We start from the raw sequence: 72,089 nt of genomic DNA, 5'->3' as shown, positions 1-72,089 counted from the left end.
TAACTATTTTGCCTTCAATATTTTTTTGGGATTTCATATGTGAAACAGTTGATCAGATTTTTGAGGGAGTCTCTTCTATCTATATTTCTAATGTTGTTTCAGACACCACACTCCTTTTCTGGTTAGGCTAGTAGTACTTGTTGAGTGCAGCTTAGGTTCTTGTATGAGAACTATTGTTGTATGGCTTGAGCCACACAGATGGAATCCAAGATAGGTGAATCCCACTCTTGCATTCCATACGAAAACCTGAGCCAGTCTCGTACTTGTTTCCCCTCTGTGCAAGTTGGCTTTCATGGCTTTAAGGTTAAATTTTCATTAAACAAAAAAAATAGGAAAATAAGAATCATCTTAACCCCCCCCCCTCAATTCCCCAAGAAAATGGAATTCAAGTGTTTAAGATTCCTCCATAGGCTCACACCATCCAAATGGCTGTACAACAATTTAATATACTGAATGGGTCCACATGTACCACTGGGATAGGATCCAATGTGGATATTTGTTCTTTTCCCATCATATGGAATTTTCTCACAGTACATTGGATGCATTAAATCCTTTCTTGGCCGATCTTTAATGGAAGATCTAACTTGCACCCACCCATTGCCCTCCTTAAAAAATATATATTAGATAAAAAAAAATTGAAAATCCTTCATATATCATGAAAGAAATCTGTTTTTAACCATTGGCCGTGTTATCCACGTGGCAGCTTATTTCAATCTTTATGAATATGTTGTATATGTAATTCTATTCTCATGTGGTGACTTTGATTGACATGAATTAGAATTATGGTTTTCAAAAGTTTATGAAGTCAATTTTGTTTGAAGTAATTGATATTTAAAAGTAAAGGAAAATATTCTATGTGAGAAGGAGGGAGGGGGGTAGGCAAATCCTACACATAGTGGGGGTAAAATGACTGCCCCGTCCCCCCTGAAAGATGGGAATCCCATTCCCTGAATTGCAATTGCACGTTTTCATTGATTACCGTGCACGCATGACCCTTGTACTCCCCACAGAGAACACTCCCCCTAGGAGTAAATATGAAAAATAATATGCATAAGCCTAATGTAATTGAAGTACTATTTATCTAATAGTTTTTTTTTTATAAAACTATTTATCTAATAGTTAGAATGATTAAATCGTCCTCTCTCTCTCTCTCTCTCTCTCTCAAATAATACAACATTGGATACCAATCTAATTGAAGTACTATTTTTTTATAGTATGCACAAGTACTAAACTCATATCAACTTCCTCCATCATGAAAAAGAAAAAAAAAAAGGAAATCTTATATCCATCCTCCGAAGAAACTCCACAATCATAGTTTTAGGTATTGGATTGGCATTGATTATACCGATATGTATTGTTAGTCTCAGTCAAAAAGATGATCTATGAATTTTTGGTTGATTAAGATTGATACTATTCGATACGTATTGGCATCAACCGTAATCAATACCGGATATCCGATGCAGTAAACATTACCACCAAGGTACCAAGCGGACTATATGAAGCTCGTGAGTGAGATCAACTATAATGGTGATCAATGAAATAAATGGGCTATATCAATAAAGAAAAGTATATTAACAAAGGGAATCAGTTTTCTATCTGGGAGTGTGGTCTACGCTAGCACTCTCATGTGTATATCTCTCTCATCCTCAAAACAAAGAGACAGAAGTATCTTTTTATATGGAGAAGGGAGAAATAGACTCATGGGAGTCTCGGACAGAGTTCTTTTTCCCATTAACAAATGAAGTGCGACTGCAAGTGGAGTTTGTCCAACAAGTTTTGGTAGGAACATTACTCACTTTCTCTCGCCCATTAAACAATTTTGATTCCTCTTCCATGTTTTGTTGCTAGGTACCCTCACCTATTTTTGTTTTTTAATTGGACGAAGCTAGGTACCATCAGTACTGGATGACTGGAAATTTTGGAAAGGATTAGATTCCTCTTCCATGTTTTGTTGCTAGGTACCCTCACTGGATAAATGAAAATTTTGGAAAGGATGGGATAGCAGAAGGTGGATACTCTTTTGCTTGCAACAAATTCCAATGTCAGTGGTCCCTCCATGTCCTAGTCAGGACTTGGCATGACAATACGAATCGACTTTCCCAATCTCAGAAAGTTGACGAGCTTGAATCTGTATTTTACCACTTACTGTGTTCTAACAGTTCTTCACCTGGGGTGCAAGTTTTTTTTTTTGGCTAAAAAGTTCTTATAAGAGAATATGTATTTTCCCAGTTAGTGTGTTCTTAAAGCTCTTCACATCGGTGCAAGTTCTTTTGTTGGTTGTTGTTGTTTTCTTTAATTCTTATTGTTGTGTAAGTCTTCACATTCAGTAACTCACATCTAATGTGAGAATTACTTTTGCCTGAAATCCCAACAGCAGAGACCTACGTCGAGATACACGAGTGCTTGAAATTACCATTACACCCGCTGAAATTAAAAAATCCCATCTTTGTTGATGCCTCTATGCACGCTCATGTTGGCCTCTGCACTGACTTTCAAGAAATCATTGCTTGGTCAGGTAGCCCATGCACCAACACGGGGCCAGTGAAAACGTACACGGAGCATATATATGGATGAGAAATTTTATTTTACAAAGGATAGAGGCCACATGACATGGCCCTTGTGCCATGACACGAAGAGGGCCAAATGACTACCACTACCCTCATGAAAGGCAAAAATGTCTGCCTTGTTGATGCTTCCGTGGACCTTTTAACCCCTGCGGTTTCTCTCACAGGGGGGACTGAAATGACCATTCCACCCCCTGACCGAACACACTGCCCGGGTGGGATCCACCCCTCTTTTATTAGAGGCACTAGGGAACCGTACCGGGTAGAGGAACGACAGGTGATAAAAATTCTGCTTCCGTGCACTCCCATTTGTCCGCAAATGCAGGGGACGCTGCTCACAGAGAATTCTTACCCATACAATTTACTGGACAATTATCCCTTGGAACAGTTCTAATTGGGGGTAAATCGGTGTTAAAAATAATTTTTAATGGGGACAAAATGGTCCGATTTCTTTTTCTATAAACCATGGTTAGCTAATTTTAAGACGTTAACCATCAATCATGGACATATTTTGGGGCCATTAATTGTGTAATACACAGTTCTTCACCGTTCACTCAACAACAAGAGGAGAAACAAACAATACAATGAGGGGTCATGGATCCAGCTCCTCTCCAGGGAGTTCAGCATCCAGGGAGTGCCCAGGGGACATCTAAGGGTTGGGTTGTGCCGCACACATCTTAGCGCACGCCTAGGAATGTGTATGATACAACCCATCCGTTGAATGCTCCCTGGGCATGCTGGACTCCCTGGAGAGGAGCTCAATCCATGAATGGCTATGTGGTCCTCCTCTGTGTATCTCTGGCATGCACTCGAAATCTCTCCCCATACTCCCACAGTGCCAACTACCAAGTATCACACTCATAAAATTTAATGATGCATGCATTTGGTTATCACCTTTGAATCCCCAAAGCATCCCTATGCACAAAATCGTGCTTCACAAGGAACTCCTTCCAATCACACTTATTAGTTGGACACTGTAGGGGTAGTCGTTGTAGTTGCAGGCTTGCAGCAATCCAAGAGAGTTGAGAGAAAGAGAGAAAGAGAGAAAGAGAGAAAGAGAGAAAGAGAGAAAGATTGATTTAAGTCAGGGACAAAGACAGTTTAAACTTTAAGTAGACTTCGGGTTAAAAACAAAAGCATGGTTGAGCGAAAAAAAATATGAGATTAACGGCCATTAACCAGAGAACTAACGGCGGTTTCTTTGCAAGGGCTTGGCGGTAGGCTACTCTTTCCCGAAGCAACGAGGCGTTGCACGAAACTCTTGATTCGCTGTCCGTTAGTCTCCGTCAGCAACCGCTTCCCCCCAAACGGTAAGGACTCCACTCCTCTCTCTTTCAACATCCCATCCATCGTAAGCTCCACTTCTTGTGAGACGAAACCGTTTGCCTGTGACGTTATCACCGTTAATAACCGTCAGTAAATCCTTTCATTAATCATTAACAGAAGAAAAAAGAGATCTTCTTGCCCTTGTAAGCCAAAAAAAAAAAAAAAAGAAAGGACAGAAAAAAGAACCTGGATTCTCACGTAGTCCGTACGATTCCAACAGAAAGCGTTGCCGAGCATTTGGTCGACGGTTTCCGAGATGCCGTCAAGGACGATGCCAACGACCGACGTAGTGGAGCATTCTCCGTTACGGTGCAGTTGTCGTCTTAACGGTGACGGAGAAGGACCACTCAAGGGCCCGTTACCTAGTGATAGAACGAGCAAGTCTTCGACGCCGTTCACTGAAGGGAAATCCCGTTTGTTATGCAAGGCGTGAGTAACGGCAGCCGCCGTGGGGTTGTTCATGACGAGTCCTCCGTCAATAGCCAAACACGACGTTTTGCCGTCAATGGAGGTTAGATGAAACGGTTTGAATAAGCTCGGAGTTGCCGACGTGGCACGGCAGGCTTTCCAAAGTTCGAAATCGAAGCTTGGAGACTCTGCTGCGTCGGCACGGGAGAAGACGAACGGTGCAGAGCTGTTGAGATCGTAGCAAGGAACAAGGAGAGGCTTGCACGTATCCTTCAACGTCAAAACCTTACCGTTCTCTCTGCTTAACGCTTCTTTCAAGACTTTATCGAATTTCTTACTAGAAAACCTTCGCCGTCGACGGAGAATCCCTTCATGCTTGATCTTGAACATCTCCGAGTGTTTTTCTTGTACGAATTTGACGGCGTCTCTGGCGGTGAAGAGAGGTCGGCCATTACCGTCATCGGCGGTCAGCATTGCAGAGAAAATGGCACCGATTCCAGTGCCAGCAAGAATGTCGAAGAAATCGATGATTCGAGATTGAGAATCTCCTGTTTTGGCTTGGATCTGATCTTCGAGATGGATTAAGGCCGCTCCTGCTATGATGCCTTTGGTTCCACCACCATCAATGCTGAGAATTCTGGTTTTCTTATCTTCACAATGCGATAGCCATTTCTGCTCCAGTCTCGAGAAGATCTCCAAAGTTATCTTACTAAGCTCCATTCCTCTTTCTCTTACCTTTTTTTTTCTGTGTTTACAGAAGTAAAAGATATTCTGGCTTTGGTTCTTGATACAGAGATGTTGAAGCTGTGGATCCTCTTAGTTTTCTAAGAAGGAATCCGTGAAGAAGGATAAAAGTCACGCTTTCTTTCTGAGAAGCATTTAATGGCGGAATTGCTTCTCTGATCTCCTTCTCTCCAACAATTAGAGCAGCTTTTTCTCTCTCTAAGAAACTCAACTCAGGCCCTCCCTCAGACTGTGCCTCTTAAGTGTGACTGTGTTGTGGTGGTGATGGTGATGGTGGTGCGTGTGTGAGTGTGCCGCGCGCTTTGTAAAAACTATAAGTGTGAGGGGAACGCGTGGCGTGAGGTTCTTTATATACACGATTCCCTATCCTTCGCCCCGGTTAGTTAATTAACCTTTTTGCTTGTTTAATAGTACAGTTGAACAGTTATTCACAGTTTTACTTTTACGTAGAGTCGGCAACAGGTGTATGGTTCCTTCTGTCTTCGCGCACGTATATCTGTACGCCGTTTAATTGGCTGACACAAGCGATAGATTCGGCTTCTTGATTGACTCGGCGCGAACATTTTCTTAGGGTTGACAAATGGGTGGTAGTTTTTCTTTTCTACTTTATTAATTAATTAATGGGAAGAAGAGCGTTGCCGGTCGCGTTCTCTCTGCACCAGCGCTGGGCCAATGCATTGGTGGGGGTTTTTCTAGGGGTGTCAATAAAGCCCGGCTGGCCCGAACCCGCCCTGAGCCCGGCCGGGCCCGACCCTGATTTTTGACCCTGAGGGCGGGTTTGGGTTTAGTTATAGTCGACCCTGGCGGGGTCGGGTCGGTCGGGTTTAGATCCTGGCCCTAGCTCGACCGACGACCGACTGTATGAATTATAGGTATATAATATTACATATATATATATATATATATATATATATATATATATATTATTATATACTTAATATAAGTATTTTCTTGACAAAAAAAAAAAAAGAATTACAGAGATAACTACTAGCTTTGTCATCATCTGAAGTGAACCCATAAAAAGAGTAGATCATCTACTATTTGATCGGACCATAAAAAGAGTCATTGACATGATTGTTATTTAGTTGTAGCCTATAAGCTCGGCCTATTGAGGGGACAGTTACAATTGTAGAGAGAGAGTTTATACACACGCCATTTTTTCAACATATTTATTAGAAAAACATGGTTTAATGAGACACGTGGATCCATAAATCGGACAACCGAGCCGCCACCCTGCGGTGGTCGGGGTTGAAGTTTCTTGACGGTGGTCGGCGGGTCGGTCGGGTTAAGGCCTCTAGGTCGGGTCGGGGTTTAGGCGGCCCCCAACCCGACCATTGACACCCCTAGTTTTTTCATTTTATACGGGTGGGGTGATATTTCCAGTGGATGTGCCTGGGCAAGGGCCATGACCAGGTAACCTTTTCTTTGTCCTTTTAATTTATTTTAGGGAAAAAGATCTAAAAGATCTCTACTTGGTGGGTGTTTTCTATGTCCTCCAACACCCCCAAGTAGAGATCTCTTGCTCTTTATTTTATTATGGGAAGCAATTTTCTATCGGGAGTATGATCTATCGAGCACTCCCATGTGTCTATCTTGAACTATGCGAGCACTCCCATGTGTTTGTCTCTTTATCTCTCTCTTTCTTAAAATAAGGGGATAAAGTTGTCTTTTCATATGAGGAGGAGAGTGATACTCATGGGAGTGCTGGCTTAAGCCACACTCCCAGACAAAGTTCTTTTTCCCTTATATTATTTATCATTTTAAAGAAGGAAAAAAAAAAAAAAAAACAACACCCTTGCATGTAGCATACGCCCTAGACACTCCCCCAAGTGATGGTCGAGCTTAGGTTCTTGTATGAGAACCGTTCTCATATACCCTCAATGCACAAATGGAAACCATGAGAGTGAGTGGATTCCATCTGTGTGCCCTTAGATACTCATACCAAAACTTGATCAGTGGGCCAAGTGATCACCCCACCTAAAAAATCTCCCCATCAATGCCCCTACATGTGTTCCCATTGGTTCTCACCTTGGTGCAGGCTAGGGTAACATTCGTTTTTCCAAATTAAAAATACACTTTGGTTATGTTTGGCTCAATGTATTTTGTGGAGGAAAGCATTGTTTAGTGTATTACTTCTAATTTAAGAGGTGGTGGGGTGGGTTTGCAAAGGATAGAATTATTTGAAACATCTACTCTCTTTTTTATCTTATTTATTTTCAACCAAGGAAAAATGATGTGACCAACTATATGATCTTTACCATATATGCAGCCTTCTCTCTCTCTTTTCTTTTTTGGGTGCAAAGCCACGAACAAATAATTATAATAATCAATCTTGGGTGAAAAACATTCTACTAATAGTAGTTTGTGGACTACTACATCGGGATTATTATCCTCTCCAATTCTTAAAGCTCGGGAGTGCAACAGTGCTAGGTGGAGATGTCGACACATGGCAGCTTGAACATCCAAGCACTGCCATGTGTCCGAGCTGCCACATGTCGGCATCTCCACCTAGTACTGCTGCACTGCCGAGCTTTAAGGAATTGGAGAGGATAATTTTCCGTGACATCGGTATCAATATCAGGGTGAACATATCCAATAATAACAGTGCCCAAATTGTCACGGATGATCACAAAGGTAGAGCTTCTATTAATATTGGAAGTCACCATTACATCAGAGTTCAACTTGAAGATGCTGCAAGAGGACTTCTCCCATGAAACAAGGATATGGTTATGGTTGTTGGAGGGGTGGCCATTACCTACAAAATTTGTCTCTAAGGGATCATAAAAAACTTTGAGGTAGGCTGTTGGTCTTACATTCACTTGATGAGGAAAATCCTTGACGCCTTCAAAAATAATATTGTTGCTAGATTTCCACACCTCCCAACAGGTAAAGGCAACAATGAAATCATAATTAATGAAACCATGCTCATTATTGTTGTTAAGAAATCATTCTTTGAGCCAACTGATGAATGAGATACAATCCATGGAATCGATACGAAGGGAAAAAGGGCTGTAATCTTCCAAAGCCTCATTCAAAATGCCTTGAGCTTTTGTTGATTGCTTGAAGATATACCTCTTGAAGATCTGTCATCAAAGGACTTAAGAAAATGGTAAGCAGATTTTATAGTAAATAATCCATACATGTTAGGGGTCCAAATGAGTTTTTCATTTCTACCCCACAAAGATAAAGGAATTTGAAGGATTTGATTTGCTTCATAAGAGTAAAAAACCTAATCAATAATATCATATTTCCAACACCAAGTACAGCTATCAATGAAGTCATAAACCATTGTAAGAGAGCAATTAAGGGGTTTCAATGACTGAATTTTTCTATTGGGAAGACGTGAGAGCCAATTATCCTCCCAAATCATAACGCTTTCACCGTTGCCAATAAACCAAATGCATTCCTTTGACAAGAGGTCTCGGCCACGAATCAATCCCACGTCATGACTAAGAAAGTCGGCTACCAATGGATTCTTGAAACAAAATTGAATTGGGAAAATGAAGGACTTTCATAACCAGGATCCATAAGGAGCTGCCATTAGTGATAAGGATGTCACTATAGGGGTCACCATCCTCGAGGCATCTATTAACTAAAGTTCCATTTGGTATGCATACTTGGAATGCATTTTAGATCGATAATACATTCTAAAATGAGAAAAACATTGGTATATATACATTCTTGTTCTCAAATCCGAAAATGAATCCAAGAATGAGGCCCATTTTGGAACGGGCTTTTAACACATTCCATGTTCGTGTTCTATAGATCAGCCTTCAGTGAATGAAGCGCTCCAACCTGCAACGGTATCGCGCCATAGAACCCATTATAAAGAAGCAACAAAATCTAAAGTTCAGTTAGATTCCCTACGAAAGTAGGCAGGGTTTTGGAGAGAAATAGTAGAGGTTCTTTTGAGATAGAACTGAAGATTTGATAGAGGCTAACGTGGAACCATACCCCCCATGATATTAAGAGCTATGACTGTGCTAGCTAATCGATAGTGATAAGAATGAGGTAGGTAAAATGGGATTTTATTTTCCTTGATTGTATATGATCTGTAATGGTATGATATATACAGTATTAACTTCCTATTCTGTAAACCTACATATATGGTATATACAGTCCCAAGGATATGTACATATTAAATATACAAAAGGGGATGGGATTGACACTATCATATTGAGATCGTGTGAGCTGGTGTAATGCTAAGAGATAGCAACTGACTCCATACCAGTGGCAATGGTTAACAGCTGGATTCCAATCAGAAAGAAGGTTTGACGGATAGGAAGAAAAGGAACTCTTGAAGCTAAGAAGCAACATTAAATCCCTAGAAACAGAGTTAATGACTTAGTGAAAGCAAAACCCCAGTGAGAGAATGATGAAAACTAAAAACACCATTGTTTAGTTCATTGGAATCCCTCTCTGAGGATTTCAGACATCTAGTAATTGAAACAGTTAATATGGATGTTATCTCTTATCTGCAACAAGGAATCAAAGGTGCACCGCTTCCAATCACGCCTATTTTGAAAGATATTCTCCATATCCAGTCTTACTTTGAGTATTGTAATTTTCAGTGTTCCAAGGGAGCTTAACAGCATAGCTAACTCCCTAGCTAAGAGGGTCCTGTCCGTAATGTGTAGGACAGTTTGGCCTTTATCCGATCCATGGATCCAAGATCAATGTTTGGTTTCCATGAGCTCCACATGTTCTTTTGAATAAATCTACATTTTACCAAAAAAAATCAATGTTTGAGCTTCATATCTATAAATGCCCAAAATTTGACTGGTAAACATTGATTTGAGTACGAGGTGGGGATGTAAGCAAACAGAATTGTTGTAGTTTTCATTCATTTAGGGATGCGGACCGAAATGCATATAACAGAGAAGAGAAGCTTCCAATACACCATTCTTATTGAGCTTTGGACGATGATAGAAACAAGATAAATGTTTCTACCCTATTCTTCTTTCGAAAAAGCAGTGAAACAATAGTAACAAGTGAAGATTAAAGTCTTCCATCAAAGACACAGAGATGAGTTTAAACAGTTTCATGCCAAGGAGGGCAAGGGAAAGTCCAAATCGTTATCGAGGTCATAGAAGACAGACTTGCAAATAACAAGAAGAATCATACTGTTCGAGGCACATTCACCTTGAAAGTGAGGAGTGATGAGAGATTAAGTCAACTTCTAAGATATGTGACAAACGGAATGATTGATGAGGTGTCAATGAATACCACAGTATTGTAAGTCAATGATGTATTTTACCCAAACATGTATCCAAACAATGGTCTCATTCTCAACTAAGAATGCATTTTGGGTTTTGAGAATAAAAATGTGCATTCTCATAATGGAAATACATACTAAACATAGCCTAAGAGTGAAAACTATAAATTGATTTTTCTACATTCAAACCGCAATGATCATAAGTTTTACAGTTTTGAAGTTCCATTAATCTGGCTAAATTGATCATTGTGTTTGAGATCTCCTTCAAATTTGGTTCCAATGTATATTTGTTCAATATACCCCTTGGGACATAATACATAGCAAAAGGGTGAAAAATGCTAATCACAAGAATTTGTCACATTGCCAATAAGTTGTGTGGAAATTCAGTTTTAGGGAAAAGGCTCTCTGAGCCTAAGGTGCACACTACGCTTTCTTATAGGTATTATTATATTAATTTTTTTTTAAATGAGAATAATAATGAATAAACAAATAATTGTGAGTGGGTGTAGAGTACTTGCTTGCTTAGAGAACCCTCTCCCACTATTTTATTTCCCGACCTCATCTATTTAAGGAGTACCAGAAGATTGTGAGATTGGGAAAAATATTTCTTGAATTATGGGCACCCTCTGATGTTGGGGATGATTGATCATTACCTTATTTTAGGTCCCATTTACTATCATGCACCCTTTTTGATACTATAAGCAATGTAATGCACCCTATTGGTAGTATTAGATTTTTGAAGGTTTTATTTTTGTACTTGGGGTAAATGTAATTGAACTAAAATTTGACATGTCAGCAGTAGGACCTTTGGCTCTACTTCTCCATAAAATTTCAACCCCATCAGATTTACTGTGGTAGAAATAGGTGGGCCGCCTATAGATATCATATGGATAGGTCCGTTGATAAACCTTGCTCCCTTGATTTAATTTTACTTTTCTTGCAACTATTTCCCTTGCAACCACACGGAGCCTACATGTATGCATGCATGTTGCGTCCTCACTAATACCGACACTCAACCACTATTATGATTGATTGGATCAACACAACCATCACAAATTCTAATTGGATGGTCCCCTCTATTTTTTTTTTATTTTTTTTGATAAGCATAATAGTTATATATATGATCATATAAAGGCATATATAATAGGTATATGACTAGTAGATGCTGCAAATGAGGACATAATCATCAAGGATTGGTTTTGGAAAACACATTTATTTAAAAAAAATAAAATAAAATACATCATAACAGTTGGTACTGACAAAAATACAAGACACATCAAGAGAGTTATGTGAGTAATCCACGAGGCCCAACAAACCATAAATGTTTAGAAATAGAGCAAAAAAAAAAAAAGAAAAAAAAAGTCATAAGATCTCATTTTCAACAAGGCAAAGAAGGCACGAAGTTGTCAAGAAAAAAAATTTCACAAGCCGGCAAACCCATTATTTAAAATCTTTCCTAAGAATTCGTTAAACTTATGTTTGACTATTTATTGATCCAGAAGTCCTATGAAAAATGAGTGGAAGTTCAGAAATACATTGTAGGAGTTAGATTTTCTTCACACACGGTGATGAGAGAATCTCTTCATCCATCACTTCTGCCCGTTAAATAGAACTCCTGAGCAGTATATTCATGGGCTTGGTCGGGCTGGGCTAGTATTTAGGTGTGGCCCATTAACTCCTCTCCTCTTGCCTTGCTGGTAATCCATCACCGTCATGCGTTTCGTCTTACAAATGGAAAAAGCTCTGAGAGTCCAACACAGCAACGCATCAGGAAATCCCGATCGTCTATAACCACCAAAAGTTGACGAATCGCAGATTATCGCACCATGAGACTCCTATAGACTTTAGATGATGCTTTATCATCATATACACTTGATCGAGTGTGGCAGACAGGGTTAATTCCTGTGATGCGCCTCATAGAAAGTCCGAGGTGGGGCCATCCAATCAGTTCACGACTGCTGGGATCTTCCGTTCTTCCTTCGTCCGCAGATCATCGAATGGTCAAGAACGGTGACACGTTTCTCCGTGAGTCGTTCAGTCCCAACGGAAAAAACGAGAGTAAACCCACCGGTGGGGTCCATTACCCCTATTAGAGGAATCGGAGAACTGGGCCGAGCATCGATCTGGAGGAGATAATTTTCCGAACCAATAGCAGGAGAAACTGAGAAAGTGAGAGAGGTTGAGAGGGTGAGTGGGTGACAGACCGACGGAGGGTGAGGGTGAATCATGCAATTGGACGCAAACCCACCGAACTAAATTCCAGTCTTCTATTCTATTCCCCTAATCTCTTTCTCTGATCAAATTCTCTTTCAAGCATTCCATGTTTCTGCAAATTTACGAATCGATCTCATGTTGCTTTGATCTGATCTAAGCCCAGACTTATAGATATAGTGGATTTCTTTCGATGTTATTCAGAGTGGGAGATCGGCCGGCGTTCTTCTTCGAAACGAGACACAGTAGCTTAGGATATCCTTTGAATTTAGGGTTTTGGCTACGAGTGGAGTTGGCTCTCTGCTGTCTGTAGTCGCAGAGGGCCTTGAATCATGTTGTCCAATCATTTTCAGAACGGTATCGAGACGGCAAGGCTGGTCTGGTCTCGATTGCCGAGTTCGGAGGAAGCTGAAGTTCATGATGGAGCTCAATTCACAAGTACGAGTTGTGGCAATGTCGTCGAGAGCCTCGACTATGAAGTCATTGAGAATTACGCCTACAGGGAAGAACAGGTCGAGTTTCTTAGGCTTCCTAGAAGTTTTATGACAATTATTAATGATTTTTTGGAAATTTATTATCCTGAATTTTTTTTCCCTTCTGGTGTTTGAGATGTGATAGGCTCTGAGAGGTAAGCTGTTTGTTGGATTTTACGTGGCTCTGAAATGGTTCCTTGCGTTGCTGATCGGTATAGGTAAGAATGCGGCAATATCTATAGTTGTTGTGTTTTAATGATTTTACTTTCAATTTGTTCCTGTGTCCTTCGCGTGAAGTGATCTGAAATACGAATTTTTGACACTTGTTAACTCTGTTACATTCAAGTCGGACCGCGTTGCTTCTCTCTGAACTTGAATTGCACTGAACTCCGAATTTTTACACATGGAAAAGTTTTGTTACCATTAATTGGTTTCCTTTCAGTGAGAGGCTCTTGGTTATGGTGTGATGGTTTTATGCTTAGTTAGTTATGGAAGCAGAATTGGATGACAGATCCAGGTTCTGTAAGCTTGGAGAGTCATGGTGTACCATTTGAATTAAGAATCTCTACTCCTATTACAACAGTGATGGTTATGCTTATGGTGATTGATTCATTGATAGAGTCAAACTTGTAATGGTGTCTTTAATCATGTAGCTCAAGAAAATATAGAAATTTTAAGTTAACTATGATTCTTCTTCCCTCCACCTCTAGGTGGTATTTTTAAATGTCAATTGCAAGTGTCCCATCATCTCATTGATTATGCAACATGATAAATTGAATGATTATTGTTACTTATTAAAAATTGAAAGAACAAAAAATATAATCCTAGTTTGCAAGAACTATCAGTGTCTGTAGTCACAGATCTAGAATTATTAAAAAGCATGATCAAGAATTGCAGGAGGTCAGTAAGAATAGTAGAATTTTGTTTGCAGAATATTTAATATGTGCCAACTTAAAATCTTCAAAAAGAGCAATAACAGCTTGTAATAGATTAAGATTCATGAAACATAATATTAGAATCTGATCACTTATCTGTGAATTTTAAATCATTTAATTAGCAACCTAGAAATCAGACTATGAAGAAGAAACAGTAGAAATAGCAATAGCAGTAAAACAGCAGCAATAAAAGATTCCTGGTTGTGGTCTATTCTGTGGGAAAGTAATCAGCTCCATCCCCCCCCCCCCCCAAAAAAAAAAAAAAAAAAAATTAAAGGAAACACAAGGCCCTAAAATTTATCCAACCTTCTTTTATAATATTAGAATTCTAATCCTAAGAGGAAGAATTTAAGAAAACCATCTCAGAAGTGGGACGTGATTCTACTCCTGATAAACTTCTTAAGTTGAATTGGGCTTCTACTTAAACTAATTGCCTATAATGCACCATTTCATAATTAAAGAAGACCACTTTTTTAGAAGTCTCAGGACGCTAAGGAAACCAGCAAATGGGCCCAAGATTGAAAACCCAATACCTAAGCCCAACTTTTTTTTTCTTCGGGGGGGAGGGGGGAGGGTTGTGTGGGTTTCAGAAGCCCAACATTAATAACTAATAACAAAATGAAGGAATGTACTTGAGTAATTAATTAAATCACTGGGAGTTCTTCTCATGTTCGGCCTTCTTCACTGGATTGCATCTCAATATGCTGCAGTTGCTTGGTTTCTCCGGTCAGGTGGGGACATATTCTGGCAATCTCATGTAGCGATTTTAAATTTTCGAGTTGCAGCATTGTGAGAATTGCTTAACCAAACAATAGAAAAGTTGGGGTTTATGAGTCCCCCCCCTCCCCCTCCTTTCTTCTTTTCATTTCCCTCCATGGAATCATCCAGTAGTCTTAAAAACCAAGAACATTAAACATCTATATTTTCTGCATTGCCTTCCTCTCCATTTTATTGTGGATTTCATTGGTTGTTTAATTGTATGTTGTCCTGATTTTTTTTTTCTCAGGAACTGGATTTGCTGCCGTTTTTATTAACATTGCTGTTGAGAACTTTGCTGGGTGGAAGTTTTCAGCAACTTTTTCCATAATACAAACTTCATACTTGGCGGGATTTGTGGTGTACATACTATTCAACTTGGTTTTAGTCTTTTCATCTGTATTCATCATCACACAATTTGCACCAGCAGCAGCGGGATCTGGTATTCCTGAAATTAAGGGGTATTTGAACGGTAAGCTGTACTGGTTGATCAGATCTTTTAAAGGACTAATGCATGTTGGGAGAATTTTGATAGCCACATAAATGTGCAGGAGTTGATGCTCATGGTATCCTTCTTTTCAGAACATTGATTGGGAAGGTCTTATTTCTTTTCCCAGGAACTTCTTGTATTAATCAAGTTTTATAGTTTTGGTTATTTCATGATCTTTGTCCCCTCCTATTTCTTTTTTGTAGATACTTGGTAGCATTGGTTCAGTGGGAGGTGGTCTTGCTCTTGGCAAAGAAGGGCCTCTTGTACACACGGGTGCTTGTATTGCATCTCTGCTAGGACAAGTAAGCAAATCCTGGTGGAACTGTTGGTATATTTATAAGTCCCCCTAAGTATCATGTTTTCACCTTTCAACCACAAAAGGTATTGTTTTGATGAATAGAATCCTGAAACATCAAAGGATAAAGCAGTTGCTCCTAATGATAGGTATAGTACAACTGACTTTTATTACTAAAGTGTTATAATGCAAAAAAGTTTCAATTCCCATATCCTGTCCCCCTACTTCTCATCCATCTAACTGTAACATGATTTTGAAACAATTTTATAAAAAAAGGGGGGGGGGGGGGGAGTGAGTCAGAAAAGCTGTCTTTAGTATGCAAGGTGATAAGTATGCAAGGTTATAAAGATGAAGCATTGGGGCCAGATAGATATTTTATATAATTGAATTCACAAGAAACGTATAGCTGTTTTCATGAGAGACTTTCTAGAATATGATTGATTGGCAGCTTGTGTAAATCTTATTGACCGAAATGATGACCTTGAGGTTGAAAGAAGCCTTGGCTACATTGGAATGAATGTGTCTTTGTCGTAGGGTGGCAAATTCTTGACCAACTCCACTGGCAAATGAGAATAGGAAACCGGGCTTGATATGTGAAATTTGTATTGAAAAGGCCATTTATTGTAAACATTGGGTCCATATATGGAGGTGGATCTGGTCGAGGCTTGCTATTCATTGTTTAGTTTCTCTTCTTTTTTCCTTTTTAATTGACGTTGTTTCTCTGAGTTGCTTGCCAATTTATTATGGTCTGTGAGGTTACTGGGGCTCTCAGCAAGGTGGTTAAATGGGTAGTTAAAGGTGGGATGATTAGTGGGATTTCCATTCTTGAGTTTGATCATCCTGTCTTGCATTTCCAATTTGCAAATGGAAAAGTAGTTGTTTGTGATTACTGATAATTACCATGGGGACATGTGTATTGAGGTGTTTTAAAGCAATGTCCAGGCTATATATTAATATTTGAAAGCTGAACTACTTGCTGTGGGTGATGCACATAAAATATGGGAATTGGGAAAGCTGACCCATTGTTTTCAATGTTTGATTGGATTCCTCCCTTCTAATTAAGGCCTTTCTAATGGGTGTGATAAACAAACTTAAGTGAGGGAGGTTGCTGTTGAACTTTGGAGTTAAGCTTGGCACTTGGAACAGTGGCTACTTTCCAAATGCGTTCAGGTCACAGTCATAAAGCCATCTCTTTCTGGCACTATCTTATATTTGCTAATGCTATTTTGGCTTCTAACACTGAGTTTGAGCAAATAAAATGGTATTTTCTGTGGGCTGATTAGGATGATGATCCAACTGAATATCATCTTGTGGATTGAAGGTGCATTGTGGTTGAAAACACCAAAGGAGGTTTAGGGTTTTTTTCTAGGGTAGGAGACTACTGGTATGAATCAACCCATACCTTGCAAATGGCAATGGAGATTTGGTTTGAAACCATTCTGTTTATGGGCAACGAGAGTGAGGAAGTTTGAACAAGTTGTAGAACCATTCTGTGAAAGGAGATCGTGACTGTCAAGAGACCTCTTCTCTAGAGTAGTTGGAATGGAAATTGGTCTGGGGATCTTATTACATACGGTACTTGGGCCATCCCTCGTATTTCCAGATTCCTACAGTAGTTGACCGGCGAAGAGGCCTATTTTGCAGACTTTGGGTTAACAGGGGAGCTCTATGGTTTGAGTTTTAAAGTTTAGATGCATCTTAATTACTGGGATTGCATTCTGCATGGAAGTTGTTGGGACTTCTACTACAGAGGCAGTTATCACACTTTGGTAAGAGGATATAAGAATTTGAGTGGGAGAGCTTTGGTCAATTTATAGGGAGATCTCAATGTAGAGCCATTGTGTTTACACCCTATTTTCGGTCAAAGATCAGAACATCATTATGGAGATGCTTTATGACTGATGAAAATGACATCTGCAATCCCATATGAATTCCTGTAACCCCATTCAAACGGGATTGTGAGGGGCATTGTTTGCACCTTATTTCGGTCAATAGACCGAACCTATTTTTCAGTCCGAGGTTGACCTATTTTCAGATGACTGATAAACTGTGAGTGATCGTAAATGGTCAGTGACCAGCGAATATCGATGGGCGATGAATTGTCGATGATGACAATATACGCCGTCGATGTTGACGAATCGTGAGTGACTAATAAACGGTCGATGGTCGACGAACGGCCAATGTCGACAAACGATCAAATGACTAACGAATTGTCGACTGTGCCAGATAAGCGATCAGTGATCGACGAACGGTCAGTCGATGGGGAGTTATAACTAATCTTTAAGGAAGTGGATAGTTCCGTAACTACTTGGTAACTACCAGAAACTACCAGAACTACCAAGAGTGCCTATAAAAGAGAAATTCAGCATCAAAGGAGGAGACCCCGAATCAATACAACAAATTTATGTTTTATCCTTTTCTTTTAATCTTAGGAGTAGGGATATCGTAGGTTTTTAGATCTTGCTTAGAGAATAGCTCCAACAATATGTCTTTTTAAAATACATCTTTTAGCATCAAGTTGTAAGCTTCAACAGATACGTTTATGCAAGTAAGCAATTTGATTTCAAAGTTCTTCTTCTTGGCAGTGTAATTTTTACATTTAAAAGTCCTTGGAGTGACCGAGGCACTAGAAAGATCCCACTTTTTCCTGATTAGAAGTCAGATTCAATTCATTTTATGGCACGCTTGTGCATCTTCAATTCATGTCGTCGATGCTGAAAAATAGTGTTTACACTTTTTTTGCATGCCCTGTGAGACACCAGAATTGAATCGTATTATTGCCAAGAATGAATGCCGATTAAGGGAGTCCAATCCTGAATTAGGAACTGAAAAGATGCTCAATCAGGGGCAAATCCCATTGTAAATGAGCACTGAGAGGTATTAACCCACAGGCAAGGGGCACAATTTACTTACCAGCCTTGCGGCCGATGTTTTGGATGGCCGGCAATCCATTTTTTGGCCAAATAACCAGGCCCCCCTGCCCCTGTTGGTTGCCACCAAACAAGCGGCAACTTTTAAGGCTTTTGTGAGTGAGATGAAAGTTTCATTTGGCGAATTTGGCCGTTGAAAAACAGTTCGTTGGCAGAAATCATAGAAGCAGTAAAAGTAAGAACGAAAGGAAGAGGGAACGATAGAGAGCCTTATGTCAAGAAAAACAAGTTGTTCCTCAGAAATATTGGTCTCTGATGATTCTGTCTTCGTCAACTCCGATTCAGCCACTCATTTCAAGAGATTTGGAGCGACAGATTTTTTGGGTCGGAGAACTACTTCGTTAACCTGGCTCCCATGAATGGCTTTGCTCAACAAGCAACAAGCATGGGCAAAGACATGCTGATCAGTTACGAGCAGTTTTAAGCACGAAGTGATATTCAATCGCTTATCAACGGTTGTGAACGGTTAAGTTTCAAATAATCAAAGCCGTTACAGGTGAATGTGCTAGACACAGCATCATAAGCATAGCTGTAAACCGTCGAGCACGCACTCTTAAACATCTAAGAGTGACACGTTGGAGAGCGCGGCGTAACCATGAGAGAGAATGAGAAGAAGAAATCAAGGCGCGTGTGGGGCAAAAACTACCAATCAAACCTACGCACTAATGATGCCTCCCGCTCCTGTGCCACCATTGCACCAGTGCTATTTTCTCACAAGACAATTGTCGCATTCCTGACGTTGCTATATTGCACCAACAAACTTATCGCTTACCACTCCTTCCACTTCTCTATGGTGTAATATTTCCCTCTCTATCGCAACTCCAAAGAGGCATTATTGTTATGGAGGATAAGAAGCAGAATGCAAGTCTGGGGAGTTTGTGCTCATTCTTGATCACACCAACTCCAAAACTGTTGGCGAACAACACTTCATTATCGTTGAAGTTCTACACTCCATGGGGTGGTCATAAACCTTGGAGCTTTGACGGCGGTTACTCAGGTTATGAGATCGTTCCTGTGGAAGGCAAAAAGCTTTCTCTAAAATTTATTTTTGTTTTTGATCGGTTCTGTTGCTTCGTGCTTTGGACGTGCTGTTTTATGAGCCGCTCGACAAAACGTAAGTGGGATGGTGGATTGTTCTAAGAAAGATGACTACGCAGGTTTATGGTAGCATGCAAGAGTGAAGGTCATGATGATTATGGGCTTCTTGGGAAGTGAGAACGAAAGAAAGAGAATCGCCTTCAGAATGGGTTTGACTATGGAGGTGCAGACTTGAAGTACCTCCAAGACCAGGAGGGTGGTTGGAAACCCAAGGAATTTGACAATGAATTTCCTACTCTAGCATGTTTACCCTGACAAGTGTGGGTCCAGTAACAAGGTGCATGCATTTTATTCTTGAGAACAAGAACCCCAAGAGTCAAGATTCAGGACAGGAGTGCATTGAACACCATCTAAAATATCTTCTTTATGTCCCCTTTGATAAACTCTCCTACATGTACGCTCTGAAGCCTAATAGTGAATTGCGAATTCTTATTGACTTAGAGAAAGAAAGAAGGTAAGGGAGTATGATTTTTATTGAGAAACCTTGAAGCTAGTTAAGGTGCAGTACAATATTTCGATTGTCAAGAGATTAAAACAAGACCGATTGAAAGGGTATCCACAATCTCATTCAAACTCGTGTGACCCTGTTCAAATGGGATTCTGAGAGGCATAAAATGAATTGAATGACTTCTAATTTGGAAAGAGTGGGGGTCTTTCTAGTGCCTCGGTCGCTCCAAGGACTTTTAAATGTAAAAATTACAATGCCAAGAAGAACAACTTTGAAATCAAACTGCTTACTTGCAGACACGTCTTTGTTGAAGCTTACAACTTGATTCTAAAAGATGTCTTTTAAAAAAACATATTGCTGGAGTTATTCTCAAAAGTCTATATTATCCCTACCCCTAAGGGATAAAAAGAAAAATATAAAAGATAAATTTGTTGTGTTGATTCGGGGTCTCTTCTTTTGTTGCTGAATTTCTCTTTTATAGGCACTCTTGGCAGTTCTGGTAGTTTCTGGTAGTTATTGAACTATCCACTTCCTTAACGGTTGGTTATAACTCCTATGTTTACCATTCGTCAGTCATTGGCCGTTTATCTGGCCATCGACAATTCGCTGCCATCGATCGTTTCGTCTATCTACTAATCGCTTGTTTCGGTCACTCACGCCGCTGGCGACATCGATCATTATCAAATAATCACAGTCGTTACCACTCACCATTCGTCGGTCCTCACAATTTGTCAGTCATTGAAAATAGGTCGATCTTGACTGAAAAATAGGTTCGGTGTATTGACCGAAATAGGGTGCAAACAATGCCCCTCACAATTCTGTTTGAACAGGGTTACAACTTACATGAGTTCAACTGGGATTGTGGATGTCCTTTTCATCGATCATAAAGCATTTCCATAATGATGTTTTGATCTTTGACAAAAAATAAGGTGTAAACAATGCCCCTCTCAATCCCTTTGAACGGGATCACATGAGTTCAATGGGATTGTGGACACGCTTTTGACAGACTCATTGGTCATATAGCACCTCAAGCCGAATCATAAGATATCAATTAGTGTTTCCTTGGGCATTTTGCATGTTTACATCACTTTCAGCTGCATCATCGGTAGGAGCCTCATCAGTTTCCATCTTTGTACCTTCCTTTGTTGGCTCCAATCCCTTGGAGCCAATAAAGTATCCTAGAGCATCCCATTTTTCTAGAGATGAACAACACAAAATCCACACCGTTGGATTTCCCAAACTTGAGATCACTTGAACTTGCAGCACCAAAGCATTTGAACGTCCAATCGTCTGGGCAGAACCTGGGGAGAAGGAAATCCCGCTCCGCCACTTGTCACGCAAATTCTGCATTGCATTTTGATCCAAACTCATCGAAATTGGATGAAAATGGTTGTGGTTGTTCAGGAAGTCCTTCCTGCCCCTGGTGACAATGCTGGTTTCAATGTTAAGAGCGATCTCAAGCATGGTCTTGCTGCTTCTGACTCTAAAAATGATGCTGCCAAGGAAGCTGTCAACTTCACCACCCAAGCGAGCCAAATCAAGAAAGGATACTTCATCTGTGAAAGTTCACCTTAACCCTTGAACCACTGTTGCAACTAAAAAGTGAAATTTTTTGTGGATTAGATGCTTCAATGATATAACCCTTTTGAAATTATATCTTCATAGAGGGTTTTTGGAACCGACTCTATGATACTTTTGCCTACCAGGGACAAAGGAGAGAGTGTATTACGCACAGTGTGTCTTCAAGAGGCAATCGTGTTAGAATTGGTGATTAGCTTTGCTTGTATGGTGTAACAAGAGATCCTTGAAGGTGAAGAGAAGGCTGATGTAATGGCTGTGAGGAACTCTGTCAATGAAGACGATGAGGCCAATGATGGTGCTGATGTATTTCGCTTACATCGGCATAGTGAACATCAATTGTAAATGTTCCTGACCCCTAATATGTCAAGGCCTTGATAGTCTTGGGTATTGAATTTCCCTAAACCATATGTTTTTGCATGATTCTCGGTAGCGAGCACACCAATTTTGCCACTGAGGCGCACGATAGCACCATCATACAATAGCAAAACTCTAACCGTATTAAAACGGTTTTAGAAACCCTTTCTTTTTCAAAATAAAATAAATGACGTGGGTATCTTTGAGGGAATATACTCCTGTCCCCTACCTTCAGAAACTCACACTCTCTTCCAAAAAAAAAAAAGCGGCTTTGCGGCCGACTTCTGCTACTCTTGATAATGTAGTCCTAGATAGGTAGGAGACCTACTAGGAGCCAGACAACCGGATCAATTGCAAAAGGGGTTGCTGGTTCGAATGGACAACACTAGGATTTAGGTTAATTCTAGGGTTTAAGATGGGAATTTGGGAATGGGTCTTATATGACTTTAATTTGCAGGTCTAGGGGTTATTATGGGATAAAAATAATTGGATTTGGTTAAGTTTGAAAAATCTGCAGAATTAGGGTTAGGGTTTCGGGTTTTAGGAATTAGGAAATAGGCTGAATTTAGGGTTTCTAATGGGAATTTAGGGCAGGGTTTTGGATCGAGTATAGGTAGGGCAGTGAGGGTATTATGGTTGAAATTTGATGATAAACTAATGGGGAAATTGATCTGAATTGAGAAATTAGGGCTTAATGGAGATAGGATTAATGGAGTTCGATTGGAGAATGATTAGGGTAGACTGTAAGGAATTAGGAGAAGAAGATAGTTGTAGAAAATTAAATAACCCACTGGTTTTGAAGATCAACAGTAGTAGGAGCTTGAGAATTGATTGAAGAGGACCTCCCGATCATAAGCAGATGCAAGGAGTCGTAGAAGTCCACCCACCCTTTCCACCTTTTCCACCTTGATAAACCCACAAGGATGCAACACTCTCAAGGAGCAACAGCAGCAACAAAGGTAGCAAGCATAAAGCTGAGTTTTTATTAATCAAAATTTGTATTCAATGCTGGCCTCCCTTACAAAATTATATAGAAGACTTAAAAATAGACTTAGACACTAAAAAGGACAAGCTTAACCCTATCCCTAACCTATTAGGTAACTTAAACTGATTAGGAAACTAGAATACTAAAGGAAATAGACTCAAAACATGACTGGAGTTATAGAGTCCTAATCCAGCCCAACTTACATCGCATGACCACTTAAGTTGTCTTATGACCACTTAACCAAGTCACATGTTCACTTAAATTGAACCAATTGGATGCAACCAATTTGAACCGGTTCAATTGAAAAAACATAAAAATAAACTAAGTATTGGGTTAATCCCGTATGCAACATATGTACTCCTAGTTTAGGCTCATTAAAGTGGCCTAATACATAGAAAACCCTTGGGAACAAAGGCCCAACATGTATATAACCCAACCATAGGCCTATTTCTAAAGAAATAAGCCAATTTCTATGATGAACCTGCATCAACTCTCCCCAACTTGAAAAAATTCGTGCTCGAATTTTGCAGTGAGGGGGGGGGAAATCAACATGTGATCAACAGCTTTGACCATCCCCAAACAAAATTCTGATGAGGCAGGAACATTGGGGATAAAGTCTTCAATGCGTGGAGCTTGCTCTTCGAAGAACCATGGTGGCATAACAAAATCTATGTGTTCTTTTTTTGAATCAACAATAACTGTCAATGTCTCGTCCATAAAGCCTTCAGTGTTAGCAACCTTCTCATCTAATGCATGAGACACAAGCTCTACTTCTTCAAGAACAGCATCTTGAAGGTCATTGTTTTCCTTTGGAATGCTCTCAGTCAACTTTTCATCTTCTACTGTTTCAGCTTTGTCTACTTTGTTCTCTTCAATGTATACCTCTTCAGTAGAATCTTCTACAATTGTATTTTGGACCTCCACATCAATTTGATGGCTGAGCTTCTCAATTATGATCTCAACTATTGGTGCAGCTTGGTCTACTTGAATTTCTTTAGCTATCGGTTCTTGAATCTCTTCAACACAAACTGCCTTAGTAGAATCTTCTGTTGGTACATCCGCTATTGGTGAAACTTCAAACACAGTCGATGCCATTTGCGTTTGAGTTGACATGTTCGGCAGTCCTTGTGGCTGTACAGTCGATGTGGTCACCTTTGGTTGTAACTCTTTTAGAGTAAACAAATGGTATAGACGGTGTTGATCAGGTAGGACACACGAGTTGTAATGTAGTCCTAGATAGGTAGGAGACCTACTAGGAGCCAAACAACCGGATCAAATAACAAAAGGGGCTACTGGTTCGAATGGACAGCACTAGGATTTAGGTCAATTCCTAGGGTTTGGGTTGGATATTGGGAAAGGGGTTTATAGGGTATTAATGGGCAGGTCTAGGGGGTCAATATGGTATAAAAAAGTTAGGGTTTGGATGAGTTTTGAAATTCTGCAATTCTGGACAGAATTGAGTTGCAGGTTTTGGGCTTTAATGGAGTTAGGGTTTATGGGATTCAAACAAAAAATAAAGGGGATCAATTGGGGGAAAGGATTAGAAGAAGAATTTTGGCGTCAAACTTACTAGAGATTCCATTGGTAGCAAGCTTCGACAGTTGTGAAGGATAAAGCCACCTTCGAATTTGAGGAAGATCCTCCCAGTCGTCATGGCGTAAGGAGTCAACTGGATTCCACCAGTCCCTTTCCACCTTGATAGAACCACAAGGATGCACACTCACAAGGAGCACAGGAGCAGCAACAATGGCAGCTAACAAGCAAAAGCTTTTTTCATTAATCAAATTCGTGTACAATGCTGGCCTCCCTTACAAACTTATATAGAAGACTCAAAAATAGATTTAGACACTAAAAATGAATGGCCTAATCCTATCCCTAACCTATTAGGTAATTTAAATTGACTAGGAAACTAAAATACTAAAGGAAATAGACTCAAAACATGACTGGACTTATAGAGTCCTAATCCAGCCCAACTTACATCACATGACCACTTAACCAAGTCACATGATTACTTAAATTGAACCAATTGGATGCAACCAATTTGAACCGGTTCAATTAGAAAACATAAAAATAAACTAAGTATTGGGCTAATCCCGTATGCAACCTACGTTCCCTTAGTTTAGGCTCATTAAAGTGGCCTAATACATAGAAAACCCTTGGGACCAAAGGCCCAACATGTATATAACCCAACCCTAGGCCTATTTCTAAAGAAATAAGCCAATATCTATGATGAACCTGCATAAACTCTCCCCAACTTGAAAAAATTCGTCCTCGAATTTTGCAGTGATGAGGGGGAATCAACATGTGATCAGCAGCTTTGACCATCCCCAAACAAAATTCCGATGAGGCAGGAACATTGGGGATAAAGTCTTCAATGCGTGGAGCTTTCTCTTCGAAGAACCATGGTGGCATAACATACTCTATGTGTTCTGCCTGTGAATCAACAACAACTGTCAATGTCTCGTCCGTAGAGCCTTCAGTGTTAGCAATCTTCTCATCTAATGCATGAGACACAACCTCCACCTCTTCAAGAGCAGCATCTTGAAAGGCATTGTTTTTCTTTGGAATGCTCTCAATCAGCTTTTCATCTTCTACTGGTTCAGCCTTATCTATATTGGTTTCTTCAACATAGATCACTTCAGTAGGATCTTCTGTTGGTGCATCTGCCATTGGTGAAACTTCAAACACAGTCGATGCCACTTGCGTTTGAGTTGACATGTTCGGCAGTCCCTGTGGCTGTACAGTCGATGTGGTCACCTTTGGTTGTAACCCTTCTAGAGTAAATAAATGGTATAGACGGTGTCGATCAGGTAGGACACACGAGTTGTTTTCAGGTTCAATCCAACCTTGTCGTTCGTCCAACCAATCACCTATTGCAATAAAACTATTTGAATGTGGTACCGGTTGACACCAAGCACCATCATGGTACGAAGAACACCCAAATTCAACACAGACTTTACCTGTAGGCATGATGCAAATCTCTCCTGATTGGGACAACATATCCACCATGGATTGTGAAATAATGTTGTTACGTCGCCTCTCATCAACAATTAATATGGTTGTGCTCCCATTGGGTAGACGAACTCCGGTCTTAAAAACGAATGGAGGTGGGTCTTTCGAGGCTTTGTTGGAGCTTCCCTCCACCATAGCTCTGATACCAATTAATGTAGCCCTAGATAGGTATTAGACCTACTAGGAGCCAAACAACCGGATCAAATAACAAAAGGGGCTGCTGGTTCGAATGGACAGCACTAGGATTTAGGTCAATTCCTAGGGTTTGGGTTGGATATTGGGAAAGGGGTTTATAGGGTATTAATGGGTAGGTCTAGGGGGTCAATATGGCATAAAAAGGTTAGGGTTTGGATGAGTTTTGAAATTCTGCAATTCTGGACAGAATTGAGTTGCAGGTTTTAGGCTTTAATGGAGTTAGGGTTTATGGGATTCAAACCAAAAATAAAGGGGATCAATTGGGGGAAAGGATTAGAGGATTAGAAGAAGAATTTTGGCGTCAAACTTACTGGAGATTCCACTGGCAGCAAGCTTCGACAGTTGTGAAGGATAAAGCCACCTTCGAATTTGAAGAAGATCCTCCCAGCCGTCACGGCCTAAGGAGTCAACCGGATTCCACCAGTCCCTTTCCACCTTGATAGAACCACAAGGATGCACACTCACAAGGAGCACAGGAGCAACAACAATGGCAGTCAACAAGCAAAAGCTTTTTTCATTAATCAAATTCGTGTACAATGCTAGCCTCCCTTACAAACTTGTATAGAAGACTCAAAAATAGACTTAGACACTAAAAAGGAATGGCCTAATCCTATCCCTAACCTATTAAGTAATTTAAATTGACTAGGAAACTAAAATACTAAAGGAAATAGACTCAAAACATGGCTGGACTTATAGAGTCCTAATCCAGCCCAACTTACATCACATGACCACTTAACCAAGTCACATGATCACTTAAATTGAACCAATTGGATGCAACCAATTTGAACCGGTTCAATTAGAAAACATAAAAATAAACTAAGTATTGGGCTAATCCCGTATGCAATTTACGTACCCCGAGTTTAGGCTCATTAAAGTGGCCTAATACATAGAAAACCCTTGGGAACAAAGGCCCAACATGTATATAACCCAACCCTAGGTCTATTTCTAAAGAAATAAGCCAATATCTATGATGAACCTGCATCAAGTTGTTTTCAGGTTCAATCCAACCTTGTCGCTCGTTCAACCAATTACAACCTACTGCAATAACGCTCCTTGGAGATGGTACCGGCTTACACCAAGCACCGTCAGAGTATGAGGCATAGTTATCAAGGCGGGAAGGCGACCATGACATTTTAGAGTGTAAAAAATCAAGGCGACACTGCCATGGCACCCAAGGCGTCCAAGGCGACCAAGGAGCCTGGACGCCTTGCGCCTTGATAACTATGGTATGAGGAACACTCAAATTCAACAAAGACTTGACCTGTAGGCATGATGCAAATCTCTCCTGACTGGGACAACATATCCACCACGGATTGTGAAATAATGTTGTTATGTCGCCTCTCAACAACAATTAATATGGCTGTGCTCCCATTGGGTAGACGAGCTCGGGTCTTAAAAACGAAAGGTGGGTCTTTCGAGGTTTGGTTGGAGCTTCCCTCCGCCATAGCTCTGATACCAATTATTGTAGTCCTAGATAGGTAGGAGACCTACTAGGAGCCAGACAACAGAATCAATCGCAAAAGGGGTTGCTGGTTCGAATGGACAACACTAGGATTTAGGTTAATTCTAGGGTTTAGGATGGGAATTTGGGAATGGGTCTTATATGGCTTTAATATGCAGGTCTAGGGGGTTATAATGGGATAAAAATAATTGGATTTGGTTAAGTTTGAAAAATTTGCAGAATTAGGGTTAGGGTTTCGGGTTTTAGGAATTAGGAAATAGGCTGAATTTAGGGTTTCTAATGGGAATTTAGGGCAGGGTTTTGGATCGAGTATAGGTAGGGCAGTGAGGGTATTATGGTTGAAATTTGATGATAAACTAATGGGGAAATTGATCTGAATTGGGAAATTAGGGCTTAATGGAGATGGGATTAATGGAGGTCGATTGGAGAATGATTAGGGTAGACTGTAAGGAATTAGGAGAAGAAGATAGTTGCAGAAAATTAAATAACCCACTGGTTTTGAAGATCAACAGCAGTAGGAGCTTGAGAATTGATTGAAGAGGACCTCTCGATCATAAGCAGATGCAAGGAGTCGTAGGAGTCCACCCACCCTTTCCACCTTGATAAACCCACAAGGATGCAACACTCTCAAGGAGCAACAGCAGCAACAAAGGTAGCAAGCATAAAACTGAGTTTTTATTAATCAAAATTCGTATTCAATGCTGACCTCCCTTACAAAATTATATAGAAGACTCAAAAATAGACTTAGACACTAAAAAGGAAAGGCCTAACCCTGTCCCTAACCTATTAGGTAACTTAAACTGACTAGGAAACTAGAATACTAAAGGAAATAGACTCAAAATATGGCTGGACTTGTAGAGTCCTAATCCAGCCCAACTTACATCGCATGACCACTTAAGTTGACACATGACCACTTAACCAAGTCACATGATCACTTAAATTGAACCAATTGGATACAACCAATTTGAACCGGTTCAATTAAAAAAACATAAAAATAAACTAAGTATTGGGCTAATCCCGTATGCGACCGATGTACCCCTAGTTTAGGGTCATTAAAGTGGCTTAATACATAGAAAACCCTTGGGAACAAAGGCCCAACATGTATATCACCCAACCCTAGGCCTATTTCTAAAGAAATAAGCCAATTTCTATGATGAACCTGCATCAACTCTCCCCAACTTGAAAAAATTCGTCCTCGAATTTTGCAGTGATGGGGGGGGGGGGGAATCAACATGTGATCAACAGCTTTGACCATCCCCAAACAAAATTCCGATGAGGCAGGAACATTGGGGATAAAGTCTTCAATGCGTGGAGCTTGCTCTTCGAAGAACCATGGTGGCATAACAAACTCTGTGTTCTTTCTTTGAACCTGCATCAACTTGACAAAAGTGAGAATTTAGGTTTCTGTATCTCACGATTTGCAGGATTTGCCCCTGGTTGCTGCATTGCCCCTGGTTGGTGGTGGCCAATGAGGATTTGGTTATTGGCTGGAAAATAAACTGCCGGCCCTCCAAAATACCATCAGCAAGGCTGGTAAGTAAACTGTGCCCCTTGCCTGTGGGTTACGACTTTTCAATGCTCATTTACAAAGGGATTTGCCCCTGGTTAAACATCTTTTCATTGCCTGATTTGGGATTGGACGCCCTTCATCGATATTCCTTCTTCTTGGTGATATTAAGATTCAATTCTGGAGTGCCATCGGGCATACCAAAAAGTGTTACCACTATTTTCCGGCATCGACGGCGTGAGTTGAAGATTACTGCCATAAAATGAATTGAATCAGACTTCTAATCAGGAAAGAGTGGGATCTTTCCAGTGCCTTGGTCATTCCAAGGACTTTTAAATGTAAAAATTGCAATGCCAAGAAGAAGAAGAACTTTGAAATCAAATTGCTTACTTGCAGAAATGCATCTGTTGAGGTCTTTACAACTCGCCAAATCTGAACTGATGAGGCTTACAACTTGATATTTACACTACAACTAACACTACAACTACTCTATGACGAAATTGCTCACTTCCCATAAACGAATTTGTTGAAGTCTTCACAATCTGCCAGCCACGAACTGTTGAAGCTTACAAATTGGTGATAATGAATGTCTTTTGAAGCAAGCCAAAAGACATATTGCTAGATAGAAGTCTACATTATCACTACTCGTAAGAAAAAGGAAAAAAGATAAAAAGATATAGATTTGTTATGTTCATTTGGGGTCCCTTCCTTTGTTGCTGAATTTTTCTTTTATAGGCACTCTTGGTAGTTTTGGTGGTTTCTGGTAGTTACCAGATAGTTACGGAACCACCCATTTCCTTAAAGGTTGGTTATAATTCCCCTGTTGACCGTTCGTCGGTCACTAGCAATTAGTCTAGTCACTAAAATAGATTGATCTTGACTGAAATAGGTTTGGTCTATTGACCGAAAATAGGGTGTAAACACATTGGTGTTGTAACATCCTCCTCTTTTCGTCCCAGAGTTGTGTTGACTAGTTTGCATCCTTGAAGATTTGGTTCTTCACTTCTTCATTTAGAGTTTTTAGGCGCTGGATTCTGCCAATCCCTGTATTGTTGGTATTAGGGATGAGGAATCTATTCCTTGCTTTGTTATTAGTTTTTTCTTCATGTATTAAGTCTGGGCTGAACTCTTGTTGTTGACAGGCATGTGTTCGGTCATGCTGAAAGATGTGTGATGTAGGATAAAACCTAGAGACTAAGTTTTTCCTACAAGGGCAACAATTCTAGCCTAAGGTAGGTACCAATTACACCTAAAGGCTATCTAGTTAGGACTGGCAGCAACATACATTGAGTACATACAAGAGGGAAACAGCGATAAAAACAACGGGCAATGAACAATATAAACAATAGATTAAATGCATTCAACTAACAAGGTTCCGATTAGATGTCATAGGGGTCAGATATGTGCCTTAGTGCGCTGAAGCATTAGAAGAGGGAACCTACGTATCCTAAGATAAGATGGTGGAGATTAAAAGGGGAGTCCCTAGGTTCATTTCCTAATAATATGGTCCAACAAGGAAAATGGGACTTTGAGGGAGACACCAATGTGATGTGGAACGAGATGATAACTTGTATCAGGAGGGTTGCCAAGGAAGTCCTAGGGGAAGCAAAGGATAGCTGTCAAACACCTAGGGAATAGGGAGACTTGGTGGTGGGATGACGAGGTCCAAATAGCCATCAAGACAAAGAAAGGGATTTTTAAGACATGGCAACGGACTAAAGAGAAAAGATAAAAAGAGGTATAATGAGGCCAAAAATTGGGCTAAGAAGATTGTGGGGATGGGTAGGGCGAAGAAATATGAAGATCTCTATACTAATCTAAACACAAAGGAAGGTGAAAAAGCTATCTATAAAATAGCTAAAATGAGAGAAAGGAAGGGTAGAGATTGACCATGTGAGATGTATCAAACGGGAGGATGGAAGAGTATTGGAAAGGGATGAGGACATTGTGAAGAGATGGGATGAGTATATTTGTGAACTACTAAATGGAAATAGTTTGAATATGAATGATCTGGATGATTACACTATTCATCAAGAAAACACATGTCATAGATATGTACGGAAGGTTGGTGTGGCTGAAGTTAAGGAAGCCTTACGAAAGATGAAAGTAGGCAAGACTCCAGGCCCAGATGAGATCCCAATAGAAAAGTAGAAGGCCCTAGGAGTGTGTGGGGTATATTGGTTAACCAAGTTGTTTAACAAGAAAATGAATACAAGGAAAATGCCTGATGAATGGAGGAGAAGCATTGTAGTTCCGATCTATAGAAATAAAAGCAATATTCAGAGCTCCAATAACTATAGAAGCATAAACCTAACGAGTCATATCATGAAACTATGGGAGAAGATTATTGAAGTCCGTCTGAGAAAAGAGACTCATATCTCGAAGAACAAATTCGGTTTTATGCTAGGTAGATCCACGACCAAAGCTATTTACCTACTGAGGACTGGAGGAGGCTCATGGTAGATATAGAGCCAGCAAGAAGGGTCTCCATTAGGTTTTTATTGACCTGGAAAAAGCCTATGACAGAGTCCCTAGAGACTTAATCAGGCATGTTCTTGTGAAGAGAGGGGTTTCGAGTAAATATATAGATATAATCAAAGATATGTATGAGGGCGTGGTGACTAGTGTGAGATCTGTGGGAGGTCAGGGCAAGAAATTCCCAATTATGATTGGGTTACATCAGAGATCAGCGCTAAGCCCTTACTTGTTTGCGCCTATCATGGATGAATTAACCAAGAGCATTCAAGATGAGGTCCAATGGTGTATGCTCTTCGCTGATGATATCGTTTTGGTGGACGGGACAAAAGTATGGAATAATGCTAAGGTAGAGATGTGGAGATCTGCTCTGGAAAGCAGATGCTTTAAGATTAGTAGATCAAAGACGGAGTATATGATGTGCAACTTTAGTCACACTATGATGGACACTGACATAGTGAAAATTGAGGAGAGAGAGATATACCGCAAAATGACTATTTTAGATATTTGGGGTCAATCATAAATAAAGAAGGTGACATGATGATGTTTTGCAGCGAATTAAAGTGGGATGGATGAAGTGGAGAGGGGCGACCAGAGTACTGTGTGACCGACGTATTCATTTAAAGCTTAAAGGAAAGTTCTATACGACTGTTGTCCGGTCGGCTATGATGTATGGGGCGGAATGTTGGGCAGTTAAGACTTAAGAAGTGCCATATAGAGAAGCTATGTGTGGCAGAGATAAGGCTGTTAAGATGGATGTGTAGCAAGACTAGGAAGGATAAACTAAGGAATGGGCATATCAGAGCTGATTTGGGGGTTGCTCCGATCAATGACAAGCTTCAAGAATGTCGTTTGAGGTGGTATGACCATGTACAACGGAGGCCTGGGGACTCAGAAATCATCCCAATCAATCTCCAAGTATTCCAGACTGTTGCTGCTGCTGATCCAACATTAAGGAGGCTATATACAACCTGCGGCTCCAGTTCTGCCCTGGGTTTTGCTGCAAAGTTCAAGCTTGAATTACTCAACCCTCCATCAGAGAGTCCCAGCCCCTGCTATTGGCTGGATTGCTCTACAGTGCCTAAGTTTCTATTTCGGTGCTACCTCCATATCTCTCAACCTAACCACTGGAATTGACTGAGGTTTTCAGCATAGCTTCCCCTCACTGCAAGCCACACTCGACCTGAGTTTGGTTTCATTCTATTGGCCAGTTTGGTTTCTTACACACCTATTCCTACTATCTAACTTCGTGACCTGTTGATTAGTTGTGATTCTGCTCATCCTATTCAGACCTAGTTTGGAGGGTTTTTGGTCATCCCTTGGCCTGCACTTGACCTCTGTTGCAGCCTCTATCCTTGGCTGTAATTTCAGTTCTAATTTTAACCCTAGGTTTGGTTTTGGGGGTAGGTTTATACCCTGCTGTTGGGGTTGATTGTTATTTGGTTGTCTTGAATTATTGTGGGTTATTTGGGGCTAGGTTAACCCTAATCTGGTCTTACATTATCAAGTCTTAATGGGGTCAAAGTTAAACAGCAAGAATAGAGTGAGGGAATGTTTTTTTTTGGTACGAAATGAGGGAATTTTTAATATATTGAAGAGGATTAACTGAACACAATTGCTTCCCACCAATGGATCAGAGTCCCACTGTTCAAGCTTCATCCCAAGACTGAATCACACAGCATACTTGCAGAGAATCAAATTCAATAATCTTCAAATCATATAGAGCTCTTGGCTCTACAAGCTTATAAAAAAATTAAAATTAAAACTATTCCTGATCTGACTAGGACATCCGATCCTAGTCTGACTATGAATACAGTCCTATTGTTAATCACAAAGCATAACTGAGAAAGGATTAGGAAGCATAGTTCAACTAGGAAAACTTAAAGTAAAACAAATCTAAATAGCTAACCACTAAGCCCACAAATGGGCTGGACTGAGCCCATGAATGGGCTGGAATCACCTAGCTTGAGCTAGGCCTTCAGCTGGGCCTGGGCCTGGCCCATCTTTTTGCAGGAGTAGGTAAGGTACTCCTGCCCTGCATCAACCACAGGCCAGGATCAGAAATGGGATCAGTGATCCATGAAACCTCGATGTGTTGTATGTGGAGAGAAATGAACTGTTGTGTCTTCAATGACTCTGCTGAATCCACTTATGGGTCCCCTATTGTAACATTTTTAGTGGGCCAAAACGTGTAATTTTGTTTAAGGTCCTTGCTGAGGCTTTTGTATACTGTTTGCAGTCTTGCATGGTATATTGAGGGAACATTATTCTCTCTTGGGAGCTCTTCCATCGTATTGAAATTTTTATTGCCATTTACACGGGTAGAGACAAACCTTCTTTGGGAGAATCCTTTCCCAACAGATGCGTAATTTGAGAACAGCGTGAATTGCAGCTGTACATAGGCCCTATACCAGTTCATGGATGGGTCATATACCATTGTGGGGGTGGACCCATGGTATGGATGCAATCCGCACTGTCATCATATTACACATGCATTAGGCTTGCTTTTCCGACCTTGTTTATAGACATGAGACCTTAACTGGTATAGTGGTATCATATAAAAAATAAAAAATTAGCACTTTCTTTTGTTTATTATAAGTAATTAGCACTTGTAGGTTAGGGCCACAAATATGACGCTGACCAGTATAAAATTTCTCCCCATTCAACAATAATGGTATCTCTACCTAGAATCCATGTGGTAGAAAATAGAAGGGGCCAGCCCATGGTGCCAAGTCACGATAAATATCGATTGATACGTAGTGAGATTGGCCATGTTGATACGATACATAATCGATGCGTACAAATATTTTTGGCCAAAACCCAAGTGGATCACAGTTTTTGGAAGAAAACTTCTTCCTACTCTGTATTTTTTGGTCGAAACCTAAGCGGATCCCATCTACACTAAAAAATGACCTAGATCAAGTAGAAATTTGCACTTGCCAATGAAGATTTGAATCACATAGATTTTTGCTTTTCAAAACTTCTTTCTTAATTGCTTCTTATTTTTTCTTTCTAAATTTCTTGCTTAATTACTTCTTATTACTTATTAGCAATTTGGATTATGTTGGGATTTCAACCACTGCCAAAACTGAAATATTTATATTTCACATGTAAATTTGGATAGTCATTTTGTTTAGACCCTTGAAACTGAAATATTTTGCCAAATTTTGACATTTTGGTAATGTAAATAATAGAAGAAGAAGAAGAAGAAGAAGAAGAAGAGAAAAGAGAAGAGAGTGAGGGAGAGCTTATATCTCTAAGTTTTTGAGAGACCAGAAATATCTCATTATATATAGATCTCTTTACAGGGGCAAAAAGGTAAAAACATAAAACAAAAAGGAGGAAGGAACCCCTTCTCGGTATTAGTGCGAGATTTCCTTACGCTAATTCCGAGAAGGGTATTACCCTTTTTACCCTCCTACATCATCTCATACTTCTAACACTCCCCCTCAAGCTGGAGCATATATATCAATCATGCCCAGCTTGTTACAAATATAGTCAACCCTCCCACTCACTAGAGACTGAGTAAAAATATCAACAAGTTGTTCTCCAGTCTTGACATACTTTGTAGAGATTACGCCTTGTTGAAGTTTTTCTCTTACAAAGTGACAATCCACCTAAATATGTTTAGTTCTCTCATGGAATATGGGGTTTGAGGCAATATGTATTGCTACCTGGTTGTCCCACCACAATTGCATTGGTGTAGAATTCTCAAACCCTAGTTCAGTCAACATCTTCAACCAAACCAACTCACAAGTAGCATGTGCCATGGCTCGATACTCTGACTCTGCACTTGATCTAGCTACTACACTTTGTTTCTTACTCTTCCATGAGACAAGGTTACCTCCAACAAATATATAGTAGCCTGTAGTTGACCTCCGATCATTCGGTGATCCAGCCCAATCTGCATAAGAAAATCCCTCAACTTGTGTATGTTCATGATCAGTGTACACTAATCCTCGTCCGAGAGCCTTCTTGAGATACCTTAAAATCCGAATGACAACATCCCAATGAGGAGTCCTAGGAGATGACATGAATTGACTTACGACACTGACCGGAAATGAGATATCAAGTCGAGTGAATGTCAAGTAATTCAGCTTTCCAACCAACCTTCTGTTTCTTTCTGGATCATCTAGGGCATCTCCTTCATCTGCAACAAGCTTGACATTGGGATCCATTGGATTATCAAGAGGTTTGCACCCTAGCATCCCAATCTCCGTAAGCAAGTCAAGAGTATACTTTCGCTCTGAGAGAGATATTCCCTTCCTGGATTGAGCCACTTCAACTGCCAGGAAATAATTCAACTTTCCCAAATCTTTAGTTTAAAATCTCTATTGTAGATGAGTTTTCAAACTATCAATTCTTGTAGAGTCATCACCAGCAATCATAATGTTATCAACATATACAATCAGAAAAATTCTGCTGGTACTTGTCTGACGATAGAAAAGAGAATAGTCACTATTGCATCGTGACAAACCAAACTCAAGAACTACGTTTGTCAATTGGCCAAACCAGGCCCTCGGAGACTGTTTCAGTCCATACAATGATTTCTTCAATCTACAGACCAACCCAGACTCCCCCTAAGCAACAAACCCAGGAGGTTGCTCCATATACACCTCCTCCTGTAGATCTCCATGGAGGAAGGCATTCTTGACATCTAGCTGATGCATAGGCCACCGATGAGAGGCAGCAAGAGAGATCAAGACACGAACAGAGGATAGCTTGGCAACTGGAGAAAAGGTATCCAAGTAATCGACAACATACACCTGTGCATAGCCTTTGGCCACCAATCGAGCTTTCAGGCGGGCAAGAGAGCCATCAACATTAACCTTGACCACATAGACCCAACGACAACCAATGGCAGACTTCCCAGGGGGGCAATGGAACAAGATCCCAAGTGTGGTTATTCTCTAAAGCCTGTAATTCTTCTTTCATAGTTGTCCTCCAGCCAGAATTAGATAATGCCTCTCCAGTTGTCTTAGGAATAGGATGAGATGCAACAATAGAAAGATAGGTTTCAAAGGTGGAAGATAAACCAGAATAAGAGACATGAGAAGATAAAGTGTGTTTAACACACCGACGGGTACCTTTCCGATGAGCAATGGGCTGGTCCAAATAAGAAAATATAGGATCAGAGGTAGGATCCGCAAACGGCAAAGACGTGGTAGAAGGCGTAGCATCAATGGGAGCAGTAGCTTCTTCCCTTGGATGATGGCAATAAACATGAATAATTGGGGGCCGAATAATAGGAGGAGGCAACGGAGGCAGAGCAACAGGAGGCTGCTAAGAAGGCTGAATAACACAAAGAGGAAGATTTTCATCTAAGGAAGGATCCACAACAGGCTCATGCACTTAAGACTGAAACTCAAAGAAAGAAACATCAGCAGTAATGAAATACTTGCGAAGAACAGGAGAATAACATCGATACCCCTTATGAACACGAGAATATCCCACAAAAATGCATTTAATAGCTTTGGGGTCTAACTTCGATAACCCTGGAGTATGGTCTCGAATAAAGTAGACACACCCAAAGACATGTGGTGGCAATGGAAATAAAGGTTCAGAAGGAAAAACAAAGCATAAGGAATGCCACCATCTGAGATAGAGGAGGGCTTTCAATTGATAAGGTAGCAAGCAGTTAACACTGCATCAGCCGAGAAAGACTTGTCCACTTTCATTTCAAAGAGAAGGGACCGAGTCACCTCCATCAAGTGACGGTTCTTCCGTTTAGCCACACCATTTTGTTGGGGTGTGTCAGAACAGGAAAACTAATGAATGATCCCACGAGTGGTCATAAAATCAGAAAAAGGGGCAGAAAAATACTCCCGTGCATTATCACTATGCAAAACTTCAACATAAGATCCAAATTGATTCCTAATTTCTGCAATAAATGAAGAAAAGATGGAGAACAATTTAGTTCTACATTTCATTAAGTATAACCAACTAACACGAGAAGTCATCAACAAAAGTAACAAAATATTTAAAACCCAACTTGGAAGGCACACAACAAGGACCTTATACATCCGAGTGAACTAAGGAAAAGGGATGTAAGGCCCATTTGTTGACACGATGGAGCTTACCAAGCTGATGCGACTCACAATTTAAAACTGAAAGAGAACGCATACTAGGAAACAGTTTTTGCAAACTCTGTAAGGACGAATGATCAAGTTGACAATGAAGCTGATGAGAGGAAGCTGAGCTCGAACAAGACCGAAGATGTGTCTTCAAGAAGATACAGCCCCCCAGAGACCCTGCCTCTACCAATCGTCCTCTTCGTCTACAAATCTTGAAAGACACAAGAATCAAGGAAAAAGGTTATGGAACAATTGTAGGCATTGGTAAGTTGTCTAACAAACAAGTGATTAAAAGGAAATTTAGGTAAATACAAGACAGAAGATAGGGAGAAGGAAGAAGTGGGCTGAACAGTACCAATGCCTCTGACTGTAGCACATGAACCTTCAGCTAAAGTAACACTGGAATGAGAGGTTTGTAAAGAGGAAAAGATACCTGAGGTTCCAAACATATGGTCTGAGGCCCCTGAATCGATAATCCAGGACCTAGAAGTGGAGAGACACGTAGTGGCATTACCTCTCTGAACAAAAGTGGCAGTGGAAGAAATGTACTGAGAAGCCTTTCCCTGGCTGTAGCGAGCATATTCCTCCTCTGTTATAGTCAAAGTCACACAGCGATCCTCCATAGGTACAAATGGGACTGTAGGTTCAACACTGACAGTGTTGGCTATCTTGGACTGGAGGTTTGCCATGTAACTTCCAGCAAAAGCGCTGAATGTGACTAGGTTTGCCACAATGATGGCAAGTCCTCACAGGACCAGATTTCTCAGACTTCTCAGATGAATCATGAGTACCAACAGAAATTGCAACCGGGGGAATTTTAGCAGGCTGACGCCCCCCACTGCGGCCACTACTGACAAGAGCAGTAGTATCACTAGAAGAGACTACAAAACTAGATTGAGTGTATCACTCTTTCTTCTATCGATTGGAGAAATAAGCAAGGAACCGAGAGAAAGAAATGGAAACAAGCCCTTCTTGATCAGAAATATCTCATTATATAAAGATCTGTTTACAGGGGCAGAAAGGTAAAAACATAAAAAAGATGGAAGGAACTCGTTCTCGATATTAGCGCCAGATTGCCTGACACTAATTCTGAGATGGGTGTTACCCTTTCTACCCTCCTACATCATCTCATGCTTCTAACAGGTAAAAAATTTGGACCATGGTTATTAGTAGGTATGAATGTGTGTTACTGTACTTTCCAATGAAGATTAGAATCACTGGATGCCACAAAGACAAATAATATGGTATTTTATTTATTGCTTATTTATAGAGTATAATGCTTAAAAACTCTAGTTTTGCTTGTATATCCATGTGTATCAAAGCGTATCTTGCATCTCACCGATGTGTCTCGTAGATAGATCTCTCATAACCAGCTTTCCAATAGCTGCAAGATGCCATTGCTTGACACCTTGCCAACCTACATACCCTATCTGCATGGCCTGTTGGGGAAGGGGGATTTTAGTGTGAAAGAAGAAGGGGGGGGGGAGTTTTGAAGGTGGGTAGGGTGCGTGTGATGCGACATGGATGGGGGAGAGGGATTTTAATGGCAAGGAGAGAGAAGGGAAGGGAAGTTTTGACTGTATGTCTGTGCGATGTGGATGCGGGAGAAGGATTTTTGTGAGAGGGGGGAGAGATAAGTAAGGTTGCGTGAGGCGGGCGAAATTTTAGGAGGGGAGAGATAAAAAAAGAAGAAGAGTAAAAACAGAGATTTAAAAGGATCTAGTTTCCTAAACAAAAGGAGATACTTTTTTATCCTAAAAGGATTATTAGAAAGGTAACCAAAGAAAATCGATAAATATGACCTTTTGAAGTTTCTGGAAATTGGAAAACTCAAAAGTACATGATGTGAGCAAGGGACCTGTTCCTTTTAACTTATTGTTACAGACATAGTTGTCAAGGCGTCGCCTAGTTGGTGTCGCTTGCTTTTGGACCCTTTCCAACGCCTTGGGTCGCCTACACGCCGTGACAACTATGGTTGCAGGTAACATATGCCCTCACATTCTTTGCACATATGTAAGTGTATATGCACACACTCCTGGTATATCTTTTTTTAGTTCCTATTGTTGCAAACTGTTCTTATTGTCTATGTGCTTGTGCTCTTGACTCTTTTTATTTAAGCATGAATATGCTGATCTGATCTTTACTTCATTATTTTTAACTTCCAATATAGTCCAGATCGCTCTTTATTCTTCCAGATTGCAGTCAACATCATATTATTAACTCTTCTTGTCTTATGGCATGTCTTCCTACGTGTTCATCTTCTTCTTTTCTTATTCTTGATGCTGCAAATCAATTTAGGGTGGATCTACGAAATATCATCTGAGGTCAAGGTGGCTACAAGTGTTCCAGAGTGATCGTGATCGCCGTGATTTTGTGAGTGATATTTGCCTCATAGATTTACCCATTTCAAATTGCATTTGTCAGATAATGGTGTCATTGATGTTTCATAGCAAGGTCTAGTGAGTGCTGGGGATCCTTAAGGTTGAATCAGATTAGTAATGTTTTCTGTCTTCCATTTAGTAGCTGTTTGGGAATGCCACGACCATAGTTGTCACAGCGTCACGGCGATCCAAGTCGGTGGAGGGGTGTCACGTCGATATATCGACATGTCGCCCGCCATGGCGAGCATGTCGACCATGTTTTATTTTTTATTTTCTCTATTTTTAATGTCATTTAGTATGCTATAATATATGTCCTATAACATCAAAAAATCAACATGAAAGTGTACTACTAATATACTATGGTTTAATTCATGAAAGTGTAATAACTATTATATCAGTGAATAGTGAATAGTGAATAGTGATGGACTACTGGCTGTAATAACTATTAAATCCCTCCTCCCTTGTCTCTCGACTCTCTCCCTGTCTCTGTGTGTGTACTGTGTATGTGTGGGCTGTGGTCGTGTGCTGTGTGCAAGGTAAGAAGAAGAAAAAATAAAAACAAACACCTTCTCTGTGTGTGCAACCTGCAATCGCAAGGCAAGAAGAAGGCAAAAAAACAAAAAACGAGAGATAGTTCGGCTGTAATAAATCCCTCCCCCCTTCTGTCTCTCGACTTTCTCCCTGTCTCTGTGTGTGACACTATGTGTATGTGTGCACTGTGCAGGGCAAGAAGAAGAAAAAAAAAAATACATTCTCTGTCTATGTGGAAGCACTCAATTGCAAGGCAAGAAGTCCCAAGGTCTGCATTGTAAGCAAGCTAGTTGCAAGGCAAGAAGAAAAAAGAAAAAAGAAAAAAAAACCGAGAGGACTATGGTTGCAGCACTGACTGGAATAAATCCCTCCCCCCTCTGTCTCTCGACTATGTCCCTGTCTCTGTGACTGTACAAGCAAAGAAGAAAAAAGAAAAAAGAAAAAAAAACCAAGAGGAGTCGAGGACTACTAACTGAAATAAATCCCCCCCTCTGTCTCTCAACTCTCTCCCTATCTCTGTGTGTGTAAATGTGGCTGTGCAGGCAAGAGAAAAAACAAAAAAAAAACCGATACTACTGGCTATAATCACTACCGGAGGCTGGGAGGAGAAGAACTGAAGAAGAAGAAGTTAAGAAGAAGATGAAGAGGTCTGCCTGGGAGGAGGAAGAACCAAATTAAAAAAAAATAAAAATTTACTTACTTGGAGAGTTAGAGTCCTGGAGGTTGCCGGAGAAGTTCGAAGTTCGAACTTTGAAGGCTGCCGAGACTCGAGAGTTGCAGGAAGCGAGGAAGTTACCGTTGTCGGTGTCACGATCCCTCTCCTCTCGATTTTCCCTTTTGCGATTTCTATTTCCCCCCATTAGGGTATAAGCTATTATGTTTAATATTTTTAAGTTTTATGATAATGTGTATTGCAGGTGTAACTTTTCAAGTTACACCTCCAATACACATTAACGAAAAAACATCTAAGTTATTAAATCGTTTTAAAAAAATATATATATATATAAACCTGACTTTTATACATTAAATGTTCAAATATTGGTCGACATACCCATATATCGTGGTATGGCGTCCATGGCGACGCCATGGAAGCCATATCGCTCGATATTTATACATATATCATGGCGGACCTCAATATGCCCTTTCCCCCAGCGCCAGGATGCCATGGCGGCGACATGGCGACGCCAGGATGCCATGGCGGCGACATGGCGACGCCATGACAACTATGGCCACGACTGATGGTGCATGTTTCGGGTCTTGCATTGTGCACAATGCTTTATTAACATATGATACACTATCTTGTTGGGCTGTGTCTTCTTGGCACACCAAAATCTGCAAATAGTGGGATTGGAAAAAGATTGTGTTTTTTGAGCTGACTGGTGGCATGTCTATTGACCTGCTTGACACACATTGTAGGAGCCGGGACCCTCAAAGGCCTGAGCCCCAACAGAAGGAAAAGAAAAGAGCAAAAAGAACAGGAAGAATGCAAAAGAGCATGACATAGAGACAAAAATTGGTCCAAATAGACTTTTCTCTGTTTCATTGCTTATTGCCATTTGTATGTTCATATATGTTACTTTCTACAACTCTGACATACAATTATTTCTGACAATGCAGTCACCCATTAGATAAACATGACTTATCCTCAATCGGCCACTTCTGTCTTAATTTGAAGTCTGCATCTTGTATGTTTAATGTTTATGTTTACGTGTATGTGTATGTATATGTGTATGTATATGTGTAGCAATATCATCTTGGGAAAATGTTTTAAGCTAAGCAACATCTTTGTTATCTTTCATATGGAAATATTAGAGAGATATAACTTTACTATTGCCAGTGCCGAGTGTCATAATAATCAAGGCACAATTACTGGTGAATTATGCTCATTTTCACTGGTTTCTAATGTTTTCAAAAGGTAACCTGTGGATGTGCAGCTGGAGTTGCTGCTGCATTTAGAGCTCCAGTTGGTGGTGTGTTATTTGCACTTGAAGAGGTTACATCTTGGTAATAAATCTTGTTCATTTGATAAGCATTTATATATTTATAGACCTTAATTGTTTGTTCAATCAAAAATTGAGTTGGTTTAGACACCTATACAAATTGATTTAGTTTTCTTGTTGAAGGTGGAGGAGTCAACTTATGTGGCGTGTCTTTTTCACATCTGCTGTTGTGGCTGTTGTTGTTCGTACTGCAATGGCCTGGTGTGGAAGTGGAAAGTGTGGGCATTTTGGCTCTGGTGGTTTCATAATTTGGGACATATCTGGGTTAGAATCAGAACCTTTCGTATTCTCTGTGCGAATGACTTTATTGAGCATTTCCTTATATTTCCATTTTGACTATAGTACTCCTTTTGTAGCGGTCAAGAGGATTACTCGTTTGAGGAATTACTGCCTATGGCTTTCATTGGGGTCATTGGAGGTCTTCTTGGTAGGTAGTTTTGTTGGCTGAGATTTTATGATGGTGTTACTTTCTTTATAATATAAAAAAAAAGAGAACGGAAAGATGAAAAAAAGATATTTTACAGTTTCTGTGTGTGCGTATGTTTTTCTTTCTTTGCATCCTTCATTGATCCACATGGGTTGCTATTGCTTTTCTTAATTCTGTCAGGTGCCTTATTTAATCAGCTTACTCTTTATATAACTCGTTGGCGTCGTCAATATTTACACAAGAAAGGGAATAGAGTCAAGGTAATAGTCTTTTTTTTTTTTTTTTTTTGTGGACTTGGGGTTAGAAAAATCCATAAGAAAGAACTATGGAAATTTTGTAATTGAATGTTTGGCTCATTAATTTATATGGTTTCCTTGTTATATGCTTGTTCTTTTGCAGTTGTCTATCACTAATTCCAGCCTCTACTTTGTCCATGATTGCAGATTATTGAAGTTTGTATTATCTCTCTGATGACATCAGCAATTTCCTTTGGATTACCACTTTTAAGAAAATGCAGCCCATGCCCAGAGACAGAAGCTAATTCTGGTATAGAATGCCCACGCCCGCCAGGAATGTATGGAAATTATGTGAGGGTAAGCTTCCAAGTTCCAACTTGGTTCCTTTGTCGTTTATTTCAAGTTTAGTTGGAGATCTGCATCCATATGCAACATCTGCAAGTATTTTGGCTTCCAGTTGAGTCTTTGATAATGGAAGACAGTATTATGACAAAAGCACTGAATTCTATTGTCGCCCTGAGTGAGTACAGAAGGTTCAACCCTCTATGGTGATGAGGTCCTGGTTCTGTCCTGCCGACATAATCAGAACCCTTATGGGATAAGGATCCTAGGGAGGTGAGAGCAGAAAATAAACAGGGTTATCGATTGGGAGAATAGGAGAAGAAGATGGGATATATGGTAGAGGCTCTCACTCACACCTAAGCCTCTCACCTGAAGATTTCTCACCTCATATGGGACGCTCTCCTAAACTGTTTCTCACAGCTATTGGCAAGAACCAGAACCAAGATGTCATTCAAATTCTGTTGTTCCATTTAGCTTAAAGGCAACTCCTTATATAGAGTGGCTAAGAGGGTTCTAGACTCTTATGGAGACTTCCTCCTAGACTTTTTCACCAATTAATGGGTTTTACAGTTTCAAGGTCTTTCACAACTAGCAAGGATACCGACCTATTGACTGAAATAAGACTTCACTACTTTAGATACTAGTTACAACTGATTAATTAATGCTTTTCTTTTTCAGCACATATGGCTCTTGAAACTTCTTGACTTCTTGGACTGGAATTAATTAATCTCCTTTCCAGCACACATGCATTAGTTACTCATGACCCATCTTGACTGGAGTTCATAGTTATCAAGGCGTCACCTAGGCGACACCTTGGCGTCGATGCTCCTTGGTCGCCTTGGGCACTGTTATCGAGAGTTATTTATTCTCGGTATTAGCTATAGTAGCTAATACCGAGAGGTGTGAGGAGCGTAGATTGTTAATTGTTTTTATTTCTTTTATTATTTCCGTTTTCCTGTTTTGCCCTTAAGTGGCTATTTATTGAAGATTAGAGGAAGATTACACTCATCGTGTCACTCCCAAGTTGCACATCCTCTCATCTTTTCTCTTTCTCGATTTTCCTTCTTCATCTATTTCTCTTATAATTGACATGGTATCAGAGCAATAAGGCACTGTTACAGCTTTCGTGGGATCCTTCTCTTTTCTACAGTCCACAATTGAAGATTGGAGTGGGTATTGAAGCTTGAAGACTTGTGGGTTTTTTTTTTTTTTTTTTTTTTTTTGTGGTAATGGTAATAGTGGTGCTGTTCGTGGTCGTGGTGGTGGGGCTGGTTCTAGTGAACCACCTACCTTGGGTACTCAGAGTGTTCCTGTTGGTTCGGGGCAAGTGAGGACTTGTCATCATTGTGGTCGTCCTGGACATATCCAACGCTTTTGTTGGAAACTTCATGGCAAAACCACCTCAGCAACAGTTTGCCAATTCAGCTACCACTACTGAGTCTACTGTTTTTGCATCTCTGCAGCCTGAGGGTAAGACCGTGAAGATGTCTGATGAAGAATGTCTGTTTTACACTATTTCAGATTTCTTAGTCAGCCTAGCCTCCAACCGCCACCTTTATTTAGACAGGTAATGCTACTGCCTGTATTTCGACTGCTACTCGTCGTCCCTGGATCATTGATTCAGGGGCATTAGATCACATGAGTGGTGTTTCAGGTAGTCTTTCTTCCTTCCGCAAATCTTCGTCTAGTGTTACTTTAGCTAATGGCTCCTTAGCTAACGTAACTGGTCTTGGTACTACACATGTTACACCTTCTTTGTCTTTATCTTCTATTCTCTACTTACCTGATTTCCCATTCAACCTTTTCTCTGTTAATCGTTTTACCAAATCTCATAACTGTTCTGTAACCTTTTCCCCAGATTCTTGTGTATTTTAGGATCTTACGACGAAGAAGATGATTGGTAGAGGTCGTGAGTCGGGGGGACTTTACATACTTGAGGACACTTCATTTATGGCGTGTACCGGTGTGGCGTCACCCCACCAGATTCATTGTCGTTTGGATCATCCTTCGTTGGAGAGTTTAAAGTTTTTGGATAGTCGGTTTCGATCTCTTTTTAGTTTGAATTGTGAGTCCTGTCAGTTTGGGAAACTTCATCGTGTGAGTTACCCCCCTAGAGTCAATAAATGGTCTGACCAACCTTTTCTTTAGTTCATTTAGATGTGTAGGGTCCATGTCCTGTCGTGTCTACTTTGGGTCATCGTTACTTTGTAACCTTTGTTGATGACTATTCCAGGGTTACCTGGCTTTATTTAATAAAATGTCGTTATGAATTATTAACAATTTTTTGTGCTTTTGTGAATGAAGTCAATAATCAATTTCAGATTCCTTTGCGTATTCTTCGTAGTGATAATTCTAAGGGAATAATTTCTTCCCCCTTTTCTAAATTTATGGTTCAACATGGCATTATTCATCAGTCCTCTTGTGCTTACACCCCACAACAAAATGGTGTAGCTGAGAGGAAGAATAGACATTTAATGGAAGTTATTCGTTCTCTATTATTTGAGATGAAAGTACCTAAATCTTTTTGGGCAGATGCTATTTTGACTTCCTGTTATCTCATTAATCGCATGCCTTCTTCTGTTTTACGTAGTGGTATTCCCTTTTCTTTGTTGTTTCCTTCTATGACATTATTTGTTTTACCCCCACGAGTATTTGGAAGTGTTTGTTATAGTCGAGATTATTGTCCAAGTGCCTCCAAGTTGGATCCTAAATCTCTCAAGTGTATGTTTGTGGAGTATTCTCGCACTCAAAAGGGTTATCGTTGTTATTCTTTTGTGTTGCGGAAATATTTTGTTATTGCTGATGTTTCTTTCTTTGAATCTACTCCCTATGATAGTTCATCTTTTACTTTGTCCGACTTGGATGATGATCTTCCCGTTTATTGTCCACTCTATTCCACAGGTTGCCTCATCACCGGCTCCTCCACCTATTGTGTTTAAACGTCACCAATGGAAAGTATGTACTTGGACCCCTGCTCCTGCGAGTTCTGCCACATCTACTTCTTCGCCGGCAGATCCTGAGACAAGTACTACTCCTCCTTTGGAACTTCCTTTTGATCTTGATATTCCTATTGCTCATCGTAAGGGTGTTCGGGCTTGTACTCAACACCCCATTTCTAACTTTGTTTCCTATGTTGGTTTGTCTTCCACCTTTCATTCTGGTTTACAAACTGTTGAAAATCATCCTGTTCCTAAGTCTGTCGCAGAAGCATTGTCCAGTCCTGGTTGGAAGGCTGCTATGAATGAGGAATTGTTGGCATTGGAAGAGAATCAGACTTGGGATCTTGTGCCCGTACCCTCAGGTAAATCTGCTAATGGTTGTCGATGGGTGTATGTGGTGAAGGTAAATCCTGATGGATCCTTGGCTCATTTGAAGGCCCGTCTTGTTGCGAAGGGCTATGCCCAAGTATAAGGGGTTGATTACTTGGATACTTTCTCTCCTATAGTGAAGCTTACTTCTGTTCGCATTTTGATTTCTCTTGCTGCTACTTACCATTGGCCTTTGTATCAGCTAAATGTCAAGAATGCTTTTTTACATGGGGATTTGATTGAGGAAGTTTATATGGAGCAACCTCCGGGGTTTGTTGCTCAGGGGGAGTCTGGCTGGTGTGTAAGTTGAAGAAGTCTCTGTATCAAGGAACTAAAACTCGGGTCTCGGTACCAACTTGACTCTTGGAAAAACCGAGACGAGTCGAGATCTCGCCGAGTTGGTGCATTTTTTTTTTTTAAAACTTGAAGCCTCAACTTTGGGTCAACCCGAGATCCGAGATCTCGCCGAGATATGTCGAGTTTTGTCCAATTAGGTCAGGTATTTAAGTGGTAGGTGGGTTAAAATAATGGGTCACAACCGAGATCCAACTGAGATCCGAGATCTCGCCGAGATATTGCACTTTTGAGACTCGTAGGCAGTCTCGTCTCGGCTTTTCCAAAAACCCAGAAACTCTGCGAGATCGCGAGATCTCGTGAGTTCTCGAACTATGAGTCTGTATGGGCTGAAACAGTCCCCTAGGGTCTGGTTTGGCAGGTTTACTGAGGTTGTGTTAGAGTTTGGGCTGACACGCTGTGGTAGTGATCATTCTGTGGTCTTTCGCTACTTTGGTGGAGGGAAAATATTTCTTGTGGTTTATGTATAGGATATAGTCATTACAGGAGATGATGTTTCTGGTATTGAAGATTTGAAGGTATACTTGCAGAAAAAATTTTAGACCAAGGATCTGGGTAAATTGAAGTACTTTTTGGGTATTGTATGTTTGTTGGAGGTAATTTGGTGTCTTGGAAGAGCAAGAAACAGACAGTAGTTGCTCGTTCCAGTGTAGAGTCAGAGGACAGGGCTATGGCACATGCTACCTGTGAATTGATGTGGATAAGACAATTGTTGGCTGAACTTGGTTTTGTTGATTATTCTTCAATGACACTGTGGTGCGATAACCAAGCAGCTGTTCATATTGATTCAAATCCGGTGTTTCATGAAAGAACAAAACACATTGAAGTTGACTGTCATTTTGTTCGAGAGAAGCTACAACGAGGTTTAATTTCTCCTGGTCATGTCCGTACAGGAGAACAACCTGCAGATGTGTTCAAAAAGTCTTTGGGGAGTGCAAGAGTGGATTATATTTGTAACAAGCTGGGCATGATTAACATCTATGCTCCAGCTTGAGGGGGAGTGTTATCGAGAGTTATGTATTCCGAGAGGTGTGAGGAGGGTAGATTGGTAATTGTTTTTTATTTCTTTTATTATTTCTGTTTTCCTGTTTTGTCTTTAAGTGGCTATTTATTGAAGATTAGAGGGAGATTACACTCATGTTGTAACTCCCAAGTTGCACATCCTCTCTTCTTCTCTCTTTCTCGATTTCCCTTCTTCATCTTTTTCTCTTATAATTGATAGGCACCTAGGTGGGCACCTTGGACGCCTTGGTCTGCCTTGTTGGTGTCGCTTGGATTTTGGACCCTGTCCAACACCTTGCCGCCTTGATAACTATGTTGGAGTTAATTGAAACTTGGGCTAGAATATTTAGAACTGTAGGGTCTGGCCTCAACCAACTGAACTTAGTTTGGGCCTTGTTGAGTTATGTAGCCCGAGGGGCATTATGGGGTTTTTCCCTTTATAACCGATTCATAATTAGAGTCGGCTATGAGGGGGGTATTATTGTATTTTTATTCTCTCTCTTCTATTATAAATAAAGGGCTTGGTGATGCTATTGATCACTCAAGCATTTAATTCTAAAGCAGAAGTAGCTGATTTTTGGAGGACTTGTTCCCCATCACTAAAGGGAAATTCGACCCAAGTTTCAGCATATTCTGAGGGTTAATTTTGTGGGAATTTCGAAACCCATCATACTCTCTTAACATCATGTCTGATCTCACTACAACTGAATCAGATGATTCTTCTTATCTTGAGTACCTTCCTTTTGCTTCTCCCACTAAATTAGATGGGACCTACCTGATGTGGTCTAGAGCCACTTACCTTACCATTGTTGGCCGTGGCTTCACAAGACATATTACAAGCAGCCTTGTTAAACCCGATGAAGAGGGGCCTGCACAGGATCGATGGCTATCTCATAACTCCATGGGAATGTCTTATCTTCTCAATTCCATGCATTTTTCTGTAGCCCCTGGTTATCTTCTCTTGGACACTGCTGCCCAAATATGGAAGGCTGCCAAAGAAACCTACTCCTAAGTTGGGAATGATGCTCAAGTATATGAACTGAGGAAGAAGATTCATGATACAAAACAGAATGAATTAACTGTCTCTCAATATTATATAGAGCTTTGTAAGTGCTGGCAGAAACTTGATCATTACTCGGATTATCAGCCCACCCCTGCTAGTGATATTGCTGCCTATTGCAAACATGTTGATAATATTCGAGTTTATGATTTTTTGGCTGGACTCAATGTTGAATATGATCAAATTAGAGTCCAGATTCTCAGCATGGATCCTCTTCCTACCCTGGAATAGTCTTATGCATTGGTTCATATTGGTCCAAAGTTTTTCGGGTGTGTATGTTATGCTTGCAATCATCGTCCACATGGGAAGTTAGATCCTCGTGGCATCAGGTGTATCTTTTTGTGCTACTCTACAACTCAAAAAGGGTACAAGTGCTATCATCCCCCCACTCGCCGTGTGATTGTCTCTATGGATGTTGTCTTTCATGAGTCTTCACCATAGTATTTATCGTCACATCTTCAGGGGGAGTTAGACTTGGCTTGTGAAGATGTGCCAACTACATTACCTGCTGCCCATCCATCACCACCTGTTGCCCATCCATCACCATCTACTGCCCAACCATCATCATCAACCACACCACCTGTTGCACCTATTTTCCTATTCCTTTTCAGGGGGAGCAAATACCGGATCAGGTTCCTGTTCAAGAAGGGCCTTCTTCGGATGCAATTCAGGGGGAGCAGCCTACTCCTAGCTTTGTTAGAAGATAGGTTGAAAAACTTCAGGGAAGACTTGAGCGGCCAAACCTTTACGTTTTCACTCGAACTTCTAAAAAGCAACTGGAAACCACCACCCCTGCGGCGCCTTTACTCATCCCATCACCGTCCCTTGAGCCAGAGCCTACTAGTCTGTCTGGTAAGTCTTCTTCTCTTGAATTACCTATTGCTGTCCGTAAAGGTATTTGATTATGTACCCAACATCCTATATCTCATGTTGTTTCTTATGATTCTCTTTCTCCTTCTTATCATGCTTTTGTGTCTTCTCTTTCCTCTATTTCTATTCCTTAGAAGTGGCAGGAAGCATTTGCTAATGCAAAGGGTTGAAAAGCAACTATGGTGGAAGAGATGAATGCCTTTAGAAAAAATAATTCATGGGACCTTGTTGTTCTGCCTCTAGGAAAAAAACCAGTTGGATGTAAGTGGGTTTTTATAGTCAAGCAGAAGATGGATGGTACTGTTGACAGATACAAAGCTAGACTGGTGGCCAAGAGTTTTACCTAGTCTTATGGGATTAATTACCAGGAGACTTTTGCTCCTGTTGCGAAATTGAGTACTGTTCATATTCTCTTATCTTGTGCTATGAATTTTGGGTAGGATTTGCAGCAGCTTGATGTTAAGAATACTTTCCTTCATGGAGAGCTTGAGGTGGAAGTATATATGGAGATTCCTCCAGGTTTCTCATCTGAAAAAACTTACGGGATAGTTTGCAAACTGAAGCGTGTACTCTATGGGCTTAAGCAGTCTCCACGGGCTTGGTTTGACAGATTTCACAAGGCCATGATTTCAGTAGGATACAAACAAAGTAATGCTGATCATACTTTGTTCATCAAACAGTCTGGTGACAAGGTTACTATCCTCATATTTTATGTCGATGATATTGTGGTGATAGGGAATGATGGTGCAGAGATCTCTCGTCTGAAGAGCTTCCTAGGGCGTGAGTTTGAAATAAAGGATCTGGGGATATTTAGGTACTTTCTCGGGATTGAAGTTGCTCGTTCTTCAAAGGGCATCTTTCTCTCTCAAAGGAAGTATGTCATGGATCTTTTATCTAAGATTAGTTTGTTAGGTTGCCATCCATGTGATACATCTATGGAAGTTGGTACTCGACCGAAGGATAAAGATGGTGAATAAGTTGATAAAGGCCGTTATCAGAGAATAGTGGGGAAATTAACTTATCTCTCACATACTAGACCAGACATTGCATTTGCAAGGAGCTTGGTTAGTCAGTTCATGCATGACCCTTATTCTTCACATATGACTGTTGTTCTTCCCATTCTCAATTGTTTGAAGTTAGCTCTGGGAAAAGGGTTTCTTTTGTTTCCCCATGATCATCTCCGTATTAAGGCATATACCGATGCAGATTGGGGTGGCTCTTCTGATCAGTAGTCTACTTCAAGGTACTGCTCATTTGTAGGAGGAAACCTTGTCACTTGGCTCAGCAAGAAACAAAATGTTGTGGCAAGGTCTAGTGTTGAAGTAGAGTTCTGGGCTATGGCACATGGAATCTATCACGACCCAAACCCAGATACAGGTAAAGGTACAGCCTTCATGGGCGCTGATCCAATGATCGCTAAAATCATGTGGAATAATTCAAAACAAAACACAAAATTCTAGTCTCAAACATAAAATATTCAAATAATAGCATTAAATCCCCAAAACTCCTACTGGTGGCAGTCTAATGTTTGTCCAAACTAAAAATCTTAAATTCCAATCTATCAAAGGTTACCTCTGAAACTGCTCTCTATTACATTCATTTATTGAAATAAAATAGCGAGTAATGAAAATAAATGTTCGAGTCACCCTCGAACTCTCCACCAAAAGCATACCTCCGTCTCAAACCTCTGTGATATTAAAAATGGGGTGAGCTAAACAGCCCAGTAAGACAGAAAATAGCAAGAGCACAACACAATAACAACAATCAAGCATTCACAACAATCAAATGAAACACTTTTTAAATTTTTTCAAGACAGTACTACTCGATAAAACACTTGCTTGATAACCCAACACATTTTAAAGAACTCGGTCATTTGAAATCACCCTTTTTATCACTTTAGCCAACACTGAGGGAAACATGTTGTCACCGCCCATAACACGAGAGGAACACGGCCCCCTTACAATCACTTACGATCACTTAAGGTTGTCATCCACTCTGTGACTAATTATACACTACTGACAACTCATTTGTGTACAGTGGGTATGATTTCTATGGCTCCACGGAATACCTCTCTGGTCGCTATGACTCCACCGGCACGGGGCAATCTATTTACCCTTAAACACTTGCATCACTTACCTCTCTTTAACACCCACACTTTCAAAACACTCTCTTTAACAATTACACCTTTAAAATTACACCAAGTGAAAACACAAGTAAAAATCCACAAATAAGATCCCAAAACCACTTTCTCAATCACTACACACAAATTTCATTATCACTAGAATTTACTTACACAATCATAAGGCACATTTTCTTACTATTAAATCGTCATACATCAACAAATACAATGCAAATCATTATAAGCATATGACATCCAATGACAAACACTCAACAAAACACAAGTCAAACATACCATACACCTGTGGTATAAACTCACTATAATCCACTTACCTCAATTTGTGAACGTGTTAATTCGATCCTCCAAACTCCAAGTACTCGAATTAGATACAGCTCCAAATTTGAATATTGAGCACCACAATTTGCTCAAATACAATTATTACTTTTATACAAAAGTTCTTTTATTTTTTTGATATTACTAGTGGAAACCCTAATCTGGATGGGAGAACGACTTAGTTTTAGGGTTAACCTAGGAGAGCAATGGGCTAGAAATCATTGAATTTGTTTGTGTAATCCAATGGAAACGATAGACAATGAATCATGTGGGTAAACCATGAGGACAATGGGAATTACATAAAATTTGTGGTCTGGTTAGGATTAATCATACCATCTCTTTTCATGGTTACAGGGAATTGGTTTACATGTGGATTCGCTTGAGTGTAATAAAACATGTATAAACCATCTCTTTTACCATCCCATAGAAAAAGAGAAACATCTCTTTCTCATGGGAAAATCAAGGGACCAATGGACAATAAATCTTGTGGGAGAATCAAGAGAACAATGGGCAATAAATCATATGAGAAAATCAAGAGAATAATGGATAATAAATTATATGGGAAAATCAAGGGGATAATGGGTAAGAATTCATAAAGAAATCATATGGGAAACATGAACAATGGGTAAAAAATCTGTTGGAATATGTAATCCAGAATACTATGGGGGTATTCTGGTATTTTTGGGGTAGTTTTATTCTTCTTATGTTATTAGTGTAAGTGGGCTATGTGGGTTTTAGTCCTACATCGCCTAGTTTAATCTCTTTGTAATTTTTCCTCTATTATAAGTAGAGGGGCTTACCTATCAATGAAACAAAACCATTATTTTCTCTCATTCTCTCTTTCTAACCCACGATTCTGCCAACATGGTATCAGAGCTGGTCTGATCTCGGTTAGAAAAAGAGAAAAAACCCTACTCCATCTCTCCAATCGACCTCTCCTTCTTCTCCCTCTCTCTCTCTCTCTCTCTCGACTTCTCTTTCTCTGGTTTTCTTCTTCTTCTCCTTGTAAGGGGGCAGCACTAATGAGGTAAAATCCCTGACCAATGATTTAATTGCTGCCCTCATCCATTCTATCTACTTTTTTATAGTAAAATACTGCGGGAATCATCTTTGCGATTTGGGGTTTTCCAGAATTTTTTGGAGATTAACTTCCTATTACTATTGAAGGCTGACCTTCCACCATTGGAGCTCCCTATGCACCCTTCTCCAGCCCCTTTCTACCCTATTCCATTATCCTCATTCCCTATTTCCTTTTTCTCCAAGCTTTAATTAATTCCAGCCACCATACCCTAATCGATCTCAACTAGTCAGGGTTTCAAAACCTTGATTCCAATCGATTTTTGTGTTTCCTTTTTCAGATGCAGCTGATCTTTTGGGGGTGATTCCCTATTACTACAAGCCCTAGTCAACCTAATTTTGGACCCTTTCTGATAGCTGGATTTGTTTCTACAGCAAAAATTCCTTAACTTGCTAATTTGGTTACCTGCCAAAAACCCTAACTTTCAGGTTTCAGTTTTTGCTAATTTTTGGAGGGCTGATTACTCCCACTTCAAGGACCAATCGACCTCAATATTGCACCTATCCAAGTTTTTTGAAGACCCCTACCCTAATTGATCTCTTCTTTTCAGGGTTTTGGAAAACCCTGATAAAAATCGATTTGGGCTAGGGATGTTTGCTGCTGTTCGAGTTCTTTGGAGGTGGTTCTAACATTAAAAGAGAACTCTCCTTCATCAGTTCAAGGCTTGAAGAAGGTCCTTTATGCTGGTGTAGTACTGTAATGCTGCCCTGCTCTACTTCTGCGATTTTTTGGAGTCTCTCCCCTTTAAAGATCAGGTCTCACTCTTACTGGAGATTGATTGTTCATCTTGGAGGTTCCATTCTAGCAGCCTTGGTCAGCATCTATTACATGTCTACATTAGCAATTACAGCCCCCTTTCCCTAAATCGATCTCAATTTCAGGGTTTTCTAAAACCCTGACAACAATCGATTTTAGGGTTAGGGTTTTCGTATCAAGCTCATATTTTGAGGAGTCTTATACATATCAGAGGAATATTCAACTCATATTTCAGCATCATTCATCAGTTATTTTTGGAAATAATTCAGGTTCATTCTTATTGCTCGACTTTTCCAATTATCAACCTATTTTCCTTGTTCTTATGTGGCTGGCTGCTTCAACTACCTATTGGATCTACTGAGTGATTATCTTATATTTGCTGGTTCTATTGAGCTTTACTACCTACCTTGCTGGTTCTATTGATTGGCTTCTGTAAGCATGACTGGTTGACATGTTACTGCTGCCTTTATGTGGACTACTGCTGCCCTATTATTGAGATTGAGTATCCTACTATTGGAGACCGAATTTCTTTCATTATTGAAGACTTGAATCTACTACCCTGGAGATCAGCTTATTTGGGATTACAACAGTATGTTCCAAGGTTATTGGTTGCAACTACGAACCTATTCAGTTATTTGAAGCTTTTTTGGTTCATATCTAGCTTACTTTGAGAGCTTGATCCTAGCCTTATTCCCTAATTCAGATCTGATCCAAGTTTTTTGAAGCTTCTTACATCCATTGTTGTCCAGATATCTTCGTCAATTCTATTTAGCATGTGGGAGTTTATAGTTTGGAATTTTGCACACTGGTTTTTCCTTGTGTGAAGATCGATCAAGTTTTTGAAGAATGGTGCCTTCTCCTTCTAAAAATCAGACCTGTTTTTTTATAATTCAGATATGATCATTGGAGATTGGTGTTTTGAAATTAGTTTGATCGATTGAAAAAGGTTGAAGATTACTGTGTTGCATTGTTTTTGTTCATGGTTCATTATCCCATTGCTCTTTTCACTTCACCACCTCCCAAAACATACCTTTGGCATATACCCATAACCCCTTTGGAAGTTAATGGTATTCTCTAATTTACCATTTCTTCCTTTTCCATTTCCCTTAGCACTTCTTGGAAAATTCTGGAATATTATGTTTTTGCCCTATCTCTTACATCATCTCTGTTATGTCCACGTGTACTACATGTGAGGGGGGGATTATGTACAGTACACCTACAGTACACCTGCAGACATTGTAGAAGCAGAACTTGTATGAACACTTGGTGCAAAACATAGAAGATCAGAGTTTTCACCATTGCCAATGGGTATCTACTTTGTTATTGGGTTGAGTTTACCGTAAGGGGGAGATTGAAGTATTAAAGTATTGAAGATGTTTGGTTATTGCCTGCCTATGAGGTTCTATAGTTGGGTTGATTTTTTCCGCTGCTTGATCTTTTCTGCTGCTTGATTCATCTGCTTGCTGCCCTAGTTGCTTATCTTCAGGATTATCAGTCAGAGATTCATCACTGGACAGCTGTTAAAGATTGGTGAAAGTTTGCTGCTCAAGTCTGCCCAGGTTTTGAAGACCTATTTTTTTCAAGTTCTTGAAGGTTTATTTAGGAGCTGCATTCATCTATCAAACTGGATTCTACTACAACTTAGTTTTTTCCCCTTTTTTGTTCAAGTTGGGCATTAGTACCTTGTATGCACCAACTTGAGGGGGAGTGTTAGCATTATTAGGAGTTATTTTTTCTTTAGTTCAAGCTGGATCTTCTTTCTTTGCTTATTTGTATAATCCAGCTTGAGGGGGAGTGTTGGAATATGTAATCCAGAATACTGTGGGGGTATTCTGGTCTTTTTGGGGTAGTTTTATTCTTCTTATGTTATTAAGTGTAAGTGGGCTATGTGGGTTTTAGTCCCACATCGCCTAGTTTAATCTCTTTGTAATTTCCCCTCTATTATAAATAGAGGGGCTTACCTATCAATGAAACAAAACCATTATTTTCTCTCATTTTGTCTTTCTAACCCACGATTTTGCCAACAAAATCCAATATGAGGAAACATGTTGGATGCGTACTTGGAAGGTAGTAATGGCAATTAATAGCCATATTAGATCTTCGAGAAGAGTTGCAGCAGTAGCACCAACTCACAAGTTCCCCTCTCCCTTCTTGGTTTGCTGTCCCCTCCCCCCTCCCCTTCCCCTTTTTTTTTTTTATTCTTCTCTCTCTCGGATTTTCTCCCTCACGTTTCTGATTTTCTTTTTCTCTTTTTTTTCCCTCTACCTCTGTCCCTTTTATGTCTCTCCCCCTCTTTCGCGATCTCTCCCTCTCTCTCTCTCTCCCCCTCTTTCACGATTATTTTCTCCCCCCTTTTCTGTTATTATTATTAATTTTTTAATATAAGCAATTTCCTATTTAATTTCTAATCTCTAATCCTTTGAGGATTATGAAATTCGCCCCTTTCTCACGGTTTAATTGCATATGTTAGGGTCCACCATTTAACTTAAATCCAAAAATGAATAAAAGATTAATTATAACACCCACCTCCCTTCGCAGCTTATAAGACTTGAACTCATGACCTCTCACTAGTTTACGTCACAACCACTAGACTGACACTTCAATTGTTTATTAAATCTACAAATCAATTTAAATATAGAGTTAAATTGCTCTTTAATTTTAAAAAATCTTGTATACCTTTAAGCCAACCAACCAATACTAGGTTATAACTAAGATCAATAAGCCAACCAACCAATACCAGGTTATAACTAAGATCAAATTCTACACTTAATGGTATTAAGGAAAGAATAATTATTGATTTACCGATTTTCCCTTGAAGTGTAAAATTATGAAAATACCCCTAAGGTGTAAAATTACGAAAATGCTCCTAATGTGTAAAATTAATTAATTCTTAATACTTTAAGCTTTCAAAATTCTGGGGTATTACATCTGCATACCACAAAAAGAAAACCCCCAAAAGATCCCCAAAACAAGAAGCAGGGTAAGTTGAGCCCTAGATACATTGGACCATTTAAAATCCTCAAGGGGATTGGACTAGTGGCATACCAGCTTGCTCCACTACCTACCTTATCTGGTATGCATGACATATTTCACGTTTCATTGTTGAAGAGGTATATTCCGGATCTTTCGCATGTTTTGAGTTACGAATCACTTTAGTTGAAGCAGAATTTGACCTATGAAGAGGCACCGGTTCGAATAATAGAATGCAAGGAGAAAGTGTTGCGGGGTAAGACAATACCACTGGTGAAGGTACTATGGGGAAATCAATCGATCCAGGAAGTAACTTTGGAGCGCAAGGACGAGATGAGAACTTTCTATCCACATCTGTTTGACGATTGAGGTACGAGAGGTACGAGAAATTTCGAGGACTAATTTTTATAAGGAGGGGAGGATGTAACACCCCAGAATTTTGAGAGCCTGAAAGTATTGATCAATAGTTTATTATCTATGCCCATGGGTAGTTTTGTAATTTTACACATCAGGGGCAAATCCATAAATTAATAATTATTCTTTCCTTAATACCATTAGGTGTAGAATCTAATCTTAGTTATAACCTAGTATTGGTTGGCTTAAAGGTATATTAGATTTTTTTGAAAATTAAAGATTACTTTAACTCTATATTTAAATTGATTTGTAGACTTAATAAACAATTGAAGTGTTATTCTAGTGGTTGTGACTTAAGTTAGTGTGAGATCTTGGGTTCAAGTCTTATAAGCTGCAAAGGGAGGTGGGAGTTATAATTAAGCTTTTATTTATATTTTTGGATTTAAGTCAGTGGTAGACCCCACCATATCTAGCAAATAAATCAAGTATTAGGTGGGGAATCCTAAATCGTGGAAGAGAATTGGGATTGTTAGTCAACCTAAATTCAGACATATTCGAGATTAAATAGGAGATTATTTATATAAAAAAATACAATAACAATAATAAGATAAAAAGGGGGCAGAAAATAATCGTGAAAGAGGGAGAGAGAAAGAGACCGAGAGAGATAGGGAGTGGGGAAAATATCGCAAAAGTGATGGAGAAAAGAAAGAGAAACCAGAGAGAGAGAGAACAAAAAAAAAGGGGAAACAGCAAACCGAGGAGAAGAAGGAGAAGAGAGGGGGAATTTGCGTGTTGCTGCAACCGTTGAAGATTAAACTCAGTGCTGCCAAATATTTTTGTTCTTTTCTCTGTTGTAATTCCAGCCAACTATTCTGGGCTTATCCTGGTAATTTTCTTCAATCTTGATTTTCTCATATGATTTATTGCCCATTGTTCTCTTGATTCTCTCATATGATTTATTCCCCATTGTTTCCTTGATTCTCACATAAGATTTATTGTCCATTGTTCCCTTGATTTTCCCATGAGAAAGAGATGTTTCTCTTTTTCTATGGGATGGTAAAAGAGATGGTTTATACATGCTTTATTACACTCAAGCGAATCCACATGTAAACCAATTCCCTGTGACCATGAGAAGAGATGGTATGATTAATCTTAACCAGACCACAAATTTTATGTGATTCCCATTGTTCTCTTGGTTTACCCATATGATTCATTGCCTATCTTTTCTATTGGATTACCCAGACAAATTCTATGATTTCTTGCCCATTGTTCTCTGGTTTAACCCTAAAACTAAGTCGTTCTCCCATCTAGATTAAGGTTTTCACTAGTAATATCAGAAAGCTAAAAGTACTTTTGCGTAAAGTAATACTTGTATTTGTGTAGTTTGTTGTGCCCAATATCCAAATTTGGTATTATGACTAATTCGAGTACTTGGAGTTTTGCGGGTCGAATTAACACATTTACAAATTGAGGTAAGTGGATTATTGTGAGTGTATACCACTAGTATGTGGTATGTTTGACTTGTGTTTTGCGGAGTGTTTGTCATTGGATGTCATATGTTTATAGTTATTTGTATTGTATTTGTTGATGTATGACGATTTAATAGTGATAAAGTGTACCTTGTATTGTGTAAGTAAATTCTAGTGATGATGAAATCTATGCGTGGTGATTGAGAAAATGGTTTTGGGATCTTATTTGTGGGTTTTACCTGTGTTTTCATTTGGTGTATTTTAAGAGTGTGAGTATTAAAGAATGGTAAGTGATGCCAATTGGTGTATTTTAAAAGTGTGAGTATTAAAGAGTGGTAAGTGATGTCATTTGGTGTATTTTAAAAAGGTGCTTGTTAAAGAGTGGTAAGTGATGTAAGTGTTTTAAGGTAAATAGACTACCCCGTGCTGGTGGAGAGTTATAGACACCAGAGAGGTATTCTGTGGAGCTGCGGAAATCATACCCACTATGCACAAATGAGTTGTCAGTGGTGTATAATTAGTCACAGAGTAGGTGCGTAAGTGATTGTAAGGGGGTCATGTTTTCCTCTCGTGTTATGGGCGGTGGCAGCCTGTTTCCCTCAATGCTGGCTAAACTGACAAAAAGGGTGATGTCAAATGACAAAGTTGTTTTAAATGTGTTGGGTTATCAAGCAAGTGTTTTATTGAGTAGTGTTGTTTTGAGAAAGTTTAAAAAGTGTTTGATTTAATTGTCGTGAATGCTTGATTGTTGTTACTGTGTTGTGCTCTTCCTATTTTCTATCTTACTGGGCTGTTTAGCTCACCCCATTTTTAATATCACAGAGGTTTGAGACGGAGGTATGTTTTTGGTGGAGAATTCGAGGGTGACTCAAACATTTATTTTCATTACTCACTATTTTATTTCATTAGATGGATGTAATAGAGAGCAGTTTGAGAGGTAAACTCTGATAGATTGGAATTTAAGATTTTTAGTTTGGACAAACATTAGACTGCGACCAATAGGAGTTTTTGGGATTTAAGGCTATTATTTGAATATTTTATGTTTGAGACTTGAATTTTGTGTTTTGTTTTGAATTATTCCGCATGATTTTAGCGATCGTTTGATCAACGCCCGTGAGGGTTGTACCTTTACTTGTATCTGTGAGGAGTTATGGATTCAGGGTTTACTTCATGACCTTGGTGTTACTGTTCATCACCCAATGATGTTGTATTGTGATAATAAAGCCGCAATTAGCATTGCCCATAATCCAGTGCAGCATGACCGTACGAAGCATGTGGAGATAGACACACTTCATTAAAGAGAAGTTGGAGAGTGGACAGATTTGTATGCTTTTTGTGAAAACCGATGATCAGCTGGTTGATGTTTTCACTAAAGGCTTGTGTGGAAAATTATTTCATCCTATTTTGTTCTAGTTGGGCATGTGTGATATCTATGCACCAACTTGAGGGGGAGTATTGAGTTATGTAGCCCGAGGGGCATTATGGGTTCTCCCCCTATAGCCGATTCATAATTAGAGTCGGCTATGAGGGGGTATTATTGTATTTTTATTCTCTTTTATTGTAAATAAAGGGCTTGGTGATTCTATTGATCACTCAAGCATTCAGTTCTAAAGCTGCTAGCAGGCCTGGTTCCTTCCTTGAATATTTCCAATGGGGCCCACACACTGATCATGTGAACAGTGGCACGTGAACAGTAATTTCCTTGACTTCCTTGAAGTGCATCATATGGTGTTAATGGTTGTTGTCAAACCTTGCATGAATAGAGCCATATCTTAAATAGTAAAAATTCTTACTGTTTTGATAGCAGCTAATTATGTTTCTGTTATAGTAACATTATTCTAATTATTATTATTTTTTGTTACAATCAGTTTTACTGTGCCAAGGACAATGAATACAACGATTTGGCAACTATTTTTTTCAACACTCAGGTTATTGTGAATTTGACCTTTAGTTTTCTATTAGTTTGTGATAAAACTTTATTTTTACCTTTTTTAACTGTTCTTTTGATGAAGTATATTTATATTTTTGGTTGCAGGATGATGCCATACGCAATTTATTTAGTGCAAAAACATTTCATGAGTATAGTGCTCAAAGCCTTATTACCTTCTTGGTATTATATTTCTTTCTTTATTCATTTGGTTGTCTTATTTGCGAGGAAACCATTTAAGGCTATTATAGAGCATGACTGATGCTTATCAAGGTCTGTGCACCAAGGGCATCTATCTACACCTCTTTGATGTGTTCTGTCATCTGTGTTCTTGGAGCACTGAAAGTTGATAAAAAACATGTACTAAGGATGAATTTTTTGGCACATGAACTTCAGGAAGGATCCACGGACATACAGTTTCAACTTACTTTATTGATGGAAGAGACAGCTCTAGTATCATACCTATCTGGTCTCGTTAATAGATGAGCTCTGAATGGGAAACTAATGTTATGGCAGGCTCCTCCATATTATCCATATGAGGCTGATGGTTTTGAGTTGTTCCGAAAAGGAAAAAAAAAATTATATTGACTACAACTGTTGAAATTGACATAATTCTCTATTTTTGAATGCTAAATTTAGGTAAACTCTCTGGCTATTCATTCTAGGGCATTCTGAAAAGAAGCTAAGGATGTTGAACCTTAGAATAGACTGCAAAAATAAAATGTGTCTGAACAGACTATAAATATTACCTTCAAATTTGTCACATGATGAATGAAATGATAACAAGTTCTGGACCCCCTTTGGTGATATTAAATAATCTCTTAGTGCTTACACCAGAATAACAGCATTAAAGTCCTTGTTGGAAAATTTGACTTGGACAAATTCCATTTCTCATATGAGGGAATTTTGGGTTCATGCTTTTTCACTTGAATCATTACTCTTTCATTTGTTTAGTTTTAAGAGTTCCAAAGTGCCAAAGAATAATAGTTGATTACTCCTCAAGTTAATGTTTTCTTCACGTGGTTGTTTATTTGATTAAGAGAGGAGAGCTGTGTTATTTTTTATTTCTTAGCATCAAATTTGGCCTACAGTTGCTGTACAGTTCCAAAATTTCTATGCCTAAATAATAAGTTTTGTTGACTTTTCCCTTACCATTTTCATGCGTTAAGCTTACTTTTTCATTTGGTTGCATGTTTGCAGGTAATGTTTTATACCTTGGCTGTGGTGACGTTTGGTACTGCTGTTCCTGCTGGTCAGTTCGTTCCAGGAATAATGATAGGATCAACATATGGGCGGCTTGTTGGCATGTTTGTGGTTAATTTCTACAAGAAGCTCAACATTGACGAGGGAACGTGAGTCTATTTATTTGTTTTAATTCATAAGAATTATGATTCATGGGGTTTTGATTATTCTGGATATGTTGGGATGGATGAGTCGTAAAACTAGAAAAGATAAGTAATGAACAAAGTAGAGCTAATTTAGGAGTAGGTCTGGTACATGTTAAGTTGTGAGAAAGTCGTTTGAGGTGGCATGGACATGTGCGATGGAGGCCTTTGAATGCTCTAGTACCGATGTATGATTTGATTCGGATTGAAAGAGCTAAAATAGCAGGGGTAGGCCTAAAATGACTCTAAGAGAAGTGAGTAAAGATATGCATAGCTTAGGACTGATAGCAAGTATGGCTTTGAATATAGCTGATTGGAGAAAAAGGATCCATGTACCCAGGGATAAGGTTGAGTTGAGAGATGTGGAAATCATGTTGTAAAAGTCTTATTAAGGATTATGAATTATTGAGTTATAGATGATTCTGTGTTGGGCCAAAGTTTGTCTAAGTGGTCTCAGACTGATTGTAACCACTGAAGATAATGCCAGACTTGTTAAACCTTATTTGGGAAGTTAAGCATGTAGTCAATGTCCGATGGCAAGGGTAGTGACGCGTCATGAGAGTGTCAATGGTTGTAATGAAATAAAAAAGAAGAAAAAATGAGAGAAGTATTGTTTCCTGTGCTAGGTGGACATTTATTGTCTCTATTTTACAACAATAACCTCATGAGAAAAAAATGAATGGCACGTTACTACTATGTTCACTTGGGAAATGTACATAGTTTTTTCATTCCAGGTATTCCTTTTGAATGTAGAACCTTCCACTATATTATTAGCAGACCGAGTGCTTTGATGGAAATCTAAGGCGTCCTCATGAGGTTCAAGCAGGCACACATGCCTAGGGTGTCCAATACACCGAACATTTAGACAGACATATGCATGCAGTTAAACAGTCACCGGGACAATGCCATTCGGCTTCCGTTTAATCTCAATGCAGCAAGGTGTAGGGAGCAGTGACTTGACTATCAAGTCTCCTCTGAACATGATTTTGGCCATCAATTAAAATAAGAACAAAAAAATAATATGTAATTATGAATATTTTCATTGTTACTCTTAAGGTTTAGGGGTGTCAAAGTCTGGACCGCACCTGTAGACCTGACTGGATCTCACCGATTTAAGCCCGAACTGGATCGACCATTTAGTAAGCGGTTTAGTCTCAGTTTCAGGGAGTGCAATAATCGGTTGGTGCCGGTCTTGGGGATTAGACCGTTGGGTGCTTGACCGAAAACCGACCGAACCTGTAAACAAACTGTAACTGAAGAAACCAAACCAGACCATTAACATCCACTCTGAAATCTCTCTCGCACCCTCCCACGTCAGCCGGCTCTGACCTAGCCCTCTCTCACTCTACTTGTCAATCTCTGCCATCGCCGATGCCCCCTCAGCCTCCTTCAAAACACCTCCCTCCTCCCTCTGCAACCAGCTCTGCCCTAAATCTCTCTCTCTCACTCTCCTTGTCAATCACCACCATCACCGACACCCCCTCAGCCTTCTTCTTCCTCCAAATGCTTCCCTCCTCCTTGCTGGTGCCATGAAGGAACTGTAGCTCTCATCCATTCGATGCCGGTGCTCACACCCATGGGGTCTCCACCTAACTCCAACTCCTCCATGGGCTGCCATTCTTGGAAGTCCACCAGCTGCTTCTCTGGTTCCTTGAAACCATTGTCGACAAGCTCAAGTAGCGACACCGAGGCGTCCAGGCTCCTTGGTCGCCTTGGCCTGCCTTGTTGATGTCGCCTTGATTTTGAACCCTCTCCAATGCCTTGGTCGCCTTGCAGCCTTGATCACTGTCAGGTAGTCAAGTTGACCATGGTTGATGGTTCACACTTCACAGGTAAGCCTCTGCCCTCTCTCTTTCTCAGAGTCATTTGGACTGTACGTTTGTAACCCTCTCTCTATCTCTTTGACCCTATCTCCCTGGTTTTTTGTTTTTTCAATGGCCGATCAATCCGTTGCGGCTCTGCTGCTCCCTCTCCGAGAACCCAGCTCTCGTGGTGTTGGTGGAGAACACCTGTAAGGATGGAGGAAATTCTTGTAATCATGTAGAAGACCGATTAAGGCCTGGTTACCGACCGACTGTTAACCAGTCGGCCACATTGCTGGGCATAGCAGACCGATTGCTTATTCGGTCAGTCACGGTCTTGGCCCTCAGCTGCACAGGGCCGATTATGGCCACAGAAACCGGCCGAGACCCCTTCTTAGATCCAATTATTTTTGACTTGGAAAAAGTCATTGTTCTCAATAAAAATTCATTTGACTCATTTAGGCCATATAAGGCTGGAATTCTGTCACTATGGTTTCAGTAACAGGCAACTACAAAGTCAGAAGAGTTTGATTTTTTTAGTTTTTGTTTTTGCTAGAATCAGTCATTTTTAATCATTATGCTGATATCTCCCATTTGTGGAACTGGAAGTTGGTCTTTAATTTGTATTCATTTCTATTCCTCCAAGGTGCTCAATTGTCTTCCTGATATAGTTTATGAGTATTTGTTTCAGTTGTGGGTCCTATTCTTGCATCTATGCTCTATTTCGCGTGAGGACAAAATATAAATTTTTTTTTTTGGTGCCCTCCTAACATTTCAATGGTTGTTGACGTTGCTGTCTTCAAGAGATACTATATACAAAACACATATGTTTGCCTCAAGTCTTCGTGCCTTTTTCAGGTATGCTTTGCTTGGTGCTGCTTCTTTCCTTGGAGGTTCAATGCGAATGACAGTATCCCTTTGTGTCATTATGGTTGAGATCACAAATAACTTGAAACTCTTGCCGCTTATAATGCTTGTTCTTCTTATATCAAAGGTATTTCTTTGACATAAAATACTGGCTTGTTTCTTCTAAGTTATGCACTTTGCTTAATGCACTAAGTATTTTTTTTTGACAGGCTGTTGGTGATGCTTTCAATGAAGGTTTGTACGAAGTGCAGGCCCAGCTGAGGGGCATTCCATTACTTGAATCAAGACCTAAATATCATATGCGGAATATGACAGCAAAGGAAGCGTGCAGGAATCAAAAGGTCAGCCTTGTAGAAAAAAATTCAGATTGCTTCTTCCTTTATTTTCCCTTTTATTCGAGATTTCCACTTACAGCTAGCTTCACTTCTACCTTGACAGGTTGTGTACTTCCCTCGTGTTGTCAAAGTATCTGATGTAGTTTCTGTCTTGCGGAGCAGCAAGCACAATGGCTTCCCTGTGAGTTATGCCTGTTCCTTCGATAAATGAAGACACACAGACCACACATACACACACATACATAAATCACAAGATACCGGGGGTGCTGTTCATGGCTGTAATATTCTCTTGTTCATGTCACATTGGGATTCAGGTGGTAGATCACCAAGGGAATGGGGAGTCACTTGTTATTGGCCTCATACTTCGTAGGTAGAACTTGCTTTTCTCTCTTTTCAGTTGTTATGTCATTGGTTTATCAAGAAATGCATGCTTGATGGTGTTGTTGTATTCATAGATTCTAAAGTAATTTGTTCTTGATGCAGTCATTTGTTGGTACTTCTACAGTCTAAAGTTGATTTCCAGCATAGCCCTTTGCCTTGTGATATAAGAGGTGGATCCATACCAATCAGGTATGCAGAGGTTTCGTATAATCTTTAGCCCTTCCTTGCTCATTTGACAAAGGTTAATCCATTGCCTGAATATTTCCACAGGCACAACTTCAGTGAATTTGTGAAACCTGTCTCCAGTAAAGGACTGTCCATAGATAAGATTTATTTAAGTCCAGATGACTTGGAAATGTACATAGATCTTGCACCTTTTCTGAACCCCTCTCCATACATTGTCCCTGAAGATATGTCTTTGACAAAGGTGAGCATCTCCCTTCCATTTAAAAAGGATATTTTATTTGATTTCTATTACGAGTATGGTCACATATGTTTCTTTTCTTACCTGTTATTGGTGTACAGGTGTATAATCTTTTCCGCCAACTAGGATTGAGACATATATTTGTTGTTCCTCGTCCCTCTCGTGTTATTGGCCTGATTACTAGGAAAGATTTATTAGTTGAGGTACTTAATCTGTTTCTTTGTTATTTGTATTCTTACACAATTGTGCATTCTGCATTGAGAGTTTACTGGCTGGGTTGCAGGAAAATGTGGATCCGGCCACTGTGGAGCTCCAATCGACTAGTGTAAGGTCTTGATGCAGCTACCCATGTTGTCTCTTCAATATCTTTGGTACTCCTGCCATTATGCTACCTCCAATTTTGATCTGGAAGCTAGTTTAAATAATCATGAACTCTTACATTGTGATTGCAACTGCTTTAAAATATCTAGTTTTCTGAAAGAAGAAACATCAAGAAAAAGAGATCTGTACCCTTGGCATTGAAAACAATGTCATCAAGTTATCCCTGGATTGTTTATGCCTGTGAACTGGGAAGATAGGAATACTGTTCTTTGACTTTGGGTATGCTTAGTACCAGGAACCTTTTGAGCTTGACACCATTTGGAGAACCAGAACAAATCTGATGTTGTAATGTATAGACTTCAGCTTGCTCAACTCATTCATAATGCTATATAGGTTGCATTGATTGCTTCATGAAATCTTCACTAATGCTTAACTGGTCTTTTTATTCATTTATATTCAAGTCAAAGGGATCATAAGAAATGATGATTTCATTTCTCTGGCTGCCAATGAATTACTGAAATGCTGTTACCCACTCTACCTGCTTGATTGGAACCACCGATTGTATCAATGCAACTATGGAATAATCACGTTGTCAGTTCTCAAGACAGATTGAGTCACATGGAACCCCTGATCAAAATATGAATGAAACAGCACTACTTGAAATCCCAGGAATAGTACCTACTATGAGAATGTTGCTACAATTCCAGTTGTGGATGTGAGGATTATTTATATGTTGGCTGGGGAGATTGAGATTTTACTTTGTCACAGAGAGCAAATTTTATGTCTTCCCCATGACTTTTTAGTCTTCTAGTAGTTGGATAATGTGATCAGTTGCTTTTCTAGATTTCACATTTGTGTTTCTTCATTTTCAAGCCTCATTTTGTTTGTTAAGAAATACAAAGTTACAATGTAGATGAAGAGAAAGTAAGAATTCTGATGTGGAGAAAAAAGCTCTAATTGGAAATGGAGAATGGAAGCGTACTAGCTCTCAAAATGCAAGTGCTACAAGCTGTTCAGGACTCTCAGTCATGGACAATGTTGCTTTGACTTGGGAGAAAGTAGCAAACTAATTCCTTAAGAGAAAAAGGGACCATTAGCATAGGATGGTTCAATCCTTCCAGGGGCTTTTCTCAGTACATATATGATATGTCCTAGATTAGTGATTCATTGATTAATTTATGAATTTTGACAGCTGACTCTTTGCAGATTGTAGTCCTTTGTTTGTTTATTGAATCTTGTTTTTTTCTCAATTTTATGGTAGTTAATGCAGTCCATTAAACTTCATGCTCCATAATTTTTTGGATAAGAATTTAGCAAAAATTTCTGAAAACTTTGGAAAAATAAACTATCTGGATATCTTAGATATTTGGCCTTTCTGGTGGAGTATAATCCGAGATCATCCTAATTCCTATTTTTATCCCTCCCCCCCCCCCCCCCCCCCCCCCCCAAAAAAAAAAAAAAAAAGATCCTAGACCACTAGCTGTTTTTTATCCTACTGCAAGTGGTTGAGGAGATCTACCAGGATGAGGAATGTTACCCTTAGGTGGGTGGTCAGACCATATTCTCTAATCTCCCTATGACATGGTTGCTTTTTAAGATTCCTTACTCTATAGAGAGTGAGAGAGAGAGAGAGAGGGGAAGAGATTCTGTTTGGGAGTGGCGAGGAGAGGAAAGACATTCTGTTTGGGAGTGTTCTTTGGATCCAAAGGAGTTGGTTGTCTTAGATACATAATCATAGAATGTGGAAAGTAATTTGGATGCCTCCTAGGAAGTCTGCTAACATTGTGGGCTGTGGCACAGGATAATTACATTCAAAAAATGGAATTGAATTGAGAGTGCTTTGGATCCTGGCCAATGCTTCTGAGGTCAATTGAGCGTCCTGTGGAAGTTATGTCTCAATATATGCAATATGATGTGGAAGTTTGAACGACTCTAGTTATGGTTAGCAATTTAGCAGTTCTTCAATTCGTTGTAATTTAGACATACATCTTGTTCAATCATCATTTACAATTCCAAGTTTTGTGGGATGTCTTTTAGCATGTGATTATAAAGATTCCCCTGTTGATGTGGACATCCTTTCTTTGTTCCTAATAAGTTCATCGATAGGTTACACTTTTGTTGTTCTAACTTCTAACTGCTAACTGCTTACTGAGTATCTATCATCTCTCTGTTGCAGACCTCATCGGCGTGATAGAAGAGTGCTTGGGAGTGATTCAGAGTCGGAGCATCCACTTCTTAATGGTCTTTTGGTCCAAGAATGAAGATTGGATAAGCCAATGTGCTAATGAAACTGTCATTATTCTTCCACTACCCTCTTATAATATGTGGTTTCTTTTACCAAAAAAAAAAGATGGGGTTTCTTCCCCCGTTTGGCATGCTGGGGCTGTAATTACAGCTAATCATGTACTCTATATCCATTTTAGAAACAAGTGTTCTAGGGTCACAGATAGTAGGGAATGCGGAGAGTGATTATATATGCAGCAGAGGAAAACCGTTGTAGGAAAAAGGTTTCTAGTTCTGACATGTTCCCCGTTCTTTTGTTCTGGGGGCGGGGATTGGGGAAATTCATATGCAATTGTCTGCTTAATTTTGTCCAAGCTTTCATTATACTCTTGAATTGAAGATTGAAGGGGGTTTCTTTGCGTTGAGTTTTTGTTAATAACAAGTGATAAAAAGCAGGAGCTTCAGTTTACGTAGTTTCCAGCATTTTGAAATGGGTCCTTCTAGGTGATCATTATGCGTAAGTGAAGCGACGTATAACATGTTACTGTTTGCCATTTGCTAGTACATGGGTTAAGTATATGAGGTGGAAGAAACAACATACATCTCAATTGTTAAATTTTAGTCCAAAATAAGTAAGGAAAATCGTTCAAACTCTGATTCCAAGTCTGAATAAAAGTGTCAAAATGGAGATGAGTATAAAATACCAAACATTTTTTATAATGTTAACTACCTCCTCTACTCTTTTTAAGCTAAAATTGTATCAATAAGATGCTTGACTGGTATTTTTATCACATGGACTAATCTATGTTCTATAATGTGTTAAATATAGTGACGGAAAAGAAAACTCTTTTGAAAATGAATGATTGAAGTCTTGATGGTAAAATTTCTATATCAAGACAGAGACAGGTGAATCTTCACATACGTGAAGTGGACTCTCAATTCAAATATGCTAGCATACTAACGTGTGTCCAAGGCTTGACGGAATAGGAAGGGCCCTTATCCGTCTTTTTAAAATTTCTTGAACATGCAAATGCAAGAAGAGATGTATTTATTGAATTCAAGTAAGAATAGTCGAAAATCTTGTGTAGAAATTTTGGTGGTGGGAAGACTCTCAGATTGCAATATCATGTTAGAACACGCAAGAATTAGCAAATCTCATCTGAGGATCTGCTTGAAACCCTCGTTAGAGAAGCTTTCTGTTATGGGACACTGTTTGGGTGCTTGAACGAGGGTTTACAGACTAGATTTGATGCCTCTGAGTCAAGCTTATATTATGATGTTGAAAATCCATTTGTTTTTCCATCAGAAGCATTATTCCAACATGAAAGAAGAAGAAGCATAAAAAAATAGGGCAAGAGGACACCTGGGTTGTTAGTGCGTTCATGTCAATGTTGATGTCTCTGATCATACTAAATTACCTTCAAATCTTATCTATATCATCACCTTCAGGTCATTTCATGGAACATCAGTAAAAGCAAAATCTGAACACTAGATGAATACTTTTGAAATTTAAGCTTGACTGCAGTCATGGAGTGTAATGGTCAAACACTCAAAACAACTATATCTTAACAAACTTCACCAGATCTAACCATGGAACAAAAACTCGATCGAAACCTGTCGAAACCACCGAGTTAACTCGGTTTCCCAGGTTTCCGAGACGAGTTGAAGGAGGATTTTATAAAATCCCTTGATTCGATCGGGTTTCGATCATATTTCGGTGGTTTCGACACATATGCCCATCGAAACTAGGGGAAACTTGGCTTGAAATTAGGACATACAAGTATTTATGCCAGAAATCAAGATAGACACTTAGTTATGTCTAATATCATTTAAGTAAATATTTTTGTATTTGTATTTCATTTACTTAAGATACTATTCATAAATAAGCAAATAACCCTTTATTTGAATCCAATAAAAATAGTTAAGAAAATAAATTCCAAAAGGAAAAATGTCAACCTCCCAGTTAAAGAACAAAAACTGGATTTTCGACTGTAGGTGCAATTTTTAATTTTCTAATGTTAGGATTTTTCTCAAATCTAAAAATTCCATAAATCTTAATTTGGTAAAACAGTACTAAAAACCAAAAGTGCGGTAAAATATTCATTTATTTTGATGTTCAAAAAAATATTTTCATTCATAGCGATTTTGACAGCATTTGCGCACACCAAATTAAGTTTGACCAGTACATAACTCCTTTAATATAAATTAGATTTAATCAATCTTGTACTTATTGAAAAGCTATCAAAACAAAGTTTTCTAACAAATCCAAGATTGCTTAAATCTCGTTTATCTTGAAGGAGTTATGTTTCGGTCAAACCTTATTTGATACACCATGTTCAAGAACAATATACAATATTAAACTTGGATCAAAACTACAAGTAATATTTTTAGTGTTCTTTATGTGAAACTAATGCATGGATTGGGTTTAAAGTGTCAAAAATAGGTAACACAACAAGAATCAGAACAAAAAAAAAACTTATGGGCCTCGAAATCAAAGTTCGAGTTAACTTGGAGAAAATCCCAAATTTCAACTGAGATATGATCGAAATCGAGATAAACTCGTCTTCTGACTGATCAAAACCTAATCGAAACCCGATTTTTAGAACCTTGAATGTAACCATAAATCTAGTTTTAGATCCTTCTAACGTCAGATTTGAACCACTCTGCTCTGTTTTGTATTTTATTTGCCTTCCAATCCCAATCACACCATCGGAATCATCACCAAATTAGATTTTCTTTTTTAAAAATCCAACCCACTCTCCCCAGGTGATCATGAAAATGGCCTTTGACTAGATACAATAATTGTTGCAGCTGACAGGATGGCTTCCTGCAAATGATGTTCGTGAGGAATAGAAATTAAAAAGTCGTCTTTTATGAGAGAGAAGAAATTAAAAAAGTATTATGTATTATTAGAGAAATGAAATTATAAAACGAAATGTAGGTCACTAACTCTTTTTAAATTCTTATAATTTTTTCAACATCTTTAATAAAAGAACCAATAATTTCCCCTTAAGTACGAACTCCTTAAGGGGACACATGCCGACATGCCAGCATACGTAAATTGGGATTTTCTATTTTGGTAAACACGAGAATTGGAAGTTCACCTTCATGTAATTGGAGATTCACCGGAATCGACAATACATCAGTAGAGTCAAGGGTAATCTCACGTTATGTTTTAACCAAAAAATAAAAAATAAAAAATCTCACGTTATGTCATTTATGTTGTTTGATTGCCTGTGGGAAAAAATAGTAAAAGTCTTTGTCGTGAGATTTTTGGAATGTGTTTGTGATTGCTT

The 72,089-nt window shown here is 39.5% G+C and overlaps 2 protein-coding genes and 1 long non-coding RNA gene across 4 annotated transcripts; 2 read left to right on the top strand and 1 right to left on the bottom strand.

Moving 5' to 3' along the window:
• Positions 1-3,586: 3,586 nt before the first annotated feature.
• Positions 3,587-5,227, bottom strand: LOC122641517 (probable inactive patatin-like protein 9). 2 transcript variants are annotated; one of them, XM_043834777.1, is made up of 3 exons: positions 5,078-5,227; positions 4,077-5,041; positions 3,587-3,950 (listed from the first exon to the last, which is right to left on the bottom strand). In XM_043834777.1, the coding sequence occupies exons 2-3, from the start codon at positions 5,016-5,018 to the stop codon at positions 3,729-3,731; spliced, it is 1,164 nt and encodes a 387-aa protein (XP_043690712.1). In that variant the 5' UTR covers positions 5,019-5,041; positions 5,078-5,227; the 3' UTR covers positions 3,587-3,728. The 2 variants fall into 2 exon arrangements, with proteins under 2 accessions (XP_043690712.1, XP_043690711.1); XM_043834776.1 differs by having other exon boundaries at positions 4,077-5,227.
• Positions 5,228-12,470: 7,243 nt separating this feature from the next.
• LOC122642099 (chloride channel protein CLC-d-like) lies at positions 12,471-68,850 on the top strand. The gene is made up of 23 exons (XM_043835514.1): positions 12,471-12,980; positions 13,087-13,159; positions 14,883-15,104; positions 15,184-15,230; positions 15,326-15,424; positions 39,837-39,911; positions 42,366-42,454; positions 42,574-42,714; positions 42,807-42,877; positions 43,058-43,137; positions 43,321-43,470; positions 60,997-61,056; positions 61,164-61,238; positions 62,256-62,407; positions 65,101-65,236; positions 65,319-65,450; positions 65,548-65,625; positions 65,759-65,814; positions 65,928-66,014; positions 66,096-66,252; positions 66,351-66,452; positions 66,533-66,579; positions 68,747-68,850. Exons 1-23 carry the CDS (start codon positions 12,801-12,803, stop codon positions 68,829-68,831), a joined length of 2,394 nt encoding a protein of 797 aa, XP_043691449.1. The 5' UTR covers positions 12,471-12,800; the 3' UTR covers positions 68,832-68,850.
• LOC122642100 lies at positions 67,357-68,011 on the top strand. The gene is made up of 2 exons (XR_006330013.1): positions 67,357-67,607; positions 67,658-68,011. It is a non-coding gene; the product is annotated as an uncharacterized LOC122642100 (long non-coding RNA).
• Positions 68,851-72,089: the final 3,239 nt, after the last annotated feature.

This window comes from Telopea speciosissima, chromosome 10 (assembly GCF_018873765.1).
Source record: "Telopea speciosissima isolate NSW1024214 ecotype Mountain lineage chromosome 10, Tspe_v1, whole genome shotgun sequence".
Lineage (NCBI taxonomy): Eukaryota > Viridiplantae > Streptophyta > Magnoliopsida > Proteales > Proteaceae > Telopea > Telopea speciosissima.
Note: the sequence above shows the minus strand (reverse complement) of the source record. Positions and strands in the feature narration are given on the sequence as shown.

What these genes read in the sequence shown, in the direction of transcription:
- LOC122641517 (XM_043834776.1), bottom strand. Translation starts at nt 5,018, where the DNA reads ATGGAGCTTAGTAAGATAACTTTGGAGATCTTCTCGAGACTGGAGCAG. An exon ending in CGGACTACGTGAGAATCCAG is followed by an intron (nt 3,951 to 4,076) that starts GTTCTTTTTTCT and finishes ATAACGTCACAG; the next exon opens with GCAAACGGTTTCGTCTCACA.
- LOC122642099 (XM_043835514.1), top strand. Translation starts at nt 12,801, where the DNA reads ATGTTGTCCAATCATTTTCAGAACGGTATCGAGACGGCAAGGCTGGTC. An exon ending in CTTGAAGAGGTTACATCTTG is followed by an intron (nt 42,455 to 42,573) that starts GTAATAAATCTT and finishes TTCTTGTTGAAG; the next exon opens with GTGGAGGAGTCAACTTATGT. An exon ending in GGTCATTGGAGGTCTTCTTG is followed by an intron (nt 42,878 to 43,057) that starts GTAGGTAGTTTT and finishes TAATTCTGTCAG; the next exon opens with GTGCCTTATTTAATCAGCTT.